This window comes from Narcine bancroftii, unplaced genomic scaffold (genome assembly GCF_036971445.1).
Source record: "Narcine bancroftii isolate sNarBan1 unplaced genomic scaffold, sNarBan1.hap1 Scaffold_256, whole genome shotgun sequence".
Classification (NCBI taxonomy): Eukaryota; Metazoa; Chordata; class Chondrichthyes; order Torpediniformes; family Narcinidae; genus Narcine; species Narcine bancroftii.
Window position 1 is genome coordinate 2,372 of NW_027211991.1, and position 71,388 is coordinate 73,759.

Genomic DNA, 71,388 nt, shown 5'->3' on the forward strand with positions numbered 1-71,388 from the left:
GAGGGGGGTCGGGGCCCGCGAGGCTGAGGGGGGAACGCTCCAACGAAGCTGAGGGGTGTCGGGGCCCGCGAGGCAGAGGGGGCTCGGGGCCCGCGAGGCAGAGGGGGGAGAGGGACGGGGACCCAGAAGGGTGAGGGGTTCGGGGACCCGGAAGGGTGAGGGGGTCGGGGACCCAGAAGGGTGAGGGGGTCGGGGACACAGAAGGGTGAGGGGGGTCGAGGACCCAGAAGGGTGAGGGGGGTCGAGGACCCAGAAGGGTGAGGGGGACCCGCCAGAGGGGTGTGGGAGATTTGCCAGAGGAGTAAGGGACACGCAAGGCTGTGGGGGCCAGGGATCCTGCGAGGCTGAGGGGGACGTGTATCCAGAAGGTTGAGGGACACGCAAGGCTGAGGTACTCGTGGAACCAGAAGGGTGAGGGGAATGAGGACCCAGAAGGGTAATGGTGATCAGGACACAGAAGGGTGAGGGTGATCAGGACCCAGAAGGTTGAGGGTGATCAGGACCCAGAAGGGTGAGGGTGATCAGGACCCAGAAGGGTGAGGGTGATCAGGACCCAGAAGGGTGAGGGTGATCAGGCCCCAGAAGGGTGAGGGTGATCAGGACCCAGAAAGGTGAGGGGGGACGGGGACCCAAAAAGCTGAGGGGGGACAGGGACCCAGAAGGCTGAGGGGGAAACGGGGACCCAGAAGGCTGAGGGGGAAACGGGGACCCAGAAGGCTAAGGGGGGACGGGGACGGGGACCCAGAAGGCTGAGGGGGGGACGGGGATGGGGACCCAGAAGGCTGAGGGGGTCGGGGATGGGGACCCAGAAGACAGAGGGGGGACGGGGACCCAGAAGGTTGAGGGGGGGACAGGGACGGGGACCCAGAATGATGAAGTGAGTCGGGGACGAGGACCCAGAAGTCTGAGGGGGGACGGGGACCCAGAAGGCTGAGGGGGGACGGGGACGGGGACCCAGAAGGCTGAGGGGGGACGGGGACCGAGAAGGCTGAGGGGGGACGGGGACGGGGACCCAGAAGGCTGAGGGGGGACGGGGACGGTGACCCAGAGGGCTGAGTGGGGACGTGGACGGGGACCCAGAAGGCTGAGGGGGAACGGGGACGGGGACCCAGAAGGCTGAGGGGGGATGGGGACGGGGACGGGGACCCAGAAGGCTTAGGGGGGACGGGGACGGTGACCCAGAGGGCTGAGTGGGGACGTGGACGGGGACCCAGAAGGCTGAGGGGGAACGGGGACCCAGAAGGATGAGGGGGGAAGGGGACGGGAACCCACAAGGCTGATGGGGGACGGGGACCCAGAAGGCTGAGGGGGGAAGGGGACCCAGAAGGCTGAGGGGGGGAAGGGGACCCAGAAGGCTGAGGGCACGGGGTCCCAGAAGGCTGAGGGGGGACAGGGACCCAGAAGGCTGAGGGGGGACGGGGACCCAGAAGGCTGAGGGGGGACAGGGACCCAGAAGGCTGAGGGGGGACGGGGACCCAGAAGGCTGAGGGGAGAAGGGGACCCAGAAGACTGAGGGCACGGGGACCCAGAAGGCTGAGGGGAGACGGGGATCCAGAAGGCTGAGAGGGGACTGGGACCCAGAAGGCTGAGGGGGGAAGGGGACGGGAACCCAGAAGGTTGAGGAGGTACGGTGACCCTGAAGGCTGAGGGGGACGGGGATGGGGACCCAGAAGGCTGAGGGGGGGAGGGGACGGGGACCCAGAAGGTTGAGGAGGTATGGTGACCCAGAGGGCGGAGGGGGGACCGGGACGTGGACCCAGAAGGCTGAGGGCACCTGCGAGGCTGAAGGTGGGGGTGGGAACCCGGTTGCTTTGGGGGATCCGTATGGTTGAGGGGATCGGAGAACTGCGAGTGTGAGGGGGACCCGTGAGGTTGAGGGAGTCCCGGCCCCATGGATGGGAATGAGCAGGAAGGGGTGCTGCTCAGTGGGACGAGAATATCAGTTCACCACAGACTGTAAACTTTCAGTTCTGTAATGAGACGTCATTAACTATGACACCGACAGCCCAACCCTCTTTCTCCCAGTTTCACTGCAGACATTGGAAGACGGTCCTCTTTAAAATAATTCAAATACCCCTGGGCGCGGACCCGCCGAAGCCACAAATTAGAATCTGCATCTCAGATGGTGAAGTCTTCAGATTTTTCTTTAAAATATTGTTTACATTGTAAAACCATTTGGAAAGTGTATTAACATATATTGCAATGTTCAATTCAAAAGGAAAAACTAGCACTAAGCAAGGTTAAAAAAAAACACACAGGAATCAAGTGCCATCATCTTGGAGATGGATTTCACAGTGACTAAGGACAAGATTTGTTCTTGTCTCTACCTGTGCACACACGAGGATGAGAGCAGTGTTTGAGATGCTCTAGCCAGAAAGAATTCCGATCCATATTCCCACGGTTTTATTCCTCGTATTTCAGATTGAAATAGCAGAGAATGAGAATCCAGGCAAAAGGACAGACCCCAGACCAAGCAACAATTTGAGCAGAAGGATTTAGTTCCACCGGTAGAGAGAGAGAGAGAGTGGAAGGATACTGTCAGAATGCCCATAGGATTTAACCTGTTTAAAAGCAGGTGGCACAAATCTGTGCAGAGGGGCACAATTTAAAGGCGATTGCAGATGTTTGATTGGGAAGCTGCAGGAATTGAGCCCATCAGAATGAAGTAAATGCAATATCCAGAGAGAGAAACCTTGGGCTTTTCTCTGGAGTGATGCAGGAAGCTCATAGAGTGTTGGATTTCAGGCAGAGCTTGGTGGAGGAGCAGGCAGTGCTGAGGAAACACAAGGCTGCTGAAGGACTTGTAGAAAGAGAACGTGCAGAAGGCTGCGGGTGCCTGGAGTGCATGGCCGGGCAGGATGGTGTGGTCTGGAATAATAGGGACCTTTAACATTTAGACAGGCACATTGATGCAAGAAAAATAGTGGGTTTACGGGTGTGAGGGGTGAAAGGTTCAGTTTGTAGTAGGTTTGATCAGTTGTCTTGTGACACCAATACCCCTGAGCAAAAATCTCTACAAAAGTATGGACACCGCCCAGGACATCTCAGGTAAAAACCCGCCACATTTGAGAACATTTGCAGGGAACGCTGCTGTCAGAGAGCAGCAGCAATCAAGGATCCACATCACCCGCTCTGTTCGCACTGCTCCCATCAGGAAAGAGGTATAGCCAGGTTCGGGAACAGCAGCTACCCCTTCATCACGAGACTCAACACACATTCAGGGACTCATTTAAAGACTCTCCCTTTTGCACTTTGAATTTTTTCTCTCTCTATTGCAGTTTGTTTTCATATCCACATTTTCAGAGATTACAAGTAGATGAGTCCAGTTGGGGAAACTTGGTTTTGGTCTATATAATGGTTACATTCATCCCCTTTTATTGTTCATTTATATTAGTGTCTGGGCCCCTATGTGGTCCAGGTACAGCTGACATACCTTTACTAAAGGGTCACGTTTATGTGATTTTTTTTTCCCGTAGGTAACAGCAGTTCATTTCCACAGCCCAGCGTACTATCGGACATCCAGTTGATCGTGATACATCTTTTCACGAAGGCCAGTGCTATTTTTATAAATGAGATTAGATATTTGGTCAAGTTGTCGCTTGTTTCCATGAAGATATTGCTCCAGGTCTCACGTGGAGGCCACTCCTGTGATCGTGGTTAATTTTTCTGTGCTTTCTTGCCAAAATGGCCTCACTTTCACGCACGACCACGTAGAAAAGTTTAATGAAGCTCATCATCCCATTGGTCTTCATTTTGGTTGAAGCACAGCATGCAGATTTTACAAAGCAGTCTGAAACCCTTTTTCCACGGGAATCCCAGTTCATTGGCCATGCAGTGTCTCAGGTTAGGAAGCCCTTGGTGCCATTTCCACTGGGACACAAGATTGCTTTTCCACTGAACACAACTCATCCCCGGGGAGCGGAGTGTTCTGCCTTCGACTGGAAACAGGTGATTCTCTGCTGTCTCTCTTTCACTGGTTTTACCATCAGGCCGACGTCGGCAAACGCCGAGGATATGAGTAGGGTTAGAGGTGGCGTGAAATGACATCGTTTGACACTGGCATTTGGACAGTGTCCCTTTTCCACTGGACCCTGTCCCAGTAAATTCCTGGAATTGGCCATGAGGGGCTGTACTTTTGAAGTTGAAACACTTTGCAGAGCAAAGTCTTGGAATTTAATTTCTTCAACTATGTACGCTATTCTGGCGCTCCATCCTGTAGGATGTAGATGGTTCCTTTCATAGCACCTGAATCAATTCCTGACTAATCACAGAGCACTTCTGGTGTAGGGATTGCTTCAAGTGGAATTTGAGTTTGAGAGCATTTTGAAAACCACAGGTCTAAGTTATAGGGAAAGGTTAAGCAAAATTTTTATTCTGCGGAGCATAAAAGGTTGAGGTTGGATTGGGTTGAGGTATTTAAAATTATTGGGGTATAGATTTGACGTGGGTTGAGAGAAAGGGGCAGAAGTTTCGAGGAAATGTGAGGGGGGGACTTTCACTCAGAGTGGTGGGTGTGTGGAATGGACTTGCAGATGAAGTGGAGGAGGCAGGCTCAATATTAGCTCTTAAGGAAAAGTTGGATATGTATTTGGACAGGAAAGGAATGGAGGGTCAAGGGGCGAGTGTAGGTCAATGGGATTAGGTAGGACAAAGTGTTCGGCGTGGACTCGAAGGGCAAAGTTGGCCTATTTCGATGCTGTAATAGTTAAAGAGGTAAAACGTGTATGTGAACATTTTGGGTCCAGTGACCATAGATTAGTTTCCAATCAATTATGGATAAGAGTGGGGTCTGCTGCAACAGCACCACTCAATCAATGCACCGGACACAGTTAATCAGGAAAGATGTTTATTCAGACTTGTTCCTCTCTTAGGTCTCTTGCCCACGACCTTACCAGAGAGAGGGGGATCTTTTTCTCTTCTATCCATCAGTGACTGGTGTCATCCTCTGTTCTGCTAATATTTCAAAACAGCACTGAGCCCACGTTAAATGTTCCACTTGAAACTCAAACATGTTACAGACTAAACCAAGCCAGTCATCTTTGCTAAAATTAATGATGAGGGAGAAAATGAAGGGAATAGAAAGCAAGGGAGTAACAGGGAGAGGATGCAGAAAATAATGCAGGCTGAATGAGAGGGGAAAGAAATCAGGCTTCAGATGATTAAGGAAGACGAGGCGAAAGAAGGAGACCCTAGGACACTGCCACCCTATGTTGAGAATGAGGACTCAAAAGATTCCTTGTGGGCAAGGCTATCTGCATGTGCTTCCCAGCAGCCACCGTGACCAGTCCTGCATCTCACTTGATTCAATAAAAGGTGGTTTCAGACTTGGCTCTGACGTAAACAATTTGCTCATTTTCAAACCAACTTTCCTCCCTCCGTCATTGACGGCCGTGACACTGTGCACGAGTGAGGAAGATGGGGTGAAAGATCTTGAACTGAAAGTTACCTGCAGTAATTGGAAAGCTGCCTTCCAGAGAGCTTCAATCATGTCAATGTTTCACCAGTTGTTGGACTTTACCAGCGATGAAACAGCGTCCCACTCCCACAGTGTTTCCTGTTACTAACTTGGACAGGAGTAAAAAAATGATTCACACAAAGAATTATAAACCAGGGGAAAGATATACTCTGAAAACAACAAGAAATGTTGTTCATATCCCACTGTGCTCCCGATAGAAGTCAAAATCCAATGGGCTTTATGAACTAAAACACAAATGGAACTTACCCAAGATTATTCCCCCACCCCCCGTCCTATTAAATGTTGAATCCTGTTGTGTGAAGAAGGAGTTGCCTGGAACGTTAGCCCATCCCAGAAAGCTCACCAGACTTGGACTGCAGATCAACACTTAAGGATGACCAGCCGCAGCTTAATTTAATGCAATGCTTATTCCCCCCCCCCCCCCCCAGCAAAAATCTTCAGCATTGCTTCATTGAAACTGGTCTAATTCCAAATAAGATCAGCAATGTCTTTTGGACCGAGTACAAAAGAGAGAGAGCTGAGGTACCTTCGAAACCCAGAACCAAATACATGCAACATTCAGTGGCAGCTCTCCTTGCATCTAATCAAGCACTTTTGAGCCACTATGAACTGTTCCCCAAGAGAATTCATCCAACCATCCATGAGTGCATTCCTGTCAACTCGAAAGCCGAGAGGGGATTTGGTAGAGTATTTAAAATTACAAGAAGGATGGATAGAGTTGATGTGGATAGGCAATCCATTGCAAGTGGGAGAGATTGAAACAAGAGGTCTTGAGTTAAGAGGCAAAAGTTTTGAAGTAACGTGAGGGGGAACTTCTTGACTCAATGGTGGCTGAGTGGAGTGAGCTTCCGGGAGAAATAGTGAAAGCAGGGTCCATTTTGTCATTTAAGAGAAAATTGGAGGGGTGGGGAATGCAGAGAGGTGGTACTGGAGGAGAGTATTTAGTTCAGAGCAGACGAGAAGGGCCAAATGACCTGTTTCTGTGCTGTAATTGTTCTAGGGGTAAAATGTGTGGCAGTAACTTGGAAGCTCAACATGAACCTTCCGACTCCTAAAATCAAGAAATTTAAGATGTTAGATTTTATTTGAAAGGTTTGGTAAATTTTTAAAAATACTATCCAGATGTTTTTTTCTTTTTTTCTTTACATCAGGAAAAATTAAATTAAATGGTTCTTGCAGTCAAGAGCAAGAGAATTCCTCCAATCCAGCCCTTGCCCACAAACACCCCCCCCCCCCCCCCCATTCTGGGATCAACCCATCAGCAGCGTCCACTTCAGAGACAAACCTCAGGCACAAACATCCCAAAACCATCATCCCAAGACAAGGGGTTAATTTTTTTTAATCACTATGCATTCATTTGATGTTATTTCAAATAAAAAATTAGTTTTTAATGCATATGTGAAATTAAATAATTTAAAAAAAATAAGATGAATGAAGAATTATTTCAGGAATTATCAATCATCCACTACTCCCATTAACCCCAGACACCAGTACTGTATGAAAAACTAAACTGGCCAGATTGACTGAGTAAACACAGCTAAAATTGGCCAAAAGGTGCTGATTCCATCATTGATTTAAATGCAAGAGACACTGAGGACTGCATTGGGACAGAGATGGTCCATGGACAGCCAATACGGATGCCTTGGGGAACAAAGCCCGCACTGCCAGTTGGGATGAATTAGATTATGACATAAGCAAATATTAGATACCCCCCCCCCCCCCACAGCCTTGATTTTCATTTTTTATATTGATAGAGAGATCCCAGACATCACCAAAAGTACCGAGACCCCACCGCATGTTATCAGTTAAAGGCAACGTATTCCTCTCTAATGGAACTTTTACCACCTCTATTACAGGAAACATCCTCCCTGCCTCATTTGCCATTGGAACGTTAGGCCCGCTTGTCGTCACAAGGCCAGAAAACGCTTGAGTCAGAATACTGATCATCGTTTGAGGAGTGACGAAGGAATTTGTGAGCACGATAAGAATCCTGTTTCACTCTGGTCTGAGATTGGATGGTGAGTCCTCAGCTACACATCCCTGCAACACACTCTCCTTCGCCAACAACTGCCTCACACTCCTATTCACCCCACCAGCTCTGTGCATTCCCCCTCATTCACCTGCGATTTTCCCCCCCACAAACCCCTGTTAACCTGCCACCTCCACTGAAGAGTGGGTGAACACACAAACCCCTTACAGACGGGGCCAGATTTGATCCAGAGTCATTGACTTAACAGGACCATAACACCACCTGTGGCATAAATATTCCCAAACCAATGCTCTAGGGCACTGGGAGAGCAAACAGCTCAAATTCTGCATTTGAGAAGTTTGAACTGCTGCACAACCATCAGGATCAAAGAAAACCCTAGTTTGCTTAGTTTTCAGCTGTCATAGACCACAAAAGGCTTCCAAACCAAAATTCAAAAGACAAGCCCCACAAACAAACAAATCTCTCATAAAGCTCTAACACTCCCCTATCTAGAGGTATCATCTCCTCAAACATCTCAATGCCACAGGTGAGAAAACTGTTTTAACTCCCACTCCAAATTAAAAAGGTGCTATTCCCTTAATTGCAGCTCTCTTGAAGGGCGGAGATGGGCCTTGTTTAAAGGGCCAGCCACAATTTACTGAGATATTTCACACCTGAATTAATTGTCCTCCTGATTCCAGCTCAGGGTTTAAAACAGGAGAGTTTCCCCACTCTAGTCACTTGCAGGTTTCAGGCAGAGATGAGGTGATGCTGCCATCAGAGGAAGGTAGGAAGCCTGGTTTTACTGTGGCTGCTTTTTCTGGGGTGGTTCTTTGAGTTGTTGGGGTGAAAGGAATCCGGTGTTTGTGGGTAGTTTGCAAACTGGTGTTCCATGTGGTTCGTGGGTATTGAGCCAGAGAAATGTGTTGCTTTAATGTGTGTGGTTTACGGTGCCTGCAACTTTAGCTCTTGTCTTGGGATGATGGTTTTGGGATGTTTGTGCCTGAGGTTTGGCTCTGAAGTTGTCGGACTCTGGCTTTCCCTTACTCTTAATTTAGTCTGTATGTGGTCTGAGTCCAGCGTGTTCTTTGAATGAAGTGATAGGAGAAGGTATTCGGTTCAACAGTCAATTTATTACACAGCACAAGAATAAAACTTAACAGAGCTCTGGGTCAGTCGTTAGTTCATAGGTCACCTGCACAGTGAGCTATTCCCCAAGACTGACCCCTATTGTCCAGTTGGCTCAGTTTATATAGATCAACCTTATCATACAGAACAAAAGTTGGCTTCCTTTGCTAGATCTTTTTGCATAAGGGTTATCACAAGTCATCTCCTGTTTTGCAGATATCTGGGGTGTAGCGCTCCCATCTTAATCCTCCAGGCCAGACTATCCTGTTGTTTTGATCAGAAATTAATTCATCACCAGATATTTCTAATCACCTTTCTGTTCCTGTCTGGCCAATTTCTGCTGTTCTCTTTAACACCTCCTCATGCCTTAATCTTCCTCCTAGACTGGTTTTCCATTCCCTTGGTTTCTTGCAGGCCATTCTTTGTTCTGGTCTGGCCTGTGTCTCCTGTGCTACTCACCACCTCCTTCAGTTGGAGCTTTCCTCCTAAATCGTTTTATGAATTTCCTCTCCCTGTATTTGGGAGCAGACAATTTTGCTCAGCCAACTTCGCTCCATGCTGTGATTGCCACTTAATCACATTCCTCTTTTTCCCTGAACCATGCAGTACATATCAACTTATTAATTAATCATTTCTTTCATAATGTTTTAACCCCTAGATTCCAACAAAGTGTAGGCTGCTGATGGTTTGATCCCAGAATTGGGGTGGGGAGGGGGGCGGTGGTGTTATTTGTGGGCAAGGGCTGGTTTGGAGGCTGCGGGGAATTCTTTTGCTCTTGACTGTAAGAAGCATTTCATTTAATTTTTACTGATGTAACCATCTTACCTTACGTGTGTGTAATATTGCACTATGTTACAGGACAGTCAGTCGAATTTTGATCTTGGCATGTTTAACAGAAAATGACAGTGACCCAGGTTCAAATCTGTCCCTTGTGTCAGGATTTTCCCCCCATCACCTTTTACAAAATGGCAAGGTGAACAGGGGCATTTGTGTGGGTCAGGGTTTTTTTTTAAATTAATTTTTAAGAGTTAGTTATATTCTTGTTAATTTTACAAGAATATAATTCAAATCCCGATACATGTGGCTGATTAATACAAATTGAGATCTACCCAGACCCACCCTCTCCACATCCCATATGAGGGACCAGAGATCTTTAACAGATGTTTTATTTAACCATAATATTGTGAATATTTCAAAACTTCACTTCAACCCACCTTTCGGAAATGTGGGCTCCAAAGATAGAATGTTCATCTCGTGAACGATACATTATTTTCCTGTGGTGAACAGTTCCGAACCTCAGCCAGTTTGCAAGATATGGCCACGCACTTTCTAGCTGTACAATTTGCAGCAATTTAAACCTGGTAAATATTCAGTTTTAATTTAAATTTAATTCCTTAACATCTCTTTCTCATGGATCCTGTGGGAATTTTTAAAAAAATACTTATTTCAACCAAGCTGCCCAACTTTGGGACATTGCCAAGTCAAATGCAGAAAAGTACAAATGACTTGTTAACATTTGAAACAAATCCGATTCCATGTATTTTCTTTTGAGGTGTCTGGTGAATAAAATTGTATTGAACCAGTCTATCTCATTTATAACGATCAGTCCATTTTCTATGTTCAAATCTCCATCCCATCTTTGCCTCAGTTTATGAATTCCTAATTTCTCAGCTTTTGCAGTCATTTCTACATTACTGAATAAATTTATATTCCCATGACCTGTTTCAGATGGTCAGGGCTTGTTATGACCTGTTACTGTTCTATCTGCCACTGTATTTTACATTTTGCATATCCTCTTCCTAAAGACAAGGAAAGGACTTCTTGTTGGTCATCTAATCTCATGTACCAGTTAGGGTTAGGGAACACAAAAAAATCAACAGGAGTCTGGAAGAGTTGCTCACAGTTCTTGTTAGTAATCATTCTCTGCCTGCCTGATTTCTGGTTTCCAATTTACCCAAATGTCTGAATTTCATAGCAGTCTTAAATTCTTCACTTCAAAGCAGAAACAATACCATTCAGGGTCTGAGTGGTGCTGGGGGCTTATTGCAGCCTTTGGATCAGGTCTAAAAATTTGCACCATTGTTTTGAAGATCAGGCAGGCATTTGGATATGTATGGCTCAGTAGAGGAGGTGAGAATTGATCCCTGTCTGGAATGTGCTTTTTAACTCTCTTTCCCAGCTTTCTGGCAAAGTCTGTGTGATGGTTTCTTCATCATAATTCCCAGAAGAAGATATTCTACAGCTAATATTCCACACACTTCACCAAATGAGGCTAGTTGTGGGAAAAAGAAGTTCCTGTCTGTGTGGATGGACAGTTTAAGGGTGAAAAAATGACCTGATGTCCACATATAGTAACTCAACCAAATTCTGTAAGGACATAAATGCTGGAGAAGCTCATCTGATCAAGCAGTGAACCTTTATAGAGTACAGATACTCATAGCCCTGTTAAAAGGCACAAGCCTGAAACACTGGTTGTGTATCTTTTTTTAAACTTTATTTATGAACATATAAAATACATAGTAAACAAAATAAACCAACCTCCCAAAAAAAACTATATTCCATCCCCCCTCCCCATAATTACCCCCCCCCAAACTCCCTCGACTGAGGGAGAGAAAAATCATATCAATTCGTTGCGGCAGAATGAAAACACCAAACCTAATTTTCCACGTCATCGCAATGCATTTACTGGCCACTGCTAATACTAACTGAATAAACTCAATTTGAGGTTTATCCATTCTTAATCCCGTTGATCAAGTTGTAATATACCGCATTAGAAAAAGCAGTGGATCGAACATAAAAAGAGTTTCTTTAAAGTAGTTTCAAATAAATCCTCAGAGGCTTAACTTTATCACACAACCAGACAGACAAAAAAAAGTATTAATTTGAATCCCACAATGAAAACATTAGTCTGAATGACTAAATCCTTATCTTTTTTTCCTGGAGTTAAATACAACTGATGTAAAAAAAAATTATAATTCACCCAATTATATCGCACATTCATCAATTTAATCCACCATCTTCACACATAGTAAGTAGTCCGTTCTTCTTGGGTTAATTCTAAAGAAGAATCTCCCATTTAATCTAAAGTTGGTTTAGCCATTTTCTGTTGTCACAAACATTTCTGAAATAGATCCCTTTTTTTGCCCCATTTACAATTTTCAATTTTAGTTAACTTGGGTATCTTCAATTCCCGCCCAAATCCACCTGTGACAGCACTTGCATGGAATGACACTCGTTTACCATGTCGCTCTGTTCAACCTCACTCCTCAGTGCCCGACCGTTCACCGTGTCTATCTTTTCTTGGTTTGCCCTTCAAAATGTGACACCTCACACTTGTCTGCATTAAATTCCATCTGCCCTTTCTCCAGCTGGTCCAGATCGTTCTGCAAGCTTTCCTGGTTGTCCACAACTCCACCGTTCTTGGTGTCACCTGCAAACTTGCTAATCCAATTCACCACATTATTGTTCCAGCACCTATCCCTGAGGCACATCTCTCATCACAGGCCTCCAGTCTGAAGAGCAATTGGTCTCACCAACTCACTGGCTTCTCCTGCACAGCCGTTGTTTCACATCCAAAATACAGAGGACATATGGATGGATGTTAAAATTCTCAAAGGTACATTAGTTAAAATGGTGTCAAATCACAAGGAACAGAAGTTGGCCATTCAGCCCACTGTGTCTGCTATCCCCTGATCTAAACAGTTCTCGCCTCTCATTCCAAGTTATGGCTTTTTCCCCTGATCCCTTGATACCCTGACTCATTAAACATCTATTAATTCCGCCCCCCCCCCCCACCACTTAAACTCTCTCAACAATCCAGCAACAAATTCCATGACCTTCTGGTGAAATAAATTTCTCATCTGCTTTAAATAGGTACCTTCCAATTCTAAGACAATGTCTTTTTATCCAAAGGAAACATTATTCACATCTACTGTCCAATCCTTTCAGCATTGGAAAGGTTTCTGAAATCTCCTCTCCTTCTTCTATACTCCAATGAAGAGTGGAGATATATCATCCTGGTAAATCTCTGCTCTTTCTCCAACATCAGCACATCCTTTTTAAGATAAACTTCGCAGTTCTCCAAATGAGGTCTCTCCCATGCCCCATCAACACCTCCCTACCCTAGAAACAAAGGCCAACATAGAATTTGCTTTCTTTTCCTGCCGATCCAACCTGGTGGTTACCCACTCACTATGTTTTCCTGAACGAGAACCCCCCAAGTCCCTTGACACTTGAAATAATTACATGTAATTTCTGTAACAAATTTGAAATTTTTGGAAAGATTAGGGAATCCTATTTATAAACTGTAGGAATTAAGTTGTAATCGCCCAACTGAACCTTCAAACTCCTAAAATCAAGAAAATTTGTTAGATTTTATTTGATAGTTTTTTAGTAATTTTTTTATAAATACTTTCCAGATGTTATCTATCTTTTCTATTGGGTTGTTGGGCAGGGGGAATTTAAAAAAATACTATGTATTAATTTTTCATTATCTTTGAATGAGAAATTTACGTACGCATTTAATGCATGTGAAATTAAAATTTTCAAAGAGAAGCTTAACATAACGTAATACATTTGGCTTATTTTCAAGAGTTGTGGAGAGTGAGGAGGGTTTTCATGGATTACAAAAGGATTTGGACTATTTGGAAAGATGGCAGATGGAGTTTAATGTAGGTAAGTGTGAGGTGCTTTATGTTGGGAAGAATAACCAAGATGTATGCATTGAAGGGGAGGGCATTGAGGAACAGAGGGATCTTGGAGGAATGGTTCAATAGACAATAAGAGCTGGAGTAGGCCCTTCGGCCTGTCGAGCCAGCACCGCCATTTTACAGATCATGGCTGATCACTACTATCAGTACCCCTTTCCAGCCTTATCCCCATAAACCTTAACTCCTTTGCCCACTAGAGTCTTATCTAACTCTCTTTTGAACATAATCAGCGAATCTGCCTCTACCACCCTCTGTGGCAGAGCATTCCACAGATTCACACTTCTCTGGGTAAAAAAATGTTTTCTCATCTCCGTCCTAAAGGGCCTACCCTGTATTCTTAAACTATGCCCTCTAGTCCTCGTCTCCCCCATCACTGGGAACAAGTAATCCGACTTCACCCTATCTGTGCCCCTGATAATTTTGTATACCTCAATCATGTCCCCCCTCATCCTTCTAAACTCCATCGGATACAAGTCCAGTTTTTCTAGCCTTTCAGCATATGTCAACCCCGCCATCCCTGGAACTAACCTTGTAAATCTGCTCTGCACATCCTCTATAGCTAGTATGTCCTTCCTCAAAATTGGAGACAAGAATTGGACACAATACTCCAGGTGGGGTCTCACCAGGGCCCTGCAGAACTGCAGAAGGGCATCTCTGTTCCTATACTCCAATTCCCTCTTTATGAAAGCCAACATGCCATTTGCCGCCTTCACAGCTTTCTGAACGTGCACGTTAGCCTTCAGTGACCGGTGAACAAGTACACCCAGATCCATTTGCTCCTTCCCATTCCCTAGCCTGTCTCCATTTAAATAATACTCAGCTTTGCTATTATTGCCCCCAAAATGGATAACCTCACATTTGCTCACATTGAACGTCATCTTCCATTCAGCAGCCCACACCCCCAACCTGTCCAAGTCCCTCTGCATTTTCCTGACATCCTCCTCACACCCCACACCGCCACCCAGTTTAGTGTCATCTGCAAATCTGCTCATGTTATTAATAATCCCCTCATCCAAATCATTTACATAAATTACAAACAACTGAGGACCCAATACCGATCCCTGCGGCACTCCACTCGTCACATGCTGCCATCCTGAAAAATACCCGCTTACTCCAACCCTTTGTTTCCTATTTCTTAACCAATTTCCTATCCATGTCAGCACCTTACCTCCAATACCATGCTCCCTGATCTTGCCCACTAGTCTCCCGTGCGGTACCTTATCAAAGGCCTTCTGGAAGTCCAAATACACCACATCCACTGGCTCTCCCAAGTCCACCCTCTTTGTCACATCCTCGAAAAATTCTAGAAGGTTAGTCAAGCATCACTTACCCGTAAGGAATCCATGCTGACTAGCCCTTATACTATTATTTCTGCCTAAGTGTTCTGCTATTACTCCTTTTATGATAGATTCCAATATCTTCCCCACCACTGACGTCAGGCTGACCGGTCTATAATTTCCCGTTTTCTCCCTCCCTCCCTTCTTAAAAATCGGCACCACATCAGCCACTCTCCAATCCTCAGGGACCTCCCCCGAATCTATGGAACTTTGGAAAATGTCGACCAGTGCCTCCACAATTTCCATAGCAACTTCTGGGATGCAGCCCATCAGGCCCTGGGGATTTATCAGCCCTCAGTCCCAACAATTTACTCACAACCTCCTCCTTCTAGATCCGGATATCCATTAGATCCCCTACTTCCCCAGGAAAGATCCCCAAGTCTCTTGACTTATATCCTCCTTGGTGAAGACAGATGCAAAGTATTTGTTAAATTCCTCAGCCAACTCCTTGTTTCCGGTAATAATTCCACCTTTTTCCATTCTTAATGGACCAATTGTAGACAGAACCAATTTCTTCCTCTTCACATATTTAAAAAAGCTTTTGCTATCCTCCATTATATTATTTGCTAATTTCCTCTCATACTTCATTTTCCCCTCTCTTATGACTGCTCTTTGAAGGTTTCCCAATCCTCTAACTTCCCACTCCGCTTCGCTATCTTATACTTACTCCCTTTGGATTTGATAGTGCACTTGATTTCATTAGTTAGCCACGGCTGCCATTTGCATCTCCTAGAGCCTTTCCTCCACTTTGGAATAAATTTGTCTTGAATCCTGTAAAAAATGTCCCAAAATACCTGCCATTTTCCCCAGTTGTCCTCCCAGCTAGTGTATCTTTCCATTTTATTTTGGCTAGCTCCTCCCTCATAGCTGCATAATCCCCTTTATTTAACTGCAGTACAGATGCTTCCGACTTCCTTTCCTTTTCCCTTTCTAATTGCAGCTCAAAAGTAACCATACCATGGCTCCCCTACATCGAGGTCACTTATTAACTCTGCGTCGCTGCACAGCACCAAGTCCAGAATCGACTTCCCCCTGGTATGTTCCTCCACTAGCTGCTCCAAGAAAGTATCTCGTAGACATTCAATAAACTCACTCTCTTGTGTTCCTGCCCCCGTCTGATTATCCCAGTCCACCTTCATGTTGAAGTCCCCCATAACTACCGTATTGCTACCATTTTGACATGCCACTCTTAATTCCTGATTTATACTGCCACCGATATCTGAGCTACTTTTCGGAGGCCTGTAAATGACCCCCATTATGGTCCTCATGCCTTTACAATTTCTTAATTCTATCCAAACAGACTCTACCCACGTGTTTCAATGTCTTTCCTTTCAAACGCCTGAATTTCATTTCTTACCAACAGAGCTACCCCACCCCCCCTTCCCAACTTTCTGTCTTTTCTATAGGACGTGTACCCGGGAACATTGATTTCCCAATCCATTCGTGGGAATTCGGTCGTGTCCACAGGAAAAAGGGAATCTCAGGGTTGGATGTGATGTCGTGTATGTTCTCTGCCAATCAATGGGAAATCTCTAAATCTTCAATCTTGGTGCAAGAGCCAACGAGGTACAAACCAACCATCTCCTGTCCAAGCTACAGATTGCAAGGGCTGTAAAGTGCTGCCACCGCCTGTTCACACCGAGTACTGCATGCATGAAGCTAGGGAGAGAGAGAGAGAGAGAGAGAGAGAGAGGTATAATACCACCACCTGGTGTCCGGACTCGCGGACTACAGGATACATGATTTTTATTTTTCATGGGAGTGTTGGAGAATGAGAGGAGACTTGATTAAGGTTAACAAAATAGAGCAAGATGGATAATATGGAGCTCCAATGAACAGGGAGGTCTCACCTGTGAAGGAGCAAGTGTGAGATCTCCCAGTTCATTCTTGCTCGGGCAGTGGTGGCCAATTCAAGACAGCTCCAATTAGGGGAAGAGAATATGCTGTTTCAGGTCATGGGTTTGAAACGGTTTCCCCAGTTGTGCCATTCAGACTCAAGAGAGCAGATGCTTGCAGACAGGAAGGAAACCTAGTTTTATTGTGGAGAATTGCTTGTTTTTTGGGGTGAAGGTTGTTTGTGGTCTGAGATTCCTAAATATTTTACAATGGAAGCAGCACTTTTCCTTGTGCCTGATTGCTACATAGCGGGTAAAATGTCTCAAATCTATCGCTCAGCCAGTACTTTTGGTCATTGATTTGGAGAGAGAGTGATGGCTTGGCAATATTTATAGCATGGTGAGTCCAAAGCTCTCAAAGTGACAGTGTGGAAGGAGTTTGTTTGTTCTGTGTTTTCTGCCACCCTTGAGAACTTTAAATGTGTCCGTGAATTGTGGTATTGGTGAGACACAAGCTTGTTTTGCCCTCTTTTTGTTCTGTATGTCTATAAAGTTTCAGTTTAGGGATAAAATGTCCAGACACTGTTCTGTTCAAAAGTCTAGTAACCAAATCAGATTCTCCCGAGTTCTTGTCATGGATATGCATCAAGAAGCCTGTTTTGCAGCAGTCGTGTTGCATTAGAGGGGCACATACAATTTTCAAAAATAATGAGTTTGAAACCAGAAAAAGATCAGGTCGTGCCCAAAGGTTCATCTGTGCTGTTCAATTGAATTGATGCCCCCAGGTCCAGAATGTGCACTTCCACCCCATGGTCTTGAGCTTCCCAATTCGCCAATGAACTTACGGCCCCCTTGAGCTGTGGAGTGTGGGAGGAAATCCACACAGACACCGAGAGGATGTAGAAACTTCTTGCAGTCAGTGCTGACTTGATCCTGGGGTGACTCGTGCTGGAGAGGTGGGACTACTGTCCTGCCTTCACCTTGTGATGGCTGATTTTTGTCTGATGGTGGATGGAGGTCTGACATGATATTCCCTTGGCCTTGAGGGAAAGAAGAGTAGAAATTGCAAGGGCTCTGACAGAAATATTTAAAACCTGTTTGTCCACGGGTGAGGTGCCAGAGGAATGGATGTAATCTAATGTTCCTTTGTTGAAAAACGGCTTCAAAAGCCAACCAGGTGAGCCTGACAGTGATAGGTTAATTATTGGAGGGTAATCAGAGAGTACCTCGAAAAGAATCTGTTCAAAATGCTGGCCTTGATCAACCATAGCATAGAATACGGGAGTCGGGCAGTGAGGTTGAGACTAGACAAGATGTTGGTGAGGCTCTTTTGTGAGTACTGTGTGCAGTTCTGGTCACCAAATGAGAGGAAAGCTATCAACAAAGTCGAGAGGGTGCAGAGAAGATTTAAGTCAATGTTACCTGGATATCAGCAACTAGATTACAAAGAAAGATTGAGCAAATGAAGTCTTTATTCTTTGGATTGTAGATGGTTGAGAGGGGATTTGATCGAGGTCTTTAAAATTACTAGGAGGATAGAACGAGTTGATGTGGATAGACTTTTTTCATTGCGGGAGCAGAGATTGAAACAGGAGGTAAAAGTTTGGAAGTAACATGAGGGGGAACTTCTTTACTCAGAGTGGTGGCTGAGTGGAGTGAGCTTCCGGGAGAAATAGTGGCGGCAGGGACCATTTTGTCACTTCAGGGAAAATTGGAGGGGAGGGGAATGCAGAGAGGTGGTACGAGAGGAGAGTATTTAGTTCAGTGCAGACAAGAAGGGCCAAGTGACCTGTTTCTGTGCTGTAATTGTTATAGGGTTAAAATGTGTGGCAGTAACTTGGAAGTCCGATGCGTATTTGGGAATGGGTCGATGGCCACACTGAAATAGGCCGTTGATTCCCACTTGAAATAATTACATCGAATTCACGGAACAAATTTGAATTTCTCTTTTGAAGATTTGGGATGTGTATTTACCAATTGTCGGAATTAAGTTTTAACCACCCAACACGAACTTTCTGACTCCTAAAACCAAGAAAACCAAGATTTTATTTGAGAGTTTTGGTCAATTTTTATAAATACTATCTAGATGTTTTCTCTCTTTATTGTTTTCTATTGGGCAGCTGTGGGAGGGGTTACTTTTGAAATCACTATGCATTAATTTTATCTTATTTTCAAATAAGAAATTTAAGTTTTTTAATGCATATGTTAAATTAAATGTAAAAATGTTACAAATAAGATGAATGAAGAATTGTTTCAGGAACTGGCGTTCTTCCACGAGTGCCGTCAACCCCAGGAAGCAGGAATGTGTGAATGAAACACAAAACTGGCCAGAAGAACTGAGGAAACACAGCTAAAAGTGTCCAAAAAGGTGCTGATGCCATCTTGATTTTAATGCAGGTGACACCGAGGAATGCGTTGGGGCAGAGATGGTCTATGGACAGCCAATACAGACGCCTTGGGGAACAAAGCCCACACCACCAGTAGGAATGGATAATGGTGGGTAATGAATAAGCAAATATTAGAGACACCGAGAGAGAGCGACACACACATACCCAGATAGACAGACACACAGACACAGAGAGACAGATACAGACACACAGACACACAGAGAAACAGACAGAGACAGAGAAACACTGACAGCGAGAGAGAGACAGACAGAGACACACACAGAGACACAGACAGACAGACACACACAGAGACACACACAGACAGACAGAGAGAGACACACACAGACAGAGAGAGAGACACGCACACAGAAAGAGACAGAGAGACACACATAGAGACAGAGAGAGACACACACACGACACAAAGAGACAGACACACACACGACACAAAGAGACAGACACACACACTCAGCCAGAGACAGAGACAAAGACACGACACAGAGAGACAGACACACACACACAGATACATACACACAGACATAGATAGAGAGAGACACACACACAGAGACATAGACACACAGATATAGAGACACACACAGAGACACAGACAGAGAGACACACAGACAGCGACACAGAGAGAGAGACACACACAAACAGAGAGAGAGAGACACAGAGAGAGAGACACACACACGGACACACACAGATACAGAGACACAGAAAGAGACACAGACAGAGAGAGAGAGAGACACACACATACAGACACAGAGAGACACACATTGTGACACGGAGAGAGAGACACACACAGACAGTGACACACAAAGAGACACAGACAGAGACACACAAACAGACACAGAGACACACACACAGAGGGAGATACACACAGAGAGACGCAGAGAGAGAGATAGACACAGAGAGAAACACAGACAGAGAGACACTCAGACACAGAGACACACAGACACAGAGACAGACACAGAGAGACATACAGACACAGAGAATCACACAGTCACAGATACACACACAGACCGATTGACAGACAGAGAGACACACAGACAGAGAGAGAGAGACACACACACAGACAGACACAGAGAATCACACACAGACACAGAGAGACACACAGAGACATAGAGAGAAACACACAGACGTAGTGACACACGCACACAGACAGACAGATACCCCTTGGTTGTGCCCTTCACCTTCGCACTTAACTCCCTCATCTCTCCTGGCAGGATCTCATCACCTTTCCTACCCGTGGACCATGACATCTGTCTGCTCATCCTCCTTCCTGAGAATGGTGTGACCCTTCGGCCCTTCTCGTTCATGGTGAAATATCATTCTGCCAGTCTCATCGACCTGCACCCAGTCCCTAACCCTCCTGACTTCCCACATCCATGGATCTCTGCAATTGATTCTTAAAACGTAAGAGTTTGAATGTTAAATGGCAGACCATTGAGGAGTGTTGTCAAACAAAGGGATTGAGGAACTGTGGTACAGAACTGCCCGAAAGTGGAGTCCCATGTGGAGATGGGGGGGGGGGTGGGGGGAGTGAAGAAAGCTTCTGGTATTTTGGCCTTCAGAAATGAGAGGATTGAGTGCTGGAGGTGGGAGGCCACGAGGAAGTTGGACGAGGCATGGGTGAGGCCAACTTGGGAACGTTGTGTGCCGTTTGGGTGGCCGGAGGAGAGGAAGGATAGGAATGAGACAGCGCGTCGAGGAGAGGGACAAGAAGGTGGTCTGGCTTTCGGGGTTTGAGTTCCAGGGGAAGGTTGGACAGGCTGGGACTTTATTCCCTGGAGCGTAGAAGATTGAGGAAGATTTGAAAATTGTGAGGGGGGACGGATTGTGTCCATGGGGACAGGCTGTTTCCAAGGAGAGTGGGAGAGATTCAAAGAGGAGGACATGGATTGAGATTGAAGGGGGATTTTCTTCCCTCAGAGGGGGGTGGGAGCGTGGAATGAGCTTTGGGCCAAGGTGGTGGAGGTGGGATGGACTGGAATCTTGGGGGGGAATGTGGGGCAGGTCCTGGTGTGGAAATGTGCAGCCTGAACGGGAGATGGACTGGAGGCCCGAGGCAGCTCTCGGCCCCTTCCCCAGTGGGACTGGGCTGGCGAAGAGATCCCGTGGAGGGGTGGCTCAAGCTCTCGCGAGAGCGACCGCTGGGGGCCGCCATGTTGTTGATCTTTCCCGCCTTTGGAGCAGTTGGTCGCGAGCGGGAGAGGTTCGTGTCGGTGCTTCACGGGCGGGAATCGGGGCATTTTGGGAGCGAGACCAGGGAGGAGGGAGTTTCCACGGGTCGCCCTTTGGGTCCGGGGCGGCCGGAGCTCGGAGGGGAACGGGCGGGGAGATGGTTGTGAGGTGGGGCCGGGGAACCGTGAGGGAGTTTGGGTCGGGGTGGCGTTAGGGTGTGTGGTAGTCGGGGACCCGCGAGGCTGAAGGGGGGGGGGGGTCGGGGCCCGCGAGGCTGATGGGGGGTCGGGGCCCGCGAGCCTGAAGGGGGGTCGGGGGCCGCGAGACTGAGGGGGGGCTCGGGGATCGGGACCTGCGAGGCTGAGGGGGGTCGGGGGCCGCGAGCCTGAGGGGGGGGGGGTCGGGGGCGGCGAGGCTGATGTGGGGGGGCGGGGGCCGCGAGGCTGAAGGGGGGTCGGGTGCCGCGAGCCTGAGGTGGGGGGGTCGGGGGCCGCGAGGTTGAAGGGGGGTCGGGGGCCGCGAGACTGAGGGGGGGCTCGGGGATCGGGACCTGCGAGGCTGAGGGGGGTCGGGGGCCGCGAGCCTGAGGGGGGGGGTCTGGACCCGTGAGGCTGAGGGGGGGGTCGGGGCCCGCGAGGCTGAAGGGGGTTCGGGGTCCGCGAGGCTGAGGGGGGGGTCGGGGCCCGCGATGCTGAGGGGGGGGGTCTGTACCCGTGAGGCTGACGGGGGTTCGGGGCCCGCGAGGCTGAGGGGGCGGGTCGGGGGCGGCGAGGCTGAGGGGGGGGGGCGGGGGCCGCGAGGCTGAGGGGGGCTTCGGGGCCCGCGAGGCTGAGGGGGGGTTTCGGGGCCCGCGAGGCTGAGGGGGGTTTCGGGGCTCGTGAGGCTGAGGGGGGGTTCGGGGGCCGCGAGGCTGAAGGGGGTTCGGGGGCCGCGAGGCTGAAGGGAGGGGGGCGGGGGCCGGGGGCCGCGAGGCTGAGGGGGGGGTCGGGTCCCGCGAGGCTGAGGGGGGGGTAGGGGCCCGCGAGGCTGAGGGGGGTTCGGGGACCATGAGGCTGATAGGGGGGTCTGGACCCGTGAGGCTGAGGGGGGGGTCTGGACCCGTGAGGCTGAGGGGGGGGTCGGGGGCGGCGAGGCTGAGGGGGGTCGGGGCCCGCGAGGTTGGAGGGGGGTCGGGGGCCGCGAGACTGAGGGGGGGCTCGGGGATCGGGACCGGCGAGGCTGAGGGGGGTCTGGACCCGTGAGGCTGAGGGGGGGGTAGGGGCCCGCGAGGCTGAGGGTGGTTCGGGGCCCGCGAGGCTGAGGGTGGTTCGGGGCCCGCGAGGCTGAGGGGGGGGTAGGGGCCCGCGAGGCTGAGGGTGGTTCGGGGACCATGAGGCTGAGAGGGGGGTCTGGACCCGTGAGGCTGAGGGGGGGGTCTGGACCCGTGAGGCTCAGGGGGGGGGTCGGGGTCCGCGAGGCTCAGGGGGGGGGTCGGGGCCCGCGTGGCTGAGGGGGGGGGGTCTATACCCGTGAGGCTGTCGGGGGTTCGGGGCCCGCGAGGCTGAGGGGGGGGGTCTGTACCCGTGAGGCTGACGGGGGTTCCGGGCCCGCGAGGCTGAGGGGGCGGGTCGGGGGCGGCGAGGCTGAGGGGGGTCGGGGCCCGCGAGGTTGGAGGGGGGTCGGGGGCCACGAGCCTGAGGTGGGGGGGCGGGGGCCGCGAGGCTGAGGGGGGTCGGGGGCCGAGAGGCTGAAGGGGGTTCGGGGGCCACGAGGCTGAAGGGAGGGGGGCGGGGGCCGCGAGGCTGAGGGGGGGTCGGGGCCCGCGAGGCTGAGGGGGGTTCGGGGCCCGCGAGGCTGAGGGGGGGTTCGGGGACGCGAGGCTGAGGGGGGGTTCGGGGCCCGCGAGGCTGAGGGGGGCTAGGGGGACCGTGAGGCTGAGAGGGGGGTCTGGACCCGTGAGGCTGAGGGGGGGGGTCTGGACCCGTGAGGCTGAGGGGGGGGGTCTGGACCCGTGAGGCTGAGGGGGGGGTCAGGACCCGTGAGGCTGAGGGGGGGTTGGGGGCGGCGAGGTTGAGGGGGGTCGGGGCCCGCGAGGTTGGAGGGGGGTCAGGGGCCGCGAGACTGAGGGGGGGCTCGGGGATCGGGACCCGCGAGGCTGAGGGGGGTCGGGGGGGCTCGGTGATCGGGACACGCGAGGCTGAGGGGGGTCGGGGGCCGCGAGGTTGGAGGGGGGTCGGAGGCCGCGAGGCTGAGGTGGGGGGGCGGGGGCCGCGAGCCTGAGGTTGGGGGGCGGGGTCCGCGAGGCTGAGGGGGGGGGTCGGGGCCCGCGAAGCTGAGGGGGGGGGGGTCGGGGCTCGCGAGGCTGAGGGGGGGTTTGGGGCCCGTGAATCTGAGGGGGGCTGGGGGCCGCGAGGTTGAAGGGGGTTCGGGGGCCGCGAGGCTGAAGGGGTGGGGGCGGGGGCCGCAAGGCTGAGGGGGGTCGAGGCCCTCGAGGCTGAGGGGGGGTCGGGGCCCGCGAGGCTGAGGGGGGGATTCGGGGCCCGCGAGGCTGAGGGGGGGGTCGGGCCCCGCGAGGCTGAGGGGGGGGTCGGGGCCCGCGAGGCTGAGGGGGGGGTCGGGGCCCGCGAGGCTGAGGGGGGGGTCGGGGCCCGCGAGGCTGAGGGGGGGGTCGGGGCCCGCGAGGCTGAAGGGGGGGTCGGGGCCCGCGAGGCTGAGGGGGGTCGGGCCCGCGAGACTGAGGGGGGTCGGGGGACCCGCGAGACTGAGGGTGTGTCGGGGCCCGCGAGGCTGAGGGGGGGCTCGGGGATCGGGACCTGCGAGGCTGAGGGGGGTCGGGGGGGCTCGGGGATCGGGACACGCGAGGCTGAGGGGGGTCGGGGGACCCGCGAGTTTGAGGGGGGTCGGGGGACCCGCGAGGCTGAGGGGGGTCGGGGGACCGGCGAGGCTGAGGGGGGTCGGGGGACCCGCGAGGCTGAGGGGGGTCGGGAGACCCGCGAGGCTGAGGGGGGGGTCGGGGGACCCGCGAGGCTGAGGGCGGGGTGTCAGGGACCCGCGAGGCTGAGGGGGGGGTCGGGGACCCTCGAGGCTGAGGGGGGGTCGGGGGACCCGCGAGGCTGAGGGGGGGTCGGGGACCCGCGAGGCTGAGGGGGGGGGTCGGGGGCGGCGAGGCTGAGGGGGGGTCGGGGCCCGCGAGGCTGAAGGGGGGGTCGGGGCCCGCGAGGCTGAGGGGGGTCGGGCCCGCGAGACTGAGGGGGGTCGGGGGACCCGCGAGACTGAGGGTGTGTCGGGGCCCGCGAGGCTGAGGGGGGGCTCGGGGATCGGGACCTGCGAGGCTGAGGGGGGTCGGGGGGGCTCGGGGATCGGGACACGCGAGGCTGAGGGGGGTCGGGGGACCCGCGAGTTTGAGGGGGGTCGGGGGACCCGCGAGGCTGAGGGGGGTCGGGGGACCGGCGAGGCTGAGGGGGGTCGGGGGACCCGCGAGGCTGAGGGGGGTCGGGGGACCCGCGAGGCTGAGGGGGGGGTCGGGGGACCCGCGAGGCTGAGGGCGGGGTGTCAGGGACCCGCGAGGCTGAGGGGGGGGTCGGGGACCCTCGAGGCTGAGGGGGGGTCGGGGGACCCGCGAGGCTGAGGGGGGGTCGGGGACCCGCGAGGCTGAGGGGGGGGGTCGGGGGCGGCGAGGCTGAGGGGGGGTCGGGGCCCGCGAGGTTGGAGGTGGGTCGGGGGCCGCGAGGCGGAGGTGGGGGGGCGGGGGCCGCGAGCCTGAGGTCGGGGGGCGGGGGCCGCGAGCCTGAGGTGGGGGGGCGGGGGCCGCGAGGCTGAGGGGGGGGTCGGGGCCCGAGAGGCTGAGGGGAGGTGTCGGGGACCCGCGAGGCTGAGGGGGGCGTCGGGGACCCGCGAGGCTGAGGGGGGGGGTCGGGGACTCGCGAGGCTGAGGGGGGCAGTGGAATGCTGAGGCTGCTGGGAGAGGGGACAATGACCCAGAAGGGTGACGGGGTCCCGCCAGAGGGGTGAGGGTGATCAGGACCCAGAGGGGTGAGGGTGATCAGGACCCAGAGGGGTGAGGGTGATCAGGACCCAGAGGGGTGAGGGTGATCAGGACCCAGAAGGGTGAGGGTGATCAGGACCCAGAAGGGTGAGGGTGATCAGGACCCAGAAGGGTGAGGGTGATCAGGACCCAGAAGGCTGAGGGGGGACGGGGACCCGGAAGGCTGAGGGGGGACGGGGACCCGGAAGGCTGAGGGGGGACGGGGACCCGGAAGGCTGAGGGGGGACGTGGACCCGGAAGGCTGAGGGGGGACGGGGACCCGGAAGGCTGAGGGGGGACGGGGACCCGGAAGGCTGAGGGGGGACGGGGACCCGGAAGGCTGAGGGGGGACGGGGACCCGGAAGGCTGAGGGGGGACGGGGACCCGGAAGGCTGAGGGGGGACGGGGACCCGGAAGGCTGAGGGGGGACGGGGACCCGGAAGGCTGAGGGGGGACGGGGACCCGGAAGGCTGAGGGGGGACGGGGACCCGGAAGGCTGAGGGGGGACGGGGACCCGGAAGGCTGAGGGGGGACGGGGACCCGGAAGGCTGAGGGGGGACGGGGACCCGGAAGGCTGTGGGGGGACGGGGACGGGGACCCGGAAGGCTGAGGGGGGACGGGGACGTGGACCCAGAAATCTGAGGGGGACCCGCGAGGCTGAAGGTGGGGGTGTTAATCCACGTGGTTGAGGGGATCCGTGTGGTTGAGGCGATCGGGGAACTGCGAGTGTGAGGGGGACCCGTGAGGGCGAGGGAGTCCCGGACCCATGGATGGGAATGAGCAGGAAGGGATGCTGGTCAGTGGGATGAGAATATCAGTTCACCACAGACTGAAAGCTTTCAGTTCTGTAATGAGACGTCATTAACTATGACACCGACAGCCCAACCCTCTTTCTCCCAGTTTCACTGCAGACATTGGAAGACGGTCCTGTTTCAACTAATCCAAATAACCCTGGGCGCAGACCCGCTGAAGCCACAGATTAGTTCCTGCATCTCAGATGGTGAAGTCTTCAGATTTTTCTTTAAAATATTGTTTACATTGTAAAACACTTTGGAAAGTGCATTAACATATATTGTAATGTTCAATTCAAAAGGAAAAACTAATGGAAAAATCTTAATTCAAACACCTAGCACTAAGCAAGGTTCAAAAAAACACACAGGAATAAAGTGCCAACATCCTGGAGATGGATTTCACAGTGACTCAGGACAAGATACGGGCACCCACGGATTTTCAACTCCGCTAGAATCCTGCCCACAGGGATGACTGTTACGTACTTGACCTTTTTTCATGGTGGGGATGAAGGTGTTGGTTGTCGAATTAGTATTCGCCGTGCAATTAAAAATGAAAATATATCTTTGATTGCGGTGACTGCAGATAACATTTTCCGAGCTCTCTGTTACATGGCACAGGGCGCTTCACCTCGAGTGGATTAGAATTCCTTCATCAGTCAGATCTTATGCTGCCCAGGATTTTACTCCCAAAGTCATTACTGAAAAGGATTTCTACTCCCTGCAAATGCACTAATGTGCTGGAGAGACTCAGGGGGTCACACCGCAACCACAGGAACATTCCGGGCATTCCTGACGGAGGGCCCAGGCATGAAATGTTGGTTGTCCTTTACCTCTTTAGGATGCGGTGTGACCAGCTGAGGTTCTCCAGCACGTCTGTGCATTGCACCCAACCTCAGCAACTTCAGACTTTCCGGTTTAAGATGCTACCTTCTGCACCTATCCCAGGGGAGTGGTGGAGAGGGATGATGTGGAAGGAGAGAGAGGATCGAGATGGTAAAAGGTGCTCCAGGTCAAGATTAATTTTATTCAAGGGTTAAATTTAAAAAAAAATTCAGCATCGACCACTCTGGGGCACTCGTCTGCGTGCACAATGATGCAAATTGTGCTGGGGATCCAGAGCTTTGAAAGCATTGATGAGCACCCAGTTATTCAGAAGAATGTGTTTGTTGAGTAGGTTAGATTTGGCCCTTGTGGCTAAGAGGATCAGGGGGTATGGGGAGAAGACAGGAACCGAGTACTGATCAGCCATGATCATATTGAATGGTGGTGTAGGCTTGAAGGGCTAAATGGCCTACTTCTGCACCTATTTTTCTATGTTTCTAAGATTTGTTCTTGTCTCTAGCTGTGTACACACGAAGATGAGAGCAGTGTTTGAGATGCTTCAGCCAGAAAGAATTCCGATCCATATCCACACGTTTTTATTCCTCGGGCTGACGGCAAGGTTCAGACTGAAATAGCAGAGGATGAGAATCCAGGCAAAAGGACAGAAGCCCAGACCAAGCAACAATTTGAGCAGAAGGATTTAGTTCCACCGGTAGAGTGAGAGAGAGAGAGAGTGGAAGGACACTGTCAGAATGCCCATAGGATTTAACCTGTTTAAAAGCAGGTGGCACAAATCTGTGCAGAGCGGCACAATTTAAAGGCGATTGCAGATGTTTGATTGGGAAGCTGCAGGAATTCAGCCCTTCAGAATGAAGTAAATGCAATATTCAGAGAGAGAAACCTTGGGCTTTTCTCTGGAGTGATGCAGGAAGCTCATAGTGAATGGATTTGTGGCAGAGCTTGGTGGAGGAGCAGGCAGTGCTGAGGAAACACAAGGCTGCTGAAGGACTTGTAGAAAGAGAACGTGCAGAAGGCTGCGGGTGCCTGGAGCACATGGCCGGGCAGGATGGTGGAGTCTGGAATAATAGGGACCTTTAACATTTAGGCAGGCACATTGATGCAAGAAAAATAGTGGGTTTACGGGTGTGAGGGGTGAAAGGTTCAGTTTGTAGTAGGTTTGAGCTGTTGTGACACCAATACCCCTGAGCAAAAAGCTCTGCAAAAGTATGGACACCGCCCAGGACATCTCAGGTAAAAACCCTCCACCATTGAGAACATTTGCAGGGAACGCTGCTGTCAGAGAGCAGCAGCAATCAAGGATCCACATCACCCGCTCTGTTCTCACTGCTCCCATCAGGAAAGAGGTATAGCCAGGTTCAGGAATAGCTGCTACCCCTTCACCACGAGACTCAACACACATTCAGGGATTCATTTAAAGACTCTTCCTTTTGCACTTTGAATTTTTTCTCTCTCTATTGCAGTTTGTTTTCATATCCACATTTTCAGAGATTACAAGTAGATGAGTCCAGTTGGGGAAACTTGGTTTTGGTTTATATAATGGTTACTTTTATCCCCTTTTATTGTTCATTTATATTAGTGTCTGGGCCCCTATGTGGTCCAGGTACAGCTGACAGACCTTTACCAAAGGGTCACGTTTATGTGATTTTTTTTTCCGTAGGTAACAGCAGTTCATTTCCCCAGCCCAGCGTGCTATCGGACATCCAGTTGATCGTGATACATCTTTTCGTGAAGGCCAGTGCTATTTTTATAAATGATATTAGATATTTGGTTAAGTTGTCGCTTGTTTCCATGAAGATATTGCTCCAGGTCTCACGTGGAGGCCACTCCTGTGATCGTGGTTAATTTTTCTGCGCTTTCCTGCCAAAATGGCCTCACTTTCACGCAAGACCACGTAGAAAAGTTTAATGAAGCTCATCATCCCATTGGCCTTCATAACTATCCTATCAACCTGAGCGGAAACCTTGAGGGATGTTTGGATTTGAACCCCAAATTCCCTCAGTTTATCCACACTCAAGAAACCGACTGGTAACCTTGTACCCAGCCTTCTGGTTTGTACTTCCAAAATGCATCACCTCACACTTACCTGGATTGAAATCCATCTGCAACTTTTCTGCCCAAATCTGCATCCTGTCTGTATCCTCTTGTATCCTTCGACAACCTTCAGCTTCATCCACAACTCCTCCAACCTTCACATCATCTGCAGACTTACTGACCCATCTTCTGCCCCTCCATCCAGGTCATTTATAAAAATCACCAAGTGCAGGGGTCCCAGAACAGATCTTTGTGGCACTCCACTGCTCTCTGCTTTCTTCCAACAAGACAATTTTTTATCCACAGCCAAAGATACCCTGATCCTTTGCCAAATTACTTTCTGATGAGTCTCGTCAAATTCTTGCTAAAATCCATGTAGACCATATCTACCACACGAGCCTCATTCATTTCCTTTGTTACCCCCCTCAAATAAAACTCATTTAGACTTATGAGGCATGACCTTACCATCACAAAGGCATGTTGACTGTCCTTGAGAAGTCTGTACTTCTGCAAATGCTCATAGATCCTATACTGGTCTATAATTCCCAAGATTCTCCCCATTACCTTTTCTAAACAAGGCGACTGCATTTGATGGTTTGTGCTGGATTTTGGGGGCAGGGGGCTGGGTGTTTGTGGGCAAGGGCTGGGTTTGGGGGCTGTAGGGGACTCAGGGAATTCTCTTTTCCTCTTGACTGCAAGGAACACTATGTCTAACTTCCTGCTAATGTGACCCTGTCTGCTTTATGTCTGAATGAAGTGAATTTTGTGTAATATTGCACTTTATACCATGACAATCAATTGAATTTTGATCTTGGCATGTTTGGAAGAATGTTCTTAGTGACAGTAACCCAGTTTCAATCTGTCACCATGTAAGGGGTTTGAGTGTTTTTTTTTCTCACCCTTGTTGAAGTCGATTTCCTGTCAAGGTACAAAAAGGTACAGTAACAAACCACAAACTCTAAAACACAGTCTTTATTGAGTCATGCCAGTAAGAATGAGGGGTACCAGTGGTGGGTGAACAGACTCACCTCACTATTAATGTTTGAACGGGAGTTAAAGAACACAGTCACATGGTAGAGCTTTTAAGACATTTTCCTGCCAACAAATTGGATAACATTTCTTGGAAGGCATTGGTACAGCTTCTGCTTTACATTTTGCACATCCTCTTCCTCAAGACATAGAAAGGATTTGTTGTTGGCAATTTAATCTCATGTGCCCGTTATAATTAAGAACATCCTTCTGGTCTACAAAATTTCAACAGAAATCTGGAAGGGTTGCTCACAGTACACATTGGTAATCATTCTCTGCCTGTCTGATTTCTGGTTTCCAATTTACATATGTAAATGTCTAGTTTCATAGTAATTTTAAATTCTTGAAGTTGACAATGGTGGCTAACAGTTCAAAGCAGAAAATGCCATTCTGGGACTGAGTGGTGCTGAAGGCTTCTTGCAGCCTTTGGATCAGGCCTGATGAGCCTCCTTCAGGTGGCCAGAATACCCCAATGAAAAGTCACATATTCTACCCGAATACGGCTGTATGGAGGCCATGTGAAAGAGCCTGATGCGGCTCGGAGGAGTACTTACCAATCTTCCTTCGGGAGGTATAATCTCCGTGTCTGAGCAATTCCCCCGAGGAACCTGAATGCAGCCGCCTGATGATAATCAGCCAGGGACCCAAATCCCCGCGCCTGACAGCCCCCCTCCTCATGCCCGACAACTCACCGTTCCCGCGTCCGACAGCCCCATTCACCTTACCCGAGAGCCTCCATCACCGCGCCCGACACCACCCATCACTGCTGTCTGACAGCCTCCTCTGCCCCAACATCCTGAGCCAGCCGCACCTGCCCTGATCTCCCGTGCTGACAGGAGCTGGAGTGCGCTCTGAGGCGCCTCTCCTGCAGCTGTCCCTTTCAGGGTGCCACCTGAAAGAACATTCCACAGGGCTGTTTCCGCTTCTGCAGACTGATTCTTGACGTAGAATGCACCTGAAAGTGGCTCCAGCTGTAGTCAATTCGCACTATTGTTTTAGAGATGGGGCAGGCATTAGGATATGAGACTCAGTCGAGGAGTTGAGAATTGATTCCTGTCTGAAATGTCCTTGGTCACTCTCTCTCCTAGCTTCCTGGCAAAATCTGTGTGATGATGTCTTCATCGCAATTATCAGAACAAGATCCAGCTAATATTCTGCACCCTTCATCAAATTGGAAAGTGAATGGGGGGGATTTGTGTGGTCAGGGCTTAATATGACACAGAATGATGCAGGTCTATGTGGATTCAGTTGAAATGAGAGGGCAGATAACCTTTAACTGATCCACCAACAAACCCACGTCTTACCCCCAACCTTCAATACCTGACACTCCCCCAATACTAATCCCCCAAATGGCACAAGGTTGAACTGAGTCCTTTCAGGGTGAGAGGCAGAAGAGTGGCCTTTGTTCTGTACAAGGGCCAACAGATGCCAAGGACCGATCACCTCAAGGAGTGAACGAGGATTTAGAATAGGTTTTCCCCAACACAGAATAAAGTAGGAGCAGGAGGCTGTTTCTCCCTGTGAGCCCATTCTGCCTTTAGGTGAAGGACCACCAGAATGAGGAATAAAGAATGAAGCTGGAGGAACTCAGCAGGTTAGGCAGTGTCCATGGAGAGAGATGGTCAGTTAATGATTCAGGTCCGTAGACAGACTGAAGCGAGAAGGGGAGCTGGCACAAAATTGGGAGGGCCCAGTGCCTCGGAAGCCACAGAGCATCACAAGACCACCCGACAGGCTGAACCTGTGATGGACACTATGAACTATGTATGTCATAAAGTACAGTATGTGCTCTGTGTCGCCACATCACCTCGTTGGGTTTTATCTCAAAGTGGTGAAAGGCTTTTATATAGATGTATGGACTGGCCAGTCCATATCTACCTGACCTTCTCCAACCTCTCCCTTAGCTCCACCCTGGATTTCCCGGACTTGCCCCCTCTGAACCTGGCCCAGTCGTGTATCAGTAATGCTCAGGTTTTTGGTCATTGAAGGTGTTTAATCACTCCATCCTATTTGACGTGATTATTGTGTGCACCACAATGCTGATCCCAAAGGCTTTGGGCAATGTGTCCACCTGGTGTAACTGTGCCCAAACTGTCTGGGCTGCACACGTAGATGAGGAATCGAACTCCCACTTTGAGTTGACTCAGAGAATTAATGAAGGACACAGAGTTTCACCAAACCACACCCCAACTCTCTTTAGTTCTTATATGCAAGATTCTTTGCACAAAACAGAGAGAGAGTTACTGATCGTATTTACACCAGCTTGACTTCAAGTCACAAGATAGTCTCGTGAGCCATTTACTTGAATGATGGCTCGCGTGGCAGCACCCACTCCTGGCGACTGTGGGTCACTCTGATTAGGGCGTTCGAGCAATGCCAGCATAAATGTTGCCAATATTTTGGGGAAGTGTTCCCCAATTAAGGAATGGTTGTGGTGTTTTGGAGAATTTGTGTACAATGGTTGTTTTGGGAGAAGTGGAGGTTCTAATAAACAAAAACTGAAGGTTGTGTTTTGAAGGAAAGTATGGAGTGTTTTGCTAAAAAAAGACAAAAGTTGTATTTTTCAAAATATGTCCTGTTTTTGGGTCAAAACCGATATCTTTGCTGTGCAAAAATGTGTGCAATTTACATTCCAAAAGCCAAAACTGTGATTTACAAATTGGGGTTGAAAAAAACATCTGTGCTTTGTAAAATATGAGACAATAAGATACAGGAGCAGAAGTAGGCCGTTTGGCCCATTGTGTCCATTCCATCATGAACTGATCCATTCTCCCACTCACCTTTAATACCTTGACTATTCAGATATGTCACGGAGTTGTGTTAACCTTTAATATTAATTTAATATTTCTCGTATATAAAAATGTCTTAGTAAAGTAAATTACAGAGGTAAAATATTGTACCTGTATACTTGATCAGTTAGCTTGGATATTTCAGGGGCACAAGGACAAAGCATTAGCATTTTAAACACAGATTGTTCTTGGAGATCGCAAACAGAAGGCAGTTGAGACAAACATGCAAGAAGGTGAAAAGGATTTATGATGTTCTTGAGATATTGAAAACAATAGGTGTTTGTTCAGAAGCACCTGTACAAATGCAGGCCATTTTAATTCTGAGGAAAGCAGACTTCTCAGAGGCATAAATGGATTTAAATGCTTTTTAGCACATTCTTGTCAAAAGGTCCTTTAATCCCAAACATAATTAAAAAGGTTGTTAGTTCATAACATATTTTGGGCTTGTCCTTGCGATTTGGAGTTTTGGGATCTGAAATCTTTGGAGTTTTTGTGATTTATTAGTAAACTGATTTCCCAAGCTCATTAAAAGGCTTATTGTGTGTGTGGGGTTCAAGTACAGCGATGGATTTTGGTCCATGTTTGGCAACTCCAATCTGTGTCGATTTGAAAGTGGAAACTTTGTCAGTTTCTGCAGAATGTGAATGTTTTAAACCCCAATATGAAGTGAGATTCTGCACAAAGTACAGATGAGTGTGTTTTGGAAACAAAACTTAAGTGTGGGCCAAGTGAACTTGTCCAAATAGAAATTAAAAATGTGTTTGGAATCACCAAACTTTTCAGATCTGAAAAAGGAGGAGTTGTTGCTTATTGCTAAGGAGATGAAAGTTCTGGAGGTTAAAAGTTGAACAACGGAAGTTGGCAGTTATGTTGAAAACCTTGGTCAGTGAAGAAGATATTGGACAATTGATTTCAAGAAAGCTTGAGAGAGTCAGCAGCTGAAAGAAACAAGCTGTCAGGTACAGAAGCAAACTAATGAAGAGATCAAAGAGTCAAGCTGTGAATCACCAGTCATTTTAAATATTTTCTTCAGTCAGAATTCTGATTCTGATTTTAAATTTGAAAGTTGTGACAGTGAGGGCAGTGATGTCTAAAATGATTTAAAAGTTTGTGACAGTGAGCAGCAGTTGGCAAAAGGATTTTTCAGAACTTCGAGGAAAATTGATAGAAAAACAAAATGGAGATGGATAGAAACCATTCTCTGGTGAAGGAATTAAAAAGGGCCAGTTGGATATTATTTCAAAGGAGGTTTATTGATGAGAAAATATAATGCGATATTGGATAATGAAGAATGGGCAGAGGTTCATTGGGTTATAGATCCTACAGCCTATAGAGATGAGATTTTGAACATGGCTCATAAAACACATTTGGGTGGGCACCTTTGGGAAAAGGAAATGATGAAACAATTCTACTGACCTAATTTGGAAAAGGATGGAAAGAGATTTTGTAAGACTTGTCACACTTGTCAAATTGCACAGAATTTTCTATTCTTTTGATCCCTTTTTTCTCCCATTCTCTAAAGGAAAGGTTATCTATTGTAAAAGGGATTAGCTGATTTTGCATCAGTATTAGTTTTGGTAGTTGGTAATTTGTTTTATTCCTTTCTACATGAATCTTCTTCCAAATATTGAGCAGATGATGTAATACTGGAGAATTTCTACGTTGTACCAATTTTTCATCCCATTTATATAATATATGTTCGGGTATCTTCTCCCCTATTTTATCTAGTTCTAATCTAGTCCAATCTGGCTTTTCCCTTGTTTGATAAAAATCTGATAGGTATCTTAATTGTGCGGCTCTATAATAATTTTTAAAGTTTGGCAGTTGTAAGCCTCCTTGTTTATACCATTCTGTTAATTTATCTAGTGCTATCCTCGGTTTCCCCCCTTTCCATAAAAATTTTCTTATTATTTTCTTTAACTCCTTGAAGAATTTCTCCGTCAAGTGTATTGGCAATGCCTAAAATAGGTATTGTATCCTTGGGAAAATGTTCATTTTAATACAGTTTATCCTTCCTATTAGTGTTAGTGGTAAGTCTTTCCAATGCTCTAAGTCATCCTGTAATTTTTTCATTAGTGGATAATAATTGAGTTTATATAGATGGCCGAGGTTTTTATTTATTTGTATACCTAGGTATCGTATTGCTTGCATTTGCCATCTGAATGGTGATTCTTTCTTAAATTTTGAGAAATCCGCATTATTCATTGGCATTGCTTCACTTTTATTTGCGTTAATCTTGTATCCCGACACTTCTCCATATTCCTTCAATGTGTTATGTAATTCTTTTATTGCTATTTCTGGTTCTGTTAAGTATACCATAACGTCATCTGCAAATAAACTGATTTCATATTCCTTGTCTTTTATTTTTATCCTTTTTATTTTATTTTCTGTTCTTATCAATTCTGCTAGTGGTTCTATGGCTAACGCGAACAATAAGGGCGATAGTGGGCAACCCTGCCTTGTTGATCTTGTTGCTTTGATATATATCCATTTACTGTCACTTTCGCCAATGGCCCCTTATATAATGCTTTAATCCAATGAATATATTTCTCTGGTAAACTGAATTTTTGTAGTACTTTGAATAAATAATTCCATTCTACTCTGTCAAAGGGCTTCTCTGCATCTAAAGCAACCGCTACTGATGGAGCTTTATTTCCTTCTACTGCATGAATTAAGTTAATAAATTTACAAATATTGTCTGTTGTTCATCTTTTTTAATAAATCCAGTTTGGTCTAGATTTACTATTTTTGGTACATAGTCGGCTAATCTGTTTGCTAATAGTTTAGCTATTATCTTACAATCTGTGTGAAGTAAAGATATTGGTCTATATGACGCTGGTGCGAGTGGATCTTTCCCTGTCTTTGGTATTACTGTAATTATTGCTGTTTTGCATGAATCTGGTAAGCTTTGTGTTTTATCAATCTGGTTGATTACTTCCAGGAGGGGAGGAATTAATAAATCTTTAAAAGTTTTATAGAATTCTATTGTTCCTTTTTATTATTGTGTCTGGGCCCCTTTTGTGGTCCAGGTATGGCTGACAGACCTTTACCAAAGGGTAATGTTTATGTGATTTTTTTCCGTAGGTAACAGCTGTTCATTTCCACAGCCCAGTGTGTTATAAGTAGAGGGGAGTCGGACATCGTGATCCATTTTTTCGCTAAGGCCAGTGCTATTTTTATAAATGTGATTGGATATTTGGTCACGTTGTCATTTGTTTCCATAAAATTACCATGTAGATATTGCTCGAGGATGCACGTGGAGGCCATTCCTGTGATCGTAGTAATTTCCTGCGCTTTCTTACCAAAATGGCCTCATTTTGACGCACGACCACGTAGAAAAGTTAATGAAGCTCAGCATCCCATTGGCCTTCATGACTATCCTATAACTAACCTGTGTGGCAACAACGTTGAGGGATGTTTGGATTTGAACCCCAAAGTCCCTCTGCTTATCCACACCTTCAAGTAATTGCCTATTGACCCTGTACCCAGCCTTCTCTTCCCCTACCTCATTTTTAACACCTCTGTTTCCACCCCTCCATTTCCCCAACTCTGTTTCTACCCCGCTTTCCGCTTCTCTTTTTCAACCAGACTAATTCCACACCTCTGTTTCTCCACTTTAGATTCTACCCATCTCTTATCACTTCTCTTTTTCCACCGCACTCTTTCCCCACCTCTTTTTCCCCGTCTCTCCTACTCCTCTGTTTCCCTTCCTCGATTTCTCCACCTCTCTTTCGTCCATTCTACTTCCAACCATCTGTTCCAACGCCGCTGTTTCCCTGCCTGTTTCGCCGCCGCCGTTTCCCCGCCTCTGTTTATCCACCTCCGTTTCCCCCCTCTTCCCCACCTCTGATTCCCCGCCTTTGATACTCCTCCTCCGATTCCCTGACTCTGATTCCCTGCCTCCCTTACCCCACCTCTGAGTCCCCGCCTCTGATTCTCTGCCTCTCTTTCCCGCCTCTGATTCCCTGCCTCTCTTTCCCGCCTCTGATTCCCCGACTCCGATTCCCTGCTTCAGAGTTCCTGGCTCTTTCCCCGCCTCTCTTTTCCCCCTTCTGAATCAACGCCTCTGATTCCACGCCTCTCATTCCATGCCTCTGATTCCCCGCCTCTGGTTCCCCGCCTCTGATTCCCCACCTCTGATTACCCGCCTCTCTTTCCTTGCGTTTATTTCCACGCCTCTTTCTCTGCCTCTCTTTCCCCACATCTCTTTTCCGCACTCTGATTCCCCACCTCTGATTCCCCGACTCCGATTCCCTGCTTCAGAGTCCCTGGCTCTTTCCCCGCCTTTCTTTTCCCACATCTCTATTCCCCCCACTGAATCCTTGCCTCTGATTCCACACCCCTGATTCCACGTCTCTGATTCCTCGCCTCAGCTTCCCCACCTCAGATTCCCCGCCTTTGATTCCACGTCTCTGATTCCCCGCCTCTGATTCCACGCCTCTGATTCCCTGCCTCGGATTGCACACATCTGATACCCCGCCTCTCTTTCTCTGCCTCTCTTTCCCCACATCTCTTTTCCGTCCTCTGATTCCCCGCCTCTGATTGCCCGCTTCTGATTCCCCGCCTCCATTTCTCCGACTCTGATTCCCTTCCTCTGTTTCCCTGCCTCCGATTCCCTGCTTCAGAGTCCCTGGCTCTTTCCCTGGCTCTTTCCCTGCCCTTCTTTCCCCACATCTCTTTTCCCCCCTCTGATTCACCCCCTTTTAATTTCAGCCTCTGATTCCCCGCCTCTGGTTCCCCGCCTCTGATTCCCCGCCTCTGATTCCCCACCTCTCTTTCCTTGCCACTATTTTCCTGCCTCTTTCTCTGCCTCTCTTTTCCCACATCTCATTTCCGCCCACTGATTCCCCGCCTCTGATTCCCTGCCTCTGATTCCCCGCCTCTGATTCCCCGACTCTGATTCCCCGCCTCTGACTCCCCGCCTCTGACTCCCCGCCTCTGACTCCCCGCCTCTGATTCCACGCCTCTGATTCCCCGCCTCAGATTCCCCACCTCAGATTCCCCACCTCAGATTCCCCGCCTCTGATTCCCCGCCTCTGATTCCCCACCTCTGATTCCCCAACTCTGATTCCCCGACTCTGATGATTCCCCGACTCCGATTCCCTTCTTCAGAGTCTCTGACTCTTTCCCCGCCTCCCTTTCGCCGCCTCTCTTTTCCCACATCTCTATTCCCCCCTCTGATTCCACGCCTCTGATTCCCCGCCTCTGATTCCCCGCCTCTGATTCCCCGCCTCTGATTCTCCTCCTCTGATTCTCCTCCTCTGATTCCCCGACTCTGATTCCCCGCCTCTGACTCCCCGCCTCTGACTCCCCGCCTCTGACTCCCCGCCTCTGATTCCACGCCTCTGATTCCCCGCCTCTGATTCCCCGCCTCAGATTCCCCACCTCAGATTCCCCGCCTCAGATTCCCTGCCTCTGATTCCCCGCCTCTGATTCCCCGCCTCTGATTCCCCGCCTCTGATTCCCCGCCTCTGATTCCCCGCCTCTGATTCCCCGCCTCTGATTCCCCGCCTCTGATTCCCCGACTCTGATTCCCCGCCTCTGATTCCCCGACTCTGAGTCCACACCTCTGATTCCCCGCCTCTATTTCCTTGCCTCTTTCCCTGCCTCTCTTTCCCCACATCTCTTTCCCCGCCTCTGATTCCCCGCCTTGAATTCCCCACATCTGATACCCCGCCTCTCTTTCCCTGCGTCTATTTCCCCACATCTCTTTTCTGCCCTCTGATTCCCCACCTCTGATTCCACGCCTCCGTTCCTCTGCCTCTGATACCCCGCCTCTGATTCCCCGCTTCTGATTCCCCGCCTCTGATTCCCCGCCTCTGATTCCCCGCCTCTGATTCACCGCCTCTGATTTCCTGCCTCTGATTTCCCACCTCTCTTTCCGTGCCTCTTTCCCCGCCTCTCTTTCCTTGCCTCTTTCCCTGCCTCTCTTTCTCCACATCTCTTTCCCCACCTCTGATTCCCAGCCTCGGATCCCCCACATCTGATACCCCGCCTCTCTTTCCCTGCGTCTATTTCCACGCCTCTTTCTCTGCCTCTCTTTCCTCACATCTCTTTTCCGCCCTCTGATTCCCCGCCTCTGATTCCCCGCTTCTGATTCCCCGCCTCTGATTCCCCGCCTCTGATTCCCCTGCTCTGATTCCCCTCCTCTGATTCCCCGACTCTGATTCCCCGCCTCTGATTCTCCTCCTCTGATTCTCCTCCTCTGATTCCCCGCCTCTGATTCCCCGCCTCTGATTCCCCGCCACCGATTCCCTGCCTCCGATTCCCTGCTTCAGAGTCCCTGGCTCTTTCCCTGGCTCTTTCCCTGCCCTTCTTTCCCCACATCTCTTTTCCCCCCTCTGATTCACACTCTTTTAATTTCAGCCTCTGATTCCCCGCCTCTGGTTCCCCGCCTCTGATTCCCCGCCTCTCATTTCCCACCTCTCTTTCCGTGCCTCTTTCCCCGCCTCTCTTTCCTTGCCTCTTTCCCTGCCTCTCTTTCTCCACATCTCTTTCCCCACCTCTGATTCCCCGCCTCGGATCCCCCACATCTGATTCCCCGCCTCCATTTCTCCGACTCCGATTCCCTGCTTCAGAGTCTCTGACTCTTTCCCCGCCTCCCTTTCGCCGCCTCTCTTTTCCCACATCTCTATTCCCCCCTCTGATTCCCCGCCTCTGATTCCCCGCCTCTGCTTCCCCGCCTCTGATTCCCCGCCTCTGATTCCCTGCCTCTCTTTCCCTGCCACTATTTTCGTGCCTCCTTCTCTGCCACTCTTTTCCCACATCTCATTTCCGCCCTCTGATTCCCCACCTCTGATTCCACGCCGCCTTTTCTCCGCCTCTGATACACCTCCTCTGAGTCCAAGCCTCTGATTCCCCGCCTCTGATTCCCCGCATCTGATACCCCTCCTCTCTTTCACTGCGTCTATTTCCACGCCTCTTTCTCTGCCTCTCTTTCCCCACATCTCTTTTCTGCCCTCTGATTCCCCACCTCTGATTCCCCGCCTCTGATTCCCCGCCTCTGATTCCCCGCCTCTGATTCCCCGCCTCTGATTCCCCTCCTCTGATTCCCCGCCTCTGATTCCCCGCCTCTGATTCCCCGACTCTGATTCCCCGCCTCTGATTCTCCTCCTCTGATTCTCCTCCTCTGATTCACCGCCTCTGATTCCACGACTCTGATTCCACGCCTCTGATTCCTTGCCTCGGATTGCACACATCTGATACCCCGCCTCTCTTTCTCTGCCTCTCTTTCCCCACATCTCTTTTCCGTCCTCTGATTCCCCGCTTCTGATTCCCCGCTTCTGATTCCCCGCCTCCATTTCTCCGACTCTGATTCCCTTCCTCTGTTTCCCTGCCACCGATTCCCTGCCTCCGATTCCCTGCTTCAGAGTCCCTGGCTCTTTCCCTGGCTCTTTCCCTGCCCTTCTTTCCCCACATCTCTTTTCCCCCCTCTGATTCACCCTCTTTTAATTTCAGCCTCTGATTCCCCGCCTCTGGTTCCCCGCCTCTGATTCCCCGCCTCTGATTCCCCGCCTCTGATTCCCCGCCTCTGATTCCCCGCCTCTGATTCCCCGCCTCTGATTCCCTGCCTCTCTTTCCCTGCCACTATTTTTGTGCCTCCTTCTCTGCCTCTCTTTTCCCACATGTCTTTCCCAGCCTCTGATTCCCCGCCTCAGATTCCCCGCCTCTGATTCCCCGCCTCAGATTCTCCACCTCAAATTCCCCGCTTCTGATACCACGACTCTGATTCCCCGCCTCTGCTTCCCCGCCCCTCATTTCCCACCTCTCTTTCCGTGCCTCTTTCCCCGCCTCTCTTTCCTTGCCTCTTTCCCTGCCTCTCTTTCGACACATCTCTTTCCCCACCTCTGATTCCCCGCCTCGGATCCCCCACATCTGATACCCCGCCTCTCTTTCCCTGCGTCTATTTCCACGCCTCTTTCTCTGCCTCTCTTTCCCCACATCTCTTTTCCGCCGTCTGATTCCCCGCCTCTGATTCCCCGCCTCTGATTCCCCGCCTCTGATTCCCCGCCTCTGATTCCCCGCCTCTGATTCCCCGCCTCTCTTTCCCTGCCACTATTTTCGTGCCTCCTTCTCTGCCTCTCTTTTCCCACATCTCATTTCCGCCCTCTGATTCCCCACCTCTGATTCCACGCCGCCTTTTCTCCGCCTCTGATACACCTCCTCTGAGTCCAAGCCTCTGATTCCCCGCCTCTGATTCCCCGCCTCTGATTCCCCGCCTCTGATTCCCCACCTCTGATTTCCCGCCTCTCTTTCCGTGCCTCTTTGCCGGACTCTCTTTCCCCACATCTCTTTTCCTTCCTCTGATTCCCCGCCTCGGATTCCCCGCATCTGATACCCCTCCTCTCTTTCACTGCGTCTATTTCCACGCCTCTTTCTCTGCCTCTCTTTCCCCACATCTCTTTTCTGCCCTCTGATTCCCCACCTCTGATTCCACGCCTCCGTTCCTCTGCCTCTGATTCCCCGCCTCTGATAACCCGACTCTGATTCCCCGCCTCTGATTCCCTGCCTCTGATTCCCCGCCTCTGATTCCCCGCCTCTGATTCCCCGCCTCTGATTCCCCGCCTCTGATTCCCCGCCTCTGATTCCCCGCCTCTGATTCCCCGCCTCTGATTCCCCGCCTCTGATTCCCCGCCTCTGATTCCCTGCCTCTGATTCCCCACCTCTGATTTCCCGCCTCTCTTTCCGTGCCTCTTTCCCGGACTCTCTTTCCCCACATCTCTTTTCCTGCCTTGATTCCCCGCCTCGGATTCCCCGCATCTGATACCCCTCCTCTCTTTCACTGCGTCTATTTCCACGCCTCCGTTCCTCTGCCTCTGATACCCCGCCTCTGATACCCCGCCTCTGATACCCCGCCTCTGATTCCCCGCCTCTGATTCCCCGCCTCTGATTCCCCGCCTCTGATTCCCCGCCTCTGATTCCCCGCCTCTGATTCCCCGCCTCTGATTCCCCGCCTCTGATTCCCCGCCTCTGATTCCCCGCCTCTGATTCCCCGCCTCTGATTCCCCGCCTCTGATTCCCCGCCTCTGATTCCCCGCCTCTGATTCCCCGCCTCTGATTCCCCGACTCTGATTCCCCTCCTCTGATTCTCATCCTCTGATTCCCCGCCTCTGATTCCCCGCCTCTGATTCCCCGCCTCGGATTCCCCGCCTCGGATTCCACGCCTCTGATTCCCCGCCTCAAATTCTCCACCTCAAATTCCCCGCTTCTGATACCACGACTGATTCCCCGCCTCTGATTCCCCGCCTCTGATTTCCCACCTCTCTTTCCGTGCCTCTTTCCCCGCCTCTCTTTCCTTGCCTCTTTCCCTGCCTCTCTTTCTCCACATCTCTTTCCCCACCTCTGATTCCCCGCCTCAGTTCCCCCACATCTGATACCCCGCCTCTCTTTCCCTGCGTCTATTTCCACGCCTCTTTCTCTGCCTCTCTTTCCCCACATCTCTTTTCCGCCCTCTGATTCCCTGCCTCTGTTTCCCCGCCTCCGATTCCCTGCTTCAGAGTCTCTGGCTCTTTCCCGGCTTCTCTTTTCCCACATCTCATTTCCCCCCTCTGATTCACCCCCTTTTAATTTCAGCCTCTGATTCCCCGCCTGTGGTTCCCCGCCTCTCTTTCCCCGCCTCTCTTTCCCTGCCACTATTTTCGTGCCTCTTTCTCTGCCTCTCTTTTCCCACATCTCATTTCCGCCCACTGATTCCCCGCCTCTGATTCCCCGCCTCTGATTCTCCGCCTCTGATTCCCCGCCTCTGATTCCCCGCCTCTGATTCCCTGCCTCTGATTCCCCGACTCTGATTCCCCGCCTCTGATTCCCCACCTCTGATTCCCCGACTCTGATTCCCTGACACTGATTCCCCGACTCTGATTACCCGACTCCGATTCCCTGTTTCAGAGTCTCTGACTCTTTCCCCGCCTCCCTTTCGCCGCCTCTCTTTTCCCACATCTCTATTCCCCCCTCTGATTCCACGCCTCTGATTCCACGCCTCTGATTCCCCGCCTCAGATTCCCCGCCTCAGATTCCCTGCCTCTGGATCTCCGCCTCTGATTCCCTGCCTCTGCTTCCCCACCTCTATTTCCTTGCCTCTTTCCCTGCCTCTCTTTCCCCACATCTCTTTCCCCGCCTCTGATTCCTCGCCTTGAATTCCCCACATCTGATACTCCGCCTCTCTTTCCCTGCGTCTATTTCCGCGCCTCTTTCCCTGCCTCTCTTTCCCCACATCTCTTTTCCACCCTCTGATTCCCCGCTTCTGATTCCCCGCCTCCGTTTCTCCGACTCTGTTTCCCTGCCTCCGATTCCCTGCTTCAGAGTCCATGGCTCTTTCCATGCCTCTCTTTCCCCACATTTCTTTTCCCCCTTCTGATTCTCCCCCTTTCAATCTCAGCCTCTGATTTCCCACCTCAGAATCCCCACCTCAGATTCCCCGCCTCTGATTCCCCGCCTCTGATTCCCCGCCTCTGATTCCCCGCCTCTGCTTCCCCGCCTCTGCTTCCCCGCCTCTGCTTCCCCGCCTCTGCTTCCCCGCCTCTGCTTCCCCGCCTCTGCTTCCCCGCCTCTGCTTCCCCGCCTCTGCTTCCCCGCCTCTGATTCCCCGCCTCTGATTCCCCGCCTCTGATTCCCCGCCTCTGATTCCCCGCCTCTGATTTCCCGCCTCTGATTCCCCGCCTCTGATTCCCCGCCTCTGATTCCCCGCCTCTGATTCCCCGCCTCTGATTCCCTGCCTCCGATTCCCCGCCTCAGATAATACGACTCTGATTCCCCGCCTCTGATTCCCCGCCTGTGATTCACCGCCTCTGATTTCCTGCCTCTCTTTCCGTGCCTCTTTCCCGGCCTCTCTTTCCCCACATCTCTTTTCCTGCCTCTGATGCCCCGCCTCGGATTCCACGCCTCTGATTCCCCGCCTCAGATTTTCCACCTCAGATTCCCCACATCTGATACCCCGCCTCTCTTTCCCTGCGTCTATTTCCGCGCCTCTTTCCCTGCCTCTCTTTCCCCACATCTCTTTCCCCGCCTCTGATTCCCCGCCTCGGATTCCCCACATCTGATACCCCGCCTCTCTTTCCCTGCGTCTATTTCCGCGCCTCTTTCCCTGCCTCTCTTTTCCCACATCTCTTTCCCCGCCTCTGATTCCCCGCCTCAGATTCCCCGCCTCTGATACCATGACTCTGATTCCCCGCCTCTGATTCCCCGCCTCTGATTCCCCGCCTCTGATTCCCCGCCCCTGATTCCCCGCCTCTCTTTCCCTGCCACTATTTTTGTGCCTCCTTCTCTGCCTCTCTTTTCCCACATGTCTTTCCCAGCCTCTGATTCCCCGCCTCTGATTTCCCGCCTCTCTTTCCGTGCCTCTTTCCCGGCCTCTCTTTCCCCACATCTCTTTTCCTGCCTCTGATTCCCCGCCTCTGATTCCCCAACTCTGATTCCCGGCCTCTGATTCCCCAGCTCTGATTCCCCGCCTCTGATTCCCCGCCTCTCATTTCCCACCTCTCTTTCCGTGCCTCTTTCCCCGCCTCTCTTTCCTTGCCTCTTTCCCTGCCTCTCTTTCTCCACATCTCTTTCCCCACCTCTGATTCCCCGCCTCGGATCCCCCACATCTGATACCCCGCCTCTCTTTCCCTGCGTCTATTTCCACGCCTCTTTCTCTGCCTCTCTTTCCCCACATCTCTTTTCCGCCCTCTGATTCCACGCCTCTGATTCCCCGCCTCTGATTCCCCGCCTCTGATTCCCTGCCTCTCTTTCCCTGCCACTATTTTCGTGCCTCCTTCTCTGCCTCTCTTTTCCCACATCTCATTTCCGCCCTCTGATTCCCCACCTCTGATTCTACGCCGCCTTTTCCCCGCCTCTGATACACCTCCTCTGAGTCCAAGCCTCTGATTCCCCGCCTCTGATTCCCCGCCTCTGAATCCCCACCTCTGATTTCCCGCCTCTCTTTCCGTGCCTCCTTCCCGGCCTCTCTTTCCCCACATCTCTTTTCCTGCCTCTGATTCCCCGCTTCGGATTCCCCGCATCTGATACCCCTCCTCTCTTTCACTGCGTCTATTTCCACGCCTCCGTTCCTCTGCCTCTGATACCCCGCCTCTGATACCCCGCCTCTGATACCCCGCCTCTGATTCCCCGCCTCTGATTCCCCGCCTCTGATTCCCCGCCTCTGATTCCCCTCCTCTGATTCCACGACTCTGATTCCCCGACTCTGATTCCCCGCTTCTGATTCCCCGCTTCTGATTCTCCGCCTCCATTTCTCCGACTCTGATTCCCTTCCTCTGTTTCCCTGCCTCCGATTCCCTGCCTCCGATTCCCTGCTTCAGAGTCCCTGGCTCTTTCCCTGGCTCTTTCCCTGCCCTTCTTTCCCCACATCTCTTTTCCCCCCTCTGATTCACCCTCTTTTAATTTCAGCCTCTGATTCCCCGCCTCTGGATCCCCGCCTGTGATTCCCCGCCTCTGATTCCCCGCCTCTCTTTCCCTGCCACTATTTTCGTGCCTCTTTCTCTGCCTCTCTTTTCCCACATCTCATTTCCGCCCACTGATTCCCCGCCTATGATTCCCCGTCTCTGATTCCCCGCCTCTGATTCTCCGCCACTGATTCCCCGCCTCCATTTCTTCGACTCCAATTCCCTGCTTCAGAGTCTCTGACTCTTTCCCCGCCTCCCTTTCACCGCCTCTCTTTTCCCACATCTCTATTCCCCCCTCTGATTCCCCGCCTCTGATTCCCCGCCTCTGCTTCCCCGCCTCTGATTCCCCGCCTCTGATTCCCCGCCTCTGATTCCCCGCCTCTGATTCCCCACCTCTGATACCACGACTCTGATTTCCCGCCTCTCTTTCCGTGCCTCTTTCCCCGCCTCTCTTTCCGTGCCTCTTTCCCCGCCTCTCTTTCCTTGCCTCTTTCACTGCCTCTCTTTCCCCACATCTCTTTCCCCGCCTTGAATTCCCCACATCTGATACCCCGCCTCTCTTTCCCTGCGTCTATTTCCTCGTCTCTTTCCCTGCCTCTCTTTACCCACATCTCTTTTCCGCCCTCTGATTCCCCGCTTCTGATTCCCCGCCTCTGTTCTCCGACTCTGTTTCCCTGCCTCCGATTCCCTGCCTCAGAATCCCCACCTCAGATTCCCCGCCTCTGTTTCCCCGCCTCTGATTCCCCGCCTCTGCTTCCCCGCCTCTGATTCCCCGCCTCTGATTCCCCGCCTCTGATTCCCCGCCTCTCTTTCCCTGCCACTATTTTCGTGCCTCTTTCTCTGCCTCTCTTTTCCCACATCTCATTTCCGCCCACTGATTCCCCGCCTCTGATTCTCCGCCTCTGATTCCCCGCCTCTGATTCCCCGCCTCTGATTCCCCGCCTCTGATTCCCCGCCTCTGATTCCCCGCCTCTGATTCCCCACCTCTGATTCCCCGACTCTGATTCCCCGACTCTGATTCCCCGACACTGATTCCCTGACACTGATTCCCCGACTCTGATTCCCCGACTCTGATTACCCGACTCCGATTCCCTGTTTCAGAGTCTCTGACTCTTTCCCCGCCTCCCTTTCGCCGCCTCTCTTTTCCCACATCTCTATTCCCCCCTCTGATTCCACGCCTCTGATTCCCCGCCTCAGATTCCCCGCCTCTGATTCCCTGCCTCTGATTCCCTGCCTCTGCTTCCCCACCTCTATTTCCTTGCCTCTTTCCCTGCCTCTCTTTCCCCACATCCCTTTCCCCGCCTCTGATTCCCCGCCTTGAATTCCCCACATCTGATACTCCGCCTCTCTTTCCCTGCGTCTATTTCCGCGCCTCTTTCCCTGCCTCTCTTTCCCCACATCTCTTTTCCACCCTCTGATTCCCCGCTTCTGATTCCCCGCCTCCGTTTCTCCGACTCCGTTTCCCTGCCTCCGATTCCCTGCTTCAGAGTCCCTGGCTCTTTCCATGCCTCTCTTTCCCCACATTTCTTTTCCCCCTTCTGATTCTCCCCCTTTCAATCTCAGCCTCTGATTTCCCACCTCAGAATCCCCACCTCAAATTCCCCGCCTCTGATTCCCCGCCTCTGATTCCCCGCCTCTGCTTCCCCGCCTCTGCTTCCCCGCCTCTGCTTCCCCGCCTCTGATTCCCCGCCTCTGATTCCCCGCCTCTGATTCCCCGCCTCTGATTCCCCGCCTCTGATTCCCCGCCTCTGATTCCCCGCCTCTGATTCCCTGCCTCCGATTCCCCGCCACAGATAATACGACTCTGATTCCCCGCCTCTGATTCCCCGCCTGTGATTCACCGCCTCTGATTTCCTGCCTCTCTTTCCATGCCTCTTTCCCGGCCTCTCTTTCCCCACATCTCTTTTCCTGCCTCTGATGCCCCGCCTCAGATTCCACGCCTCTGATTCCCCGCCTCAGATTTTCCACCTCAGATTCCCCACATCTGATACCCCGCCTCTCTTTCCCTGCGTCTATTTCCGCGCCTCTTTCCCTACCTATCTTTCCCCACATCTCTTTCCCCGCCTCTGATTCCCCGCCTCGGATTCCCCACATCTGATACCCCGCCTCTCTTTCCCTGCGTCTATTTCCGCGCCTCTTTCCCTGCCTCTCTTTTCCCACATCTCTTTCCCCGCCTCTGATTCCCCGCCTCAGATTCCCCGCCTCTGATACCATGACTCTGATTCCCCGCCTCTGATTCCCCGCCTCTGATTCCCTGCCTCTCTTTCCCTGCCACTATTTTTGTGCCTCCTTCTCTGACTCTCTTTTCCCACATGTCTTTCCCAGCCTCTGATTCCCCGCCTCAGATTCCCCGCCTCTGAAACCACGACTCTGATTCCCCGCCTCTGATTCCTCGCCTCTGATTTCCCGCCTCTCTTTCCGTGCCTCTTTCCCGGCCTCTCTTTCCCCACATCTCTTTTCCTGCCTCTGATTCCCCGCCTCGGATTCCACGCCTCTGATTCCCCGCCTCAGATTCTCCACCTCAAATTCCCCGCTTCTAATACCACGACTCTGATTCCCCGCCTCTGATTCCCCGCCTCTCATTTCCCACCTCTCTTTCCGTGCCTCTTTCCCCGCCTCTCTTTCCTTGCCTCTTTCCCTGCCTCTCTTTCTCCACATCTCTTTCCCCACCTCTGATTCCCCGCCTCGGATCCCCCACATCTGATACCCCGCCTCTCTTTCCCTGCGTCTATTTCCACGCCTCTTTCTCTGCCTCTCTTTCCCCACATCTCTTTTCCGCCCTCTGATTCCCCGCCTCTGATTCCCCGCCTCTGATTCCCCGCCTCTGATTCCCTGCCTCTCTTTCCCTGCCACTATTTTCGTGCCTCCTTCTCTGCCTCTCTTTTCCCACATCTCATTTCCGCCCTCTGATTCCCCACCTCTGATTCTACGCCGCCTTTTCCCCGCCTCTGATACACCTCCTCTGAGTCCAAGCCTCTGATTCCCCGCCTCTGATTTCCCACCTCTGATTTCCCGCCTCTCTTTCCGTGCCTCCTTCCCGGCCTCTCTTTCCCCACATCTCTTTTCCTGCCTCTGATTCCCCGCCTCGGATTCCCCGCATCTGATACCCCTCCTCTCTTTCACTGCGTCTATTTCCACGCCTCCGTTCCTCTGCCTCTGATACCCCGCCTCTGATACCCCGCCTCTGATTCCCCGCCTCTGATTCCCCGCTTCTGATTCTCCGCCTCCATTTCTCCGACTCTGATTCCCTTCCTCTGTTTCCCTGCCTCCGATTCCCTGCCTCCGATTCCCTGCTTCAGAGTCCCTGGCTCTTTCCCTGGGTCTTTCCCTGCCCTTCTTTCCCCACATCTCTTTTCCCCCCTCTGATTCACCCTCTTTTAATTTCAGCCTCTGATTCCCCGCCTCTGGTTCCCCGCCTGTGATTCCCCGCCTCTGATTCCCCGCCTCTCTTTCCCTGCCACTATTTTCGTGCCTCTTTCTCTGCCTCTCTTTTCCCACATCTCATTTCCGCCCACTGATTCCCCGCCTCTGATTCCCCGCCTCTGATTCCCCGCCTCTGATTCCCCGCCTCTGATTCCCCGCCTCTGATTCCCCGCCTCTGATTCCCTGCCTCTGATTCTCCGCCACTGATTCCCCGCCTCCATTTCTTTGACTCCAATTCCCTGCTTCAGAGTCTCTGACTCTTTCCCCGCCTCCCTTTCACCGCCTCTCTTTTCCCACATCTCTATTCCCCCCTCTGATTCCCCGCCTCTGATTCCCCGCCTCTGCTTCCCCGCCTCTGATTCCCTGCCTCTCTTTCCCTGCCACTATTTTCGTGCCTCCTTCTCTGCCTCTCTTTTCCCACATCTCTTTCCCCGCCTCTGATTCCCCGCCTCAGATTCCCCACCTCAGATAATACGACTCTGCTTCCCCGCCTCTGATTCCCCGCCTCTGATTCCCCGCCTCTGATTCCCCGCCTCTGATTCCCTGCCTCTCTTTCCCTGCCACTATTTTCGTGCCTCCTTCTCTGCCTCTCTTTTCCCACATCTCTTTCCCCGCCTCTGATTCCCCGCCTCAGATTCCCCACCTCAGATAATACGACTCTGATTCCCCGCCTCTGATTCCCCGCCTGTGATTCACCGCCTCTGATTTCCCGCCTCTCTTTCCGTGCCTCTTTCCCGGCCTCTCTTTCCCCACATCACTTTTCCTGCCTCTGATGCCCCGCCTCGGATTCCACGCCTCTGATTCCCCGCCTCTGATTCCCCGCCTCTGATTCCCCGCCTCTGATTCCCCGCCTCTGATTCCCCGCCTCTGATTTCCCGCCTCTCTTTCCGTGCCTCTTTCCCTGCCTCTCTTTCCCCACATCTCTTTCCCCGCCTCGGATTCCCCACATCTGATACCCCGCCTCTCTTTCCCTTCGTCTATTTCCGCGCCTCTTTCCCTGCTTCTCTTTCCCCACATCTCTTTTCCGCCCTCTGATTCCCCGCTTCTGATTCCCCGCCTCTTATTCCCCGACTCTGATTCCCCGCCTCTGATTCCCCGACTCTGATTCCCCGCCTCTGATTCCCCGCCTCTGGTTCCCCGCCTCTGGTTCCCCGCCTCTGATTTCCCGCCTCTCTTTCCGTGCCTCTTTCCCGGCCTCTCTTTCCCCACATCTCTTTCCCCACCTCTGATTCCCCGCCTTGAATTCCCCACATCTGATACCCCGCCTCTCTTTCCCTGCGTCTATTTCCGCGCCTCTTTCCCTGCCTCTCTTTCCCCACATCTCTTTTCTGCCCTCTGATTCCCCGCCTCTTATTCCCCACCTCAAATTCCCCGCCTCTGATTCCCCGCCTCTGATTCCACGCCGCCTTTTCTCCGCCTCTGATACACCTCCTCTGAGTCCAAGCCTCTGATTTCCCGCCTCTGATTCCCCGCCTCTGATTCCTCGCCTCTGATACCCCACCTCTGATTTCCCGCCTCTCTTTCCGTGCCTCTTTCCCGGCCTCTCTTTCCCCACATCTCTTTTCCTGCCTCTGATTCCCCGCCTCGGATTCCCCGCATCTGATACCCCTCCTCTCTTTCACTGCGTCTATTTCCATGCCTCTTTCTCTGCCTCTCTTTCCCCACATCTCTTTTCCACCCTCTGATTCCCCGCCTCTGATACCCCGCCTCTGATTCCCCGCCTCTGATTCCCCGCCTCTGATTCCCCGCCTCTGATTCCCCGCCTCTGATTCCCCGCCTCTGATTCCCCGCCTCTGATTCCCCGCCTCTGATTCCCCGCCTCTAATTCCCCGCCTCTGATTCCCCGACTCTGATTCCCCGACTCTGATTCCCCGACTCCGATTCCCTGCTTCAGTCCCTGGCTCTTTCCCCGCCTCTCCATTCCCACATCTCTATTCCCCCCTCTGAATCCCCGCCTCTGAATCCCCGCCTGATTCCCCGCCTCAGATTCCCCACCTCAGATTCCCCGTCTCTGATTCCACCCCTCTGATTCCCCGCCTCTGATTCCCCGCCTCTGATTCCCCGCCTCTGATTCCCCGCCTCTGATTCCCCGCCTCGGATTCCCCGCCTCGGATTCCCCGCCTCGGATTCCCCGCCTCGGATTCCCCGCCTCGGATTCCCCGCCTCGGATTCCCCACATCTGATACCCCGCCTCTCTTTCCCTGCGTCTATTTCCGCGCCTCTTTCCCTGCCTCTCTTTCCCCACATCTCTTTTCCGCCCTCTGATTCCCCGCTTCTGATTCCCCGCCTCTGATTCTCCGCCTCTGATTCCCCGCCTCTCTTTCCCTGCCACTATTTTTGTGCCTCCTTCTCTGCCTCTCTTTTCCCACATCTCTTTCCCAGCCTATGATTCCCCGCCTCAGATTCCCCGCCTCTGATTTCCCACCTCTCTTTCCGTGCCTCTTTCCCCGCCTCTCTTTCCTTGCCTCCTTCCCTGCCTCTCTTTCTCCACTCTTTCCCCACCTCTGATTTCCCGCCTCAGATCCCCCACATCTGATACCCTGCCTCTCTTTCCCTGCGTCTATTTCCGCGCCTCTTTCTCTGCCTCTCTTTCCCCACATCTCTTTTCCGCCCTCTGTTTCTCCGCTTCTGATTCCCCACCTCCGTTTTTCCGACTCTGATTCCCTGCCTCTGTTTCCCTGCCTCCGATTCCCTGCTTCAGCGTCTCTGGCTCTTTCCCGGCTTCTATTTCCCCACATCTCTTTTCCCCCCTCTGATTCACCCCCTTTGAATCTCATCCTTTGATTCACCACCTCAGATTCCTTACCTCTAATTCCCCGCCTCTGATTCCCCGCCTCTGATTCCCCGCCTCTGATTCCCCGCCTCTGATTCCCCGCCTCTGATTCCCCGCCTCTGATTCCCCGCCTCTGATTCCCCGCCTCTGATTCCCCCCCTCTGAATCCCCGCCTCTGATTCCCCGCCTTGGATTCCCCGCCCCTGATTCCCCGCCTCTCTTTCTCTGCCACTATTTTTGTGCCTCCTTCTCTGCCTCTCTTTTCCCACATCTCTTTCCCAGCCTCTAATTCCCCGCCTCAGATTCCCTGCCTCTGATACCACGACTCAGATTCCCTGCCTCTGATTCCCCGCCTCTGATTCCCCGCCTCAGATTCTCCACCTCAAATTCCCCGCTTCTGATACCACGTCTCTGATTCCCCGCCTCTGATTCCCCGCCTCTGATTCCCCGCCTCTGATTCCCTGCCTCTCTTTCCCTGCCACTATTTTCGTGCCTCCTTCTCTGCCTCTCTTTTCCCACATCTCATTTCCGCCCTCTGATTCCCCACCTCTGATTCTACGCCGCCTTTTCCCCGCCTCTGATACACCTCCTCTGAGTCCAAGCCTCTGATTCCCCGCCTCTGATTCCCCGCCTCTGATTCCCCGACTCCGATTCCCTGCTTCAGAGTCTCTGACTCTTTCCCCGCCTCCCTTTCGCCGCCTCTCTTTTCCCACATCTCTATTCCCCCCTCTGATTCCACGCCTCTGATTCCCCGCCTCAGATTCCCCGCCTCAGATTCCCTGCCTCTGGATCTCCGCCTCTGATTCCCTGCCTCTGATTCCCCACCTCTATTTCCTTGCCTCTTTCCCTGCCTCTCTTTCCCCACATCTCTTTCCCCACATCTCTTTCCCCGCCTCTGATTCCCCGCCTTGAATTCCCCACATCTGATACTCCGCCTCTCTTTCCCTGCGTCTATTTCCGCGCCTCTTTCCCTGCCTCTCTTTCCCCACATCTCTTTTCCACCCTCTGATTCCCCGCTTCTGATTCCCCGCCTCCGTTTCTCCGACTCTGTTTCCCTGCCTCCGATTCCCTGCTTCAGAGTCCCTGGCTCTTTCCATGCCTCTCTTTCCCCACATTTCATTTCCCCCTTCTGATTCTCCCCCTTTCAATCTCAGCCTCTGATTTCCCACCTCAGAATCCCCACCTCAAATACCCCGCCTCTGATTCCCCGACTCTGATTCCCCGCCTCTGCTTCCCCGCCTCTGCTTCCCCGCCTCTGCTTCCCCGCCTCTGATTCCCCGCCTCTGATTGCCCGCCTCTGATTTCCCGCCTCTGATTCCCCGCCTCTGATTCCCCGCCTCTGATTCCCCGCCTCTGATTCCCCGCCTCTGATTCCCCGCCTCTCTTTCCCTGCCACTATTTTCGTGCCTCCTTCTCTGCCTCTCTTTTCCCACATCTCTTTCCCCGCCTCTGATTCCCTGCCTCCGATTCCCCGCCTCAGATAATACGACTCTGATTCCCCGCCTCTGATTCCCCGCCTGTGATTCACCGCCTCTGATTTCCTGCCTCTCTTTCCGTGCCTCTTTCCCGGCCTCTCTTTCCCCACATCTCTTTTCCTGCCTCTGATGCCCCGCCTCGGATTCCACGCCTCTGATTCCCCGCCTCAGATTTTCCACTTCAGATTCCCCACATCTGATACCCCGCCTCTCTTTCCCTGCGTCTATTTCTGCGCCTCTTTCCCTGCCTCTCTTTCCCCACATCTCTTTCCCCGCCTCTGATTCCCCGCCTCGGATTCCCCACATCTGATACCCCGCCTCTCTTTCCCTGCGTCTCTTTCCGCGCCTCTTTCCCTGCCTCTCTTTTCCCACATCTCTTTCCCCGCCTCTGATTCCCCGCCTCTGATTCCCCGCCTCAGATTCCCCGCCTCTGATTCCCCGCCTCTCATTCCACGCATCTGATTCCCCGCCTCTCATTCCCCGCCCCTGATTCCCCGCCTCTCTTTCCCTGCCACTATTTTTGTGCCTCTTTCCCTGCCTCTCTTTTCCCACATCTCTTTCCCCGCCTCTGATTCCCCGCCTCAGATTCCCCGCCTCTGAAACCACGACTCTGATTCCCCGCCTCTGATTCCCCGCCTCTGATTCCCTGCCTCTGATTCCCTGCCTCTGATTCCCCGACTCTGATTCCCCGCCTCTGATTCCCCACCTCTGATTCCCCGACTCTGATTCCCTGACACTGATTCCCCGACTCTGATTCCCCGACTCTGATTCCCCGACTCAGATTCCCTGTTTCAGAGTCTCTGACTCTTTCCCCGCCTCCCTTTCGCCGCCTCTCTTTTCCCACATCTCTATTCCCCCCTCTGATTCCACGCCTCTGATTCCCCGCCTCAGATTCGCCGCCTCAGATTCCCTGCCTCTGGATCTCCGCCTCTGATTCCCTGCCTCTGATTCCCCACCTCTATTTCCTTGCCTCTTTCCCTGCCTCTCTTTCCCCACATCTCTTTCCCCGCCTCTGATTCCCCGCCTTGAATTCCCCACATCTGATACTCCGCCTCTCTTTCCCTGCGTCTATTTCCGCGCCTCTTTCCCTGCCTCTCTTTCCCCACATCTCTTTTCCACCCTCTGATTCCCCGCTTCTGATTCCCCGCCTCCGTTTCTCCGACTCTGTTTCCCTGCCTCCGATTCCCTGCTTCAGAGTCCCTGGCTCTTTCCACGCCTCTCTTTCCCCACATTTCTTTTCCCCCTTCTGATTCTCCCCCTTTCAATCTCAGCCTCTGATTTCCCACCTCAGAATCCCCACCTCAAATTCCCCGCCTCTGATTCCCCGCCTCTGCTTCCCCGCCTCTGCTTCCCCGCCTCTGCTTCCCCGCCTCTGCTTCCCCGCCTCTGATTCCCTGCCTCTGATTCCCCGACTCTGATTCCCCGCCTCTGATTCCCCACCTCTGATTCCCCGACTCTGATTCCCTGACAGTGATTCCCCGACTCTGATTCCCCGACTCTGATTCCCCGACTCCGATTCCCTGTTTCAGAGTCTCTGACTCTTTCCCCGCCTCCCTTTCGCCGCCTCTCTTTTCCCACATCTCTATTCCCCCCTCTGATTCCACGCCTCTGATTCCCCGCCTCAGATTCCCCGCCTCAGATTCCCTGCCTCTGGATCTCCACCTCTGATTCCCTGCCTCTGATTCCCCACCTCTATTTCCTTGCCTCTTTCCCTGCCTCTCTTTCCCCACATCTCTTTCCCCACATCTCTTTCCCCGCCTCTGATTCCCCGCCTTGAATTCCCCACATCTGATACTCCGCCTCTCTTTCCCTGCGTCTATTTCCGCGCCTCTTTCCCTGCCTCTCTTTCCCCACATCTCTTTTCCACCCTCTGATTCCCCGCTTCTGATTCCCCGCCTCCGTTTCTCCGACTCTGTTTCCCTGCCTCCGATTCCCTGCTTCAGAGTCCCTGGCTCTTTCCATGCCTCTCTTTCCCCACATTTCTTTTCCCCCTTCTGATTCTCCCCCTTTCAATCTCAGCCTCTGATTTCCCACCTCAGAATCCCCACCTCAAATTCCCCGCCTCTGATTCCCCGACTCTGATTCCCCGCCTCTGCTTCCCCGCCTCTGCTTCCCCGCCTCTGCTTCCCCGCCTCTGATTGCCCGCCTCTGATTGCCCGCCTCTGATTTCCCGCCTCTGATTTCCCGCCTCTGATTCCCCGCCTCTGATTCCCCGCCTCTGATTCCCCGCCTCTGATTCCCCGCCTCTGATTCCCCGCCTCTGATTCCCCGCCTCTGATTCCCCGCCTCTCTTTCCCTGCCACTATTTTCGTGCCTCCTTCTCTGCCTCTCTTTTCCCACATCTCTTTCCCCGCCTCTGATTCCCTGCCTCCGATTCCCCGCCTCAGATAATACGACTCTGATTCCCCGCCTCTGATTCCCCGCCTGTGATTCACCGCCTCTGATTTCCTGCCTCTCTTTCCGTGCCTCTTTCCCGGCCTCTCTTTCCCCACATCTCTTTTCCTGCCTCTGATGCCCCGCCTCGGATTCCACGCCTCTGATTCCCCGCCTCAGATTTTCCACTTCAGATTCCCCACATCTGATACCCCGCCTCTCTTTCCCTGCGTCTATTTCTGCGCCGCTTTCCCTGCCTCTCTTTCCCCACATCTCTTTCCCCGCCTCTGATTCCCCGCCTCGGATTCCCCACATCTGATACCCCGCCTCTCTTTCCCTGCGTCTCTTTCCGCGCCTCTTTCCCTGCCTCTCTTTTCCCACATCTCTTTCCCCGCCTCTGATTCCCCGCCTCAGATTCCCCGCCTCTGATTCCCCGCCTCTCATTCCACGCATCTGATTCCCCGCCTCTCATTCCCCGCCCCTGATTCCCCGCCTCTCTTTCCCTGCCACTATTTTTGTGCCTCTTTCCCTGCCTCTCTTTTCCCACATCTCTTTCCCCGCCTCTGATTCCCCGCCTCTGATTCCCCGCCTCTGAAACCACGACTCTGATTCCCCGCCTCTGATTCCCCGCCTCTGATTCCCCGCCTCTGATTCCCTGCCTCTGATTCCCTGCCTCTGATTCCCCGACTCTGATTCCCCGCCTCTGATTCCCCACCTCTGATTCCCCGACTCTGATTCCCTGACACTGATTCCCCGACTCTGATTCCCCGACTCTGATTCCCCGACTCAGATTCCCTGTTTCAGAGTCTCTGACTCTTTCCCCGCCTCCCTTTCGCCGCCTCTCTTTTCCCACATCTCTATTCCCCCCTCTGATTCCACGCCTCTGATTCCCCGCCTCAGATTCGCCGCCTCAGATTCCCTGCCTCTGGATCTCCGCCTCTGATTCCCCTCCTCTGATTCCCCGACTCTGATTCCCCGCCTCTGATTCTCCTCCTCTGATTCCCCGCCTCTGATTCCCCGCCTCTGATTCCCCGCCTCTGATTCCCCGCCTCTGATTCCCCGCGTCTGATTCCCCGCCTCTGATTCCCCGCGTCTGCTTCCCCGCCTCTGCTTCCCCGCCTCTGCTTCCCCGCCTCTGATTCCCCGCCTCTGATTCCCCGCCTCTGATTTCCCGCCTCTGATTCCCCGCCTCTGATTCCCCGCCTCTGATTCCCCGCCTCTGATTCCCCGCCTCTGATTCCCCGCCTCTGATTCCCCGCCTCTGATTCCCCGCCTCTGATTCCCCGCCTCTCTTTCCCTGCCACTATTTTCGTGCCTCCTTCTCTGCCTCTCTTTTCCCACATCTCTTTCCCCGCCTCTGATTCCCTGCCTCCGATTCCCCGCCTCAGATAATACGACTCTGATTCCCCGCCTCTGATTCCCCGCCTGTGATTCACCGCCTCTGATTTCCTGCCTCTCTTTCCGTGCCTCTTTCCCGGCCTCTCTTTCCCCACATCTCTTTTCCTGCCTCTGATGCCCCGCCTCGGATTCCACGCCTCTGATTCCCCGCCTCAGATTTTCCACTTCAGATTCCCCACATCTGATACCCCGCCTCTCTTTCCCTGCGTCTATTTCCGCCTCTCTTTCCCCACATCTCTTTCCCTGCCTCTGATTCCCCGCCTCGGATTCCCCACATCTGATACCCCGCCTCTCTTTCCCTGCGTCTCTTTCCGCGCCTCTTTCCCTGCCTCTCTTTTCCCACATCTCTTTCCCCGCCTCTGATTCACCGCCTCAGATTCCCCGCCTCTGATTCCCCGCCTCTGATTCCACGCATCTGATTCCCCGCCTCTCATTCCCCGCCCCTGATTCCCCGCCTCTCTTTCCCTGCCACTATTTTTGTGCCTCTTTCCCTGCCTCTCTTTTCCCACATCTCTTTCCCCGCCTCTGATTCCCCGCCTCTGATTCCCTGCCTCTCTTTCCCTGCCACTATTTTCGTGCCTCCTTCTCTGCCTCTCTTTTCCCACATCTCTTTCCCCGCCTCTGATTCCCTGCCTCCGATTCCCCGCCTCAGATAATACGACTCTGATTCCCCGCCTCTGATTCCCCGCCTGTGATTCACCGCCTCTGATTTCCTGCCTCTCTTTCCGTGCCTCTTTCCCGGCCTCTCTTTCCCCACATCTCTTTTCCTGCCTCTGATTCCCCGCCTCAGATTTTCCACCTCAGATTCCCCACATCTGATACCCCGCCTCTCTTTCCCTGCGTCTATTTCCGCGCCTCTTTCCCTGCCTCTCTTACCCCACATCTCTTTCCCCGCCTCTGATTCCCCGCCTCGGATTCCCCACATCTGATACCCCGCCTCTCTTTCCCTGCGTCTATTTCCGCGCCTCTTTCCCTGCCTCTCTTTTCCCACATCTCTTTCCCCGCCTCTGATTCCCCGCCTCAGAATCCCCGCCTCTGATACCATGACTCTGATTCCCCGCCTCTGATTCCCCGCCTCTGATTCCACGCCTCTGATTCCCCGCCTCTCATTCCCCGCCCCTGATTCCCCGCCTCTCTTTCCCTGCCACTATTTTTGTGCCTCCTTCTCTGCCTCTCTTTTCCCACATCTCTTTCCCCGCCTCTGTTTCCCTGCCTCCGATTCCCCGCCTCAGATAATACGACTCTGATTCCCCGCCTCTGATTCCCCGCCTCTGATTCACCGCCTCTGATTTCCTGCCTCTCTTTCCGTGCCTCTTTCCCGGCCTCTCTTTCCCCACATCTCTTTTCCTGCCTCTGATTCCCCGCCTCCGATTCCACGCCTCTGATTCCCCGCCTCTCATTCCCCGCCCCTGATTCCCCGCCTCTCTTTCCCTGCCACTATTTTTGTGCCTCTTTCCCTGCCTCTCTTTTCCCACATCTCTTTCCCCGCCTCTGATTCCCCGCCTCAGATTCCCCGCCTCTGAAACCACGACTCTGATTCCCCGCCTCTGATTCCCCGCCTCTGATTCCCCGCCTCTGATTCCCTGCCTCTGATTCCCTGCCTCTGATTCCCCGACTCTGATTCCCCGCATCTGATTCCCCACCTCTGATTCCCCGACTCTGATTCCCTGACACTGATTCCCCGACTCTGATTCCCCAACTCTGATTCCCCGACTCAGATTCCCTGTTTCAGAGTCTCTGACTCTTTCCCCGCCTCCCTTTCGCCGCCTCTCTTTTCCCACATCTCTATTCCCCCCTCTGATTCCACGCCTCTGATTCCCCGCCTCAGATTCCCTGCCTCTGGATCTCCGCCTCTGATTCCCTGCCTCTGATTCCCCACCTCTATTTCCTTGCCTCTTTCCCTGCCTCTCTTTCCCCACATCTCTTTCCCCGCCTCTGATTCCCCGCCTTGAATTCCCCACATCTGATACTCCGCCTCTCTTTCCCTGCGTCTATTTCCGCGCCTCTTTCCCTGCCTCTCTTTCCCCACATCTCTTTTCCACCCTCTGATTCCCCGCTTCTGATTCCCCGCCTCCGTTTCTCCGACTCTGTTTCCCTGCCTCCGATTCCCTGCTTCAGAGTCCCTGGCTCTTTCCATGCCTCTCTTTCCCCACATTTCTTTTCCCCCTTCTGATTCTCCCCCTTTCAATCTGAGCCTCTGATTTCCCACCTCAGAATCCCCACCTCAAATTCCCCGCCTCTGATTCCCCGCCTCTGCTTCCCCGCCTCTGCTTCCCCGCGTCTGCTTCCCCGCCTCTGCTTCCCCGCCTCTGCTTCCCCGCCTCTGATTCCCCGCCTCTGATTCCCCGCCTCTGATTCCCCGCCTCTGATTCCCCGCCTCTGATTCCCCGCCTCTGATTCCCTGCCTCTCTTTCCCTGCCACTATTTTCGTGCCTCATTCTCTGCCTCTCTTTTCCCACATCTCTTTCCCCGCCTCTGATTCCCCGCCTCTGATTCCCCGCCTGTGATTCACCGCCTCTGATTTCCTGCCTCTCTTTCCGTGCCTCCTTCCCGGCCTCTCTTTCCCCACATCTCTTTTCCTGCCTCTGATGCCCCGCCTCGAATTCCACGCCTCTGATTCCCCGCCTCAGATTTTCCACCTCAGATTCCCCACATCTGATACCCCGCCTCTCTTTCCCTGCGTCTATTTCCGCGCCTCTTTCCCTGCCTCTCTTTCCCCACATCTCTTTCCCCGCCTCTGATTCCCCGCCTCGGATTCCCCACATCTGATACCCCGCCTCTCTTTCCCTGCGTCTATTTCCGCGCCTCTTTCCCCGCCTCTCTTTTCCCACATCTCTTTCCCCGCCTCTGATTCCCCGCCTCTGATTCCCCGCCTCTGATACCATGACTCTGATTCCCCGCCTCTGATTCCCCGCCTCTGAAACCACGACTCTGATTCCCCGCCTCTGATTCCTCGCCTCTGATTTCCCGCCTCTCTTTCCGTGCCTCTTTCCCGGCCTCTCTTTCCCCACATCTCTTTTCCTGCTTCTGATACCACGACTCTGATTCCCCGCCTCTCATTTCCCACCTCTCTTTCCGTGCCTCTTTCCCCGCCTCTCTTTCCTTGCCTCTTTCCCTGCCTCTCTTTCTCCACATCTCTTTCCCCACCTCTGATTCCCCGCCTCGGATCCCCCGCATCTGATACCCCTCCTCGCTTTCACTGCGTCTATTTCCACGCCTCTTTCTCTGCCTCTCTTTTCCCACATCTCTTTCCCCGCCTCTGATTCCCCGCCTCTGATTCTGCGCCTCTGATTCCCCGCCTCTGATTCCCCGCCTCTGATTCCCCGCCTCTGCTTCCCCGCCTCTGATTCCCCGCCTCTGATTCCCCACCTCTGATTCCCCGCCTCTGATTCCCCGCCTCTGATTCCCCGCCTCTGATTCTCCGCCTCTGATTCCCCGCCTCTTATTCCCCGCCTCTGATTCCCCGCCTCTGATTCCCCGCCTCTGATTCCCCGCCTCTGATTCCCCGCCTCTGATTCCCCGCCTCTGATTCCCTGCCTCTCTTTCCCTGCCACTATTTTCGTGCCTCATTCTCTGCCTCTCTTTTCCCACATCTCTTTCCCCGCCTCTGATTCCCCGCCTCAGATTCCCCACCTCAGATAATACGACTCTGATTCCCCGCCTCTCATTTCCCACCTCTCTTTCCGTGCCTCTTTCCCCGCCTCTCTTTCCTTGCCTCTTTCCCTGCCTCTCTTTCTCCACATCTCTTTCCCCACCTCTGATTCCCCGCCTCGGATCCCCCACATCTGATACCCCGCCTCTCTTTCCCTGCGTCTATTTCCACGCCTCTTTCTCTGCCTCTCTTTCCCCACATCTCTTTTCCGCCCTCTGATTCCCCGCCTCTGATTACCCGCCTCTAATTCCCCGCCTCTGATTCCATGCCTCTCTTTCCCTGCCACTATTTTCGTGCCTCCTTCTCTGCCTCTCTTTTCCCACATCTCATTTCCGCCCTCTGATTCCCCACCTCTGATTCCACGCCGCCTTTTCTCCGCCTCTGATACACCTCCTCTGAGTCCAAGCCTCTGATTCCCCGCCTCTGATTCCACGCCTCTGATTCCCCGCCTCTCATTCCCCGCCCCTGATTCCCCGCCTCTCTTTCCCTGCCACTATTTTTGTGCCTCCTTCTTTGCCTCTCTTTTCCCACATCTCTTTCCCCGCCTCTGTTTCCCTGCCTCCGATTCCCCGCCTCAGATAATACGACTCTGATTCCCCGCCTCTGATTCCCCGCCTCTGATTCACCGCCTCTGATTTCCTGCCTCTCTTTCCGTGCCTCTTTCCCGGCCTCTCTTTCCCCACATCTCTTTTCCTGCCTCTGATTCCCCGCCTCCGATTCCACGCCTCTGATTCCCCGCCTCTCATTCCCCGCCCCTGATTCCCCGCCTCTCTTTCCCTGCCACTATTTTTGTGCCTCTTTCCCTGCCTCTCTTTTCCCACATCTCTTTCCCCGCCTCTGATTCCCCGCCTCAGATTCCCCGCCTCTGAAACCACGACTCTGATTCCCCGCCTCTGATTCCCCGCCTCTGATTCCCCGCCTCTGAAACCACGACTCTGATTCCCCGCCTCTGATTCCCCGCCTCTGATTCCCCGCCTCTGATTCCCTGCCTCTGATTCCCTGCCTCTGATTCCCCGACTCTGATTCCCCGCCTCTGATTTCCCACCTCTGATTCCCCGACTCTGATTCCCTGACACTGATTCCCCGACTCTGATTCCCCAACTCTGATTCCCCGACTCAGATTCCCTGTTTCAGAGTCTCTGACTCTTTCCCCGCCTCCCTTTCGCCGCCTCTCTTTTCCCACATCTCTATTCCCCCCTCTGATTCCACGCCTCTGATTCCCCGCCTCAGATTCGCCGCCTCAGATTCCCTGCCTCTGGATCTCCGCCTCTGATTCCCTGCCTCTGATTCCCCACCTCTATTTCCTTGCCTCTTTCCCTGCCTCTCTTTCCCCACATCTCTTTCCCCGCCTCTGATTCCCCGCCTTGAATTCCCCACATCTGATACTCCGCCTCTCTTTCCCTGCGTCTATTTCCGCACCTCTTTCCCTGCCTCTCTTTCCCCACATCTCTTTTCCACCCTCTGATTCCCCGCTTCTGATTCCCCGCCTCCGTTTCTCCGACTCTGTTTCCCTGCCTCCGATTCCCTGCTTCAGAGTCCCTGGCTCTTTCCATGCCTCTCTTTCCCCACATTTCTTTTCCCCCTTCTGATTCTCCCCCTTTCAATCTCAGCCTCTGATTTCCCACCTCAGAATCCCCACCTCAAATTCCCCGCCTCTGATTCCCCGCCTCTGATTCCCCGCCTCTGATTCCCCGCCTCTGATTCCCTGCCTCTCTTTCCCTGCCACTATTTTCGTGCCTCATTCTCTGCCTCTCTTTTCCCACATCTCTTTCCCCGCCTCTGATTCCCCGCCTCAGATTCCCCACCTCAGATAATACGACTCTGATTCCCCGCCTCTCATTTCCCACCTCTCTTTCCGTGCCTCTTTCCCCGCCTCTCTTTCCTTGCCTCTTTCCCTGCCTCTCTTTCTCCACATCTCTTTCCCCACCTCTGATTCCCCGCCTCGGATCCCCCACATCTGATACCCCGCCTCTCTTTCCCTGCGTCTATTTCCACGCCTCTTTCTCTGCCTCTCTTTCCCCACATCTCTTTTCCGCCCTCTGATTCCCCGCCTCTGATTTCCCGCCTCTGATTCCCCGCCTCTGATTCCCTGCCTCTCTTTCCCTGCCACTATTTTCGTGCCTCCTTCTCTGCCTCTCTTTTCCCACATCTCATTTCCGCCCTCTGATTCCCCACCTCTGATTCCACGCCGCCTTTTCTCCGCCTCTGATACACCTCCTCTGAGTCCAAGCCTCTGATTCCCCGCCTCTGATTCCACGCCTCTGATTCCCCGCCTCTCATTCCCCGCCCCTGATTCCCCGCCTCTCTTTCCCTGCCACTATTTTTGTGCCTCCTTCTCTGCCTCTCTTTTCCCACATCTCTTTCCCCGCCTCTGTTTCCCTGCCTCCGATTCCCCGCCTCAGATAATACGACTCTGATTCACCGCCTCTGATTTCCTGCCTCTCTTTCCGTGCCTCTTTCCCGGCCTCTCTTTCCCCACATCTCTTTTCCTGCCTCTGATTCCCCGCCTCCGATTCCACGCCTCTGATTCCCCGCCTCTCATTCCCCGCCCCTGATTCCCCGCCTCTCTTTCCCTGCCACTATTTTTGTGCCTCTTTCCCTGCCTCTCTTTTCCCACATCTCTTTCCCCGCCTCTGATTCCCCGCCTCAGATTCCCCGCCTCTGATTCCCTGCCTCTGATTCCCTGCCTCTGATTCCCCGACTCTGATTCCCCGCCTCTGATTCCCTGCCTCTGATTCCCCGACTCTGATTCCCCGCCTCTGATTCCCCACCTCTGATTCCCCGACTCTGATTCCCTGACACTGATTCCCCGACTCTGATTCCCCAACTCTGATTCCCCGACTCAGATTCCCTGTTTCAGAGTCTCTGACTCTTTCCCCGCCTCCCTTTCGCCGCCTCTCTTTTCCCACATCTCTATTCCCCCCTCTGATTCCACGCCTCTGATTCCCCGCCTCAGATTCGCCGCCTCAGATTCCCTGCCTCTGGATCTCCGCCTCTGATTCCCTGCCTCTGATTCCCCACCTCTATTTCCTTGCCTCTTTCCCTGCCTCTCTTTCCCCACATCTCTTTCCCCGCCTCTGATTCCCCGCCTTGAATTCCCCACATCTGATACTCCGCCTCTCTTTCCCTGCGTCTATTTCCGCACCTCTTTCCCTGCCTCTCTTTCCCCACATCTCTTTTCCACCCTCTGATTCCCCGCTTCTGATTCCCCGCCTCCGTTTCTCCGACTCTGTTTCCCTGCCTCCGATTCCCTGCTTCAGAGTCCCTGGCTCTTTCCATGCCTCTCTTTCCCCACATTTCTTTTCCCCCTTCTGATTCTCCCCCTTTCAATCTCAGCCTCTGATTTCCCACCTCAGAATCCCCACCTCAAATTCCCCGCCTCTGATTCCCCGCCTCTGATTCCCCGCCTCTGATTCCCCGCCTCTGATTCCCCGCCTCTGATTCCCTGCCTCTCTTTCCCTGCCACTATTTTCGTGCCTCATTCTCTGCCTCTCTTTCCCCACATCTCTTTCCCCACATCTCTTTCCCCGCCTCTGATTCCCCGCCTTGAATTCCCCACATCTGATACTCCGCCTCTCTTTCCCTGCGTCTATTTCCGCGCCTCTTTCCCTGCCTCTCTTTCCCCACATCTCTTTTCCACCCTCTGATTCCCCGCTTCTGATTCCCCGCCTCCGTTTCTCCGACTCTGTTTCCCTGCCTCCGATTCCCTGCTTCAGAGTCCCTGGCTCTTTCCATGCCTCTCTTTCCCCACATTTCTTTTCCCCCTTCTGATTCTCCCCCTTTCAATCTCAGCCTCTGATTTCCCACCTCAGAATCCCCACCTCAAATTCCCCGCCTCTGATTCCCCGCCTCTGCTTCCCCGCCTCTGCTTCCCCGCGTCTGCTTCCCCGCCTCTGCTTCCCCGCCTCTGCTTCCCCGCCTCTGATTCCCCGCCTCTGATTCCCCGCCTCTGATTCCCCGCCTCTGATTCCCCGCCTCTGATTCCCCGCCTCTGATTCCCCGCCTCTGATTCCCCGCCTCTGATTCCCCGCCTCTGATTCCCCGCCTCTGATTCCCCGCCTCTGATTCCCCGCCTCTGATTCCCTGCCTCTCTTTCCCTGCCACTATTTTCGTGCCTCCTTCTCTGCCTCTCTTTTCCCACATCTCTTTCCCCGCCTCTGATTCCCTGCCTCCGATTCCCCGCCTCAGATAATACGATTCTGATTCCCCGCCTCTGATTCCCCGCCTCTGATTCACCGCCTCTGATTTCCTGCCTCTCTTTCCGTGCCTCTTTCCCGGCCTCTCTTTCCCCACATCTCTTTTCCTGCCTCTGATGCCCCGCCTCGGATTCCACGCCTCTGATTCCCCGCCTCAGATTTTCCACCTCAGATTCCCCACATCTGATACCCCGCCTCTCTTTCCCTGCGTCTATTTCCGCGCCTCTTTCCCTGCCTCTCTTTCCCCACATCTCTTTCCCCGCCTCTGATTCCCCGCCTCGGATTCCCCACATCTGATACCCCGCCTCTCTTTCCCTGCGTCTATTTCCGCGCCTCTTTCCCCGCCTCTCTTTTCCCACATCTCTTTCCCCGCCTCTGATTCCCCGCCTCTGATTCCCCGCCTCTGAAACCACGACTCTGATTCCCCGCCTCTGATTCCTCGCCTCTGATTTCCCGCCTCTCTTTCCGTGCCTCTTTCCCGGCCTCTCTTTCCCCACATCTCTTTTCCTGCCTCTGATTCCACGCCTCGGATTCCACGCCTCTGATTCCCCGCCTCAGATTCTCCACCTCAAATTCCCCGCTTCTGATACCACGACTCTGATTCCCCGCCTCTGATTCCCCGCCTCTCATTTCCCACCTCTCTTTCCGTGCCTCTTTCCCCGCCTCTCTTTCCTTGCCTCTTTCCCTGCCTCTCTTTCTCCACATCTCTTTCCCCACCTCTGATTCCCCGCCTCGGATCCCCCACATCTGATACCCTGCCTCTCTTTCCCTGCGTCTATTTCCGCGCCTCTTTCTCTGCCTCTCTTTCCCCACATCTCTTTTCCGCCCTCTGATTCCCCGCCTCTGATTCCCCGCCTCTGATTCCCTGCCTCTGATTCCCCGCCTCTGATTCCCCACCTCTGATTTCCCGCCTCTCTTTCCGTGCCTCTTTCCCGGCCTCTCTTTCCCCACATCTCTTTTCCTGCCTCTGATTCCCCGCCTCGGATTCCCCGCATCTGATACCCCTCCTCGCTTTCACTGCGTCTATTTCCACGCCTCTTTCTCTTCCTCTCTTTTCCCACATCTCATTTCCGCCCACTGATTCCCCGCCTCTGATTCCCCGCCTCTGATTCCCCGCCTCTGATTCCCCGCCTCTGATTCTCCGCCTCTGATTCCCTGCCTCTGATTCCCCGCCTCTGATTCCCTGCCTCCATTTCTCCGACTCCGATTCCCTGCTTCAGAGTCTCTGACTCTTTCCCCGCCTCCCTTTCGCCGCCTCTCTTTTCTCACATCTCTATTCCCCCCTCTGATTCCCCGCCTCTGATTCCCCGCCTCTGCTTCCCCGCCTCTGATTCCCCGCCTCTGATTCCCCGCCTCTGATTCCCCGCCTCTGATTCCCCGCCTCTCTTTCCCTGCCTCTCTTTCCCTGCCACTATTTTCGTGCCTCATTCTCTGCCTCTCTTTTCCCACATCTCTTTCCCCGCCTCTGATTCCCCGCCTCAGATTCCCCACCTCAGATAATACGACTCTGATTCCCCGCCTCTTATTTCCCACCTCTCTTTCCGTGCCTCTTTCCCCGCCTCTCTTTCCCTGCCTCTCTTTCTCTGCCTCTCTTTCCCCACATCTCTTTTCCGCCCTCTGATTCCCCGCCTCTGATTTCCCGCCTCTGATTCCCCGCCTCTGATTCCCTGCCTCTCTTTCCCTGCCACTATTTTCGTGCCTCCTTCTCTGCCTCTCTTTTCCCACATCTCATTTCCGCCCTCTGATTCCCCACCTCTGATTCCACGCCGCCTTTTCTCCGCCTCTGATACACCTCCTCTGAGTCCAAGCCTCTGATTCCCCGCCTCTGATTCCCCGCCTCTGATTCCCCACCTCTGATTTCCCACCTCTCTTTCCGTGCCTCTTTCCCGGCCTCTCTTTCCCCACATCTCTTTTCCTGCCTCTGATTCCCCGCCTCGGATTCCCCGCATCTGATACCCCTCCTCTCTTTCACTGCGTCTATTTCCACGCCTCTTTCTCTGCCTCTCTTTCCCCACATCTCTTTTCTGCCCTCTGATTCCCCACCTCTGATTCCCCGCCTCTGATTCCCCGCCTCTGATTCCCCGCCTCTGATTCCCCGCCTCTGATTCCCCTCCTCTGATTCCCCGACTCTGATTCCCCGCCTCTGATTCTCCTCCTCTGATTCTCCTCCTCTGATTCCCCGCCTCTGATTCCACGACTCTGATTCCCCGACTCCGATTCCCCACCTTAGATTCCCCGCCTCTGATTCCACGCCTCTGATTCCCCGCCTCTGATTCCCCGCCTCTGATTCCTTGCCTCGGATTGCACACATCTGATACCCCGCCTCTCTTTCTCTGCCTCTCTTTCCCCACATCTCTTTTCCGTCCTCTGATTCACCCTCTTTTAATTTCAGCCTCTGGTTCCCCGCCTCTGGTTCCCCACCTCTGATTTCCCGCCTCTCTTTCCGTGCCTCTTTCCCGGCCTCTCTTTCCCCACATCTCTTTTCCTGCCTCTGATTCCCCGCCTCGGATTCCCCGCATCTGATACCCCTCCTCGCTTTCACTGCGTCTATTTCCACGCCTCTTTCTCTTCCTCTCTTTTCCCACATCTCATTTCCGCCCACTGATTCCCCGCCTCTGATTCCCCGCCTCTGATTCCCCGCCTCTGATTCCCCGCCTCTGATTCTCCGCCTCTGATTCCCTGCCTCCGATTCCCTGCTTCAGAGTCCCTGGCTCTTTCCATGCCTCTCTTTCCCCACATTTCTTTTCCCCCTTCTGATTCTCCCCCTTTCAATCTCAGCCTCTGATTTCCCACCTCAGAATCCCCACCTCAAATTCCCCGCCTCTGATTCCCCGCCTCTGATTCCCCGCCTCTGATTCCCCGCCTCTGATTCCCCGCCTCTGATTCCCTGCCTCTCTTTCCCTGCCACTATTTTCGTGCCTCATTCTCTGCCTCTCTTTCCCCACATCTCTTTCCCCACATCTCTTTCCCCGCCTCTGATTCCCCGCCTTGAATTCCCCACATCTGATACTCCGCCTCTCTTTCCCTGCGTCTATTTCCGCGCCTCTTTCCCTGCCTCTCTTTCCCCACATCTCTTTTCCACCCTCTGATTCCCCGCTTCTGATTCCCCGCCTCCGTTTCTCCGACTCTGTTTCCCTGCCTCCGATTCCCTGCTTCAGAGTCCCTGGCTCTTTCCATGCCTCTCTTTCCCCACATTTCTTTTCCCCCTTCTGATTCTCCCCCTTTCAATCTCAGCCTCTGATTTCCCACCTCAGAATCCCCACCTCAAATTCCCCGCCTCTGATTCCCCGCCTCTGCTTCCCCGCCTCTGCTTCCCCGCGTCTGCTTCCCCGCCTCTGCTTCCCCGCCTCTGCTTCCCCGCCTCTGATTCCCCGCCTCTGATTCCCCGCCTCTGATTCCCCGCCTCTGATTCCCCGCCTCTGATTCCCCGCCTCTGATTCCCCGCCTCTGATTCCCCGCCTCTGATTCCCCGCCTCTGATTCCCCGCCTCTGATTCCCCGCCTCTGATTCCCCGCCTCTGATTCCCTGCCTCTCTTTCCCTGCCACTATTTTCGTGCCTCCTTCTCTGCCTCTCTTTTCCCACATCTCTTTCCCCGCCTCTGATTCCCTGCCTCCGATTCCCCGCCTCAGATAATACGATTCTGATTCCCCGCCTCTGATTCCCCGCCTCTGATTCACCGCCTCTGATTTCCTGCCTCTCTTTCCGTGCCTCTTTCCCGGCCTCTCTTTCCCCACATCTCTTTTCCTGCCTCTGATGCCCCGCCTCGGATTCCACGCCTCTGATTCCCCGCCTCAGATTTTCCACCTCAGATTCCCCACATCTGATACCCCGCCTCTCTTTCCCTGCGTCTATTTCCGCGCCTCTTTCCCTGCCTCTCTTTCCCCACATCTCTTTCCCCGCCTCTGATTCCCCGCCTCGGATTCCCCACATCTGATACCCCGCCTCTCTTTCCCTGCGTCTATTTCCGCGCCTCTTTCCCCGCCTCTCTTTTCCCACATCTCTTTCCCCGCCTCTGATTCCCCGCCTCTGATTCCCCGCCTCTGAAACCACGACTCTGATTCCCCGCCTCTGATTCCTCGCCTCTGATTTCCCGCCTCTCTTTCCGTGCCTCTTTCCCGGCCTCTCTTTCCCCACATCTCTTTTCCTGCCTCTGATTCCACGCCTCGGATTCCACGCCTCTGATTCCCCGCCTCAGATTCTCCACCTCAAATTCCCCGCTTCTGATACCACGACTCTGATTCCCCGCCTCTGATTCCCCGCCTCTCATTTCCCACCTCTCTTTCCGTGCCTCTTTCCCCGCCTCTCTTTCCTTGCCTCTTTCCCTGCCTCTCTTTCTCCACATCTCTTTCCCCACCTCTGATTCCCCGCCTCGGATCCCCCACATCTGATACCCTGCCTCTCTTTCCCTGCGTCTATTTCCGCGCCTCTTTCTCTGCCTCTCTTTCCCCACATCTCTTTTCCGCCCTCTGATTCCCCGCCTCTGATTCCCCGCCTCTGATTCCCTGCCTCTGATTCCCCGCCTCTGATTCCCCACCTCTGATTTCCCGCCTCTCTTTCCGTGCCTCTTTCCCGGCCTCTCTTTCCCCACATCTCTTTTCCTGCCTCTGATTCCCCGCCTCGGATTCCCCGCATCTGATACCCCTCCTCGCTTTCACTGCGTCTATTTCCACGCCTCTTTCTCTTCCTCTCTTTTCCCACATCTCATTTCCGCCCACTGATTCCCCGCCTCTGATTCCCCGCCTCTGATTCCCCGCCTCTGATTCCCCGCCTCTGATTCTCCGCCTCTGATTCCCTGCCTCTGATTCCCCGCCTCTGATTCCCTGCCTCCATTTCTCCGACTCCGATTCCCTGCTTCAGAGTCTCTGACTCTTTCCCCGCCTCCCTTTCGCCGCCTCTCTTTTCTCACATCTCTATTCCCCCCTCTGATTCCCCGCCTCTGATTCCCCGCCTCTGCTTCCCCGCCTCTGATTCCCCGCCTCTGATTCCCCGCCTCTGATTCCCCGCCTCTGATTCCCCGCCTCTCTTTCCCTGCCTCTCTTTCCCTGCCACTATTTTCGTGCCTCATTCTCTGCCTCTCTTTTCCCACATCTCTTTCCCCGCCTCTGATTCCCCGCCTCAGATTCCCCACCTCAGATAATACGACTCTGATTCCCCGCCTCTTATTTCCCACCTCTCTTTCCGTGCCTCTTTCCCCGCCTCTCTTTCCCTGCCTCTCTTTCTCTGCCTCTCTTTCCCCACATCTCTTTTCCGCCCTCTGATTCCCCGCCTCTGATTTCCCGCCTCTGATTCCCCGCCTCTGATTCCCTGCCTCTCTTTCCCTGCCACTATTTTCGTGCCTCCTTCTCTGCCTCTCTTTTCCCACATCTCATTTCCGCCCTCTGATTCCCCACCTCTGATTCCACGCCGCCTTTTCTCCGCCTCTGATACACCTCCTCTGAGTCCAAGCCTCTGATTCCCCGCCTCTGATTCCCCGCCTCTGATTCCCCACCTCTGATTTCCCACCTCTCTTTCCGTGCCTCTTTCCCGGCCTCTCTTTCCCCACATCTCTTTTCCTGCCTCTGATTCCCCGCCTCGGATTCCCCGCATCTGATACCCCTCCTCTCTTTCACTGCGTCTATTTCCACGCCTCTTTCTCTGCCTCTCTTTCCCCACATCTCTTTTCTGCCCTCTGATTCCCCACCTCTGATTCCCCGCCTCTGATTCCCCGCCTCTGATTCCCCGCCTCTGATTCCCCGCCTCTGATTCCCCTCCTCTGATTCCCCGACTCTGATTCCCCGCCTCTGATTCTCCTCCTCTGATTCTCCTCCTCTGATTCCCCGCCTCTGATTCCACGACTCTGATTCCCCGACTCCGATTCCCCACCTTAGATTCCCCGCCTCTGATTCCACGCCTCTGATTCCCCGCCTCTGATTCCCCGCCTCTGATTCCTTGCCTCGGATTGCACACATCTGATACCCCGCCTCTCTTTCTCTGCCTCTCTTTCCCCACATCTCTTTTCCGTCCTCTGATTCACCCTCTTTTAATTTCAGCCTCTGGTTCCCCGCCTCTGGTTCCCCGCCTGTGATTCCCCGCCTCTGATTCCCTGCCTCTCTTTCCCTGCCACTATTTTCGTGCCTCATTCTCTGCCTCTCTTTTCCCACATCTCTTTCCCCACCTCTGATTCCCCGACTCTGATTCCCTGACACTGATTCCCCGACTCTGATTCCCCGACTCTGATTCCCCGACTCTGATTCCCCGACTCAGATTCCCTGTTTCAGAGTCTCTGACTCTTTCCCCGCCTCCCTTTCGCCGCCTCTCTTTTCCCACATCTCTATTCCCCCCTCTGATTCCACGCCTCTGATTCCCCGCCTCAGATTCGCCGCCTCAGATTCCCTGCCTCTGGATCTCCGCCTCTGATTCCCTGCCTCTGATTCCCCACCTCTATTTCCTTGCCTCTTTCCCTGCCTCTCTTTCCCCACATCTCTTTCCCCGCCTCTGATTCCCCGCCTTGAATTCCCCACATCTGATACTCCGCCTCTCTTTCCCTGCGTCTATTTCCGCGCCTCTTTCCCTGCCTCTCTTTCCCCACATCTCTTTTCCACCCTCTGATTCCCCGCCTCCGTTTCTCCGACTCTGTTTCCCTGCCTCCGATTCCCTGCTTCAGAGTCCCTGGCTCTTTCCATGCCTCTCTTTCCCCACATTTCTTTTCCCCCTTCTGATTCTCCCCCTTTCAATCTGAGCCTCTGATTTCCCACCTCAGAATCCCCACCTCAAATTCCCCGCCTCTGATTCCCCGCGTCTGCTTCCCCGCCTCTGCTTCCCCGCGTCTGCTTCCCCGCCTCTGCTTCCCCGCCTCTGCTTCCCCGCCTCTGCTTCCCCGCCTCTGATTCCCCGCCTCTGATTCCCCGCCTCTGATTCCCCGCCTCTGATTCCCCGCCTCTGATTCCCTGCCTCTCTTTCCCTGCCACTATTATCGTGCCTCCTTCTCTGCCTCTCTTTTCCCACATCTCTTTCCCCGCCTCTGATTCCCCGCCTCTGATTCCCCGCCTGTGATTCACCGCCTCTGATTTCCTGCCTCTCTTTCCGTGCCTCCTTCCCGGCCTCTCTTTCCCCACATCTCTTTTCCTGCCTCTGATGCCCCGCCTCGGATTCCACGCCTCTGATTCCCCGCCTCAGATTTTCCACCTCAGATTCCCCACATCTGATACCCCGCCTCTCTTTCCCTGCGTCTAT